Raw genomic sequence first — 72089 nt, forward strand, 5'->3', positions numbered from 1 at the left:
CTCAGAAGTAGAAAACTATTCATCATCTTTACTATGAAAAAGATGGTGTATGAAAACACTTGAAGTTAAGCTGAGAGGTAGGGTGGAGCTGTTGCCAGGTGCCAAGCGTGAGCGGCCTGAAGCTCCCTCACACAAGTGGGCTGGTTCCACTTGTACCGACAGCACGGGTACATCCAGCCTCAGGCCTGTGCCCACTCACATCTCATATGGATCAGTAAATTCTGCATGCCCACACGTCCCTGACAACACTCTTGGGGTACTGGCCCACCTTCAGGTGAATGTTGTGCTCTGTCCTGTTAATATGTTCACAGATTCCAAGAGACTCCTTCGTTAGGAGAATGGTAACTCACAGAGAGAACAACATAACTGGATACCTGAGATAGGAATGAGCTAGCCAAAGCACAGAGGCAGACCTTCCTATCCTGTTTCCCAAGCTCAGGCCTTCTAGTTACTATAGATACACAGTGCACAGGTATCTACAGCCTATTTTTTGGTCACAGACGAGGAAAAAAATGAATTTATAATTAAATACATGTGACACTCATTGTCATAAAATCGTATCTAGGAGGTTGGAGATGAAGTCCTCTAAAAACTGGAAGGCAGGATTTAGGCTTACAGTGTAGATGGTAAAAAGATTACCTGAAAATTACCACACAAAATTCTCCATGAGGTTGTCTCCTGCAAGTCTTCACAATTACTTTGTTAAAATGTTCTTAGCAGCCCTAGGATTGCATACTGCGCTTTATCTGTGCAATTACACAAGCCCCTATCTGCAGGCAGAGGACAGGCTTCAATGCCATCTTGTAACACTTAAAAATGCTGGTGCAAGGAGTCCCACAACCAGCTAACTGCAGAAGTTTGAGCTAAATAAGAAACAGGAAAGAAAAACATAATGAAAGTATTGCATCAATCATCGCGACTTTCAAAAAAACGCAAAACAGAGAAAGCAGAATAGGTGGCCCAGGACTGCCCTCTAGGGACCCACAATCAGACAGAACAAGATCCCCTCTCAATCTAAGAAACCCATTGTCTCTAGGCAGATTAAATTTCTAAATGCAATAAAAATTAATTATTAAAACACACACAATACAAATAACTAAATTCAACTAAATTCTATAAGACCCCTTCAGGAATGCAGAAAGCAATTTTGCTAGTAACAACAGCAATTCTTTTATATTAAAACATCTCTGAAAAATCTTTTTTTTCCCCACTTTGGATATCATAGCTAACTGCTGTTTTTGCCCATGATGTGCTGAGAAGCCTGCTACAAGCCCTGCAGAGCTGGAGCAGTCCATCAACACAAGGTGTGTGGGAAAGTTACTGGGGCTCAGTGATGATCTTCAGATGCACTGAGCCACCTTCACTCCTAGAGCCATTCTAGCCAAGAGATCTATCACTTTTACACACTTGTACATTTGTGTGTTTACATGGACAAAGATTAAGGTGTCTTTTTTAAATGCAATTTATAAAGTGAATAAGGGCAGAGAAAATAACCTAGCATATTTAAACAACCAAAAAATACAAAAACTTGATATAAAAAGTCACTCTTACTTAAACAACACTTTTGCTTTTTTACAGTAGGATGCATCTACTATTTAAGTAGAAGCTGAAAAGAAAATGGATATAGTTTCAATTTAATCACAAAGCATTTAGATGATAAAAAATATTTTAATTACAGTTTATAAAAAAGATCATATGACTATTCATTTCCCCTTTTGTCTAAACATAATAAAATAAATCCCATAATTAAAAAGTAGGTAGAGTCAGTCAGATTAATGTCTTACAGCCTGTATTAGTGAATGGGCAATGCAGTCTTTCTCATCCCTGAAACACTACTGATAAGGACACATTCAGGCTTGTCAGTCATAATAAAAAATATTATGATAGTAAAAGCCAGCAGTATTTCTAAGTGCTAAGACAGTTAAATGTATTTTGTTACAGCTTGTCACGTAATGAAGACAAAATCATTGAGTAAGCATTTTGGTGTGTCACATTTGTATGATTTCATCCTTATTTCTTAAATACTATTTCATCATTAACTTCTAGTGAAATCAGTGCACAAGGTTAGGGAAGAGCATTGCATTTAAAATCAAATTCCCTGCTGTCTGATGTACTAACAGAAAATCACTAATAGAAGCAATCTTGTAAAAAGGAATAGTCACCATTGCCTCCATCCTCCCCACCCTCTCACATCTTCATTTTTCTGGTTTCACTACACTTTTTTTCTATCATGTAAGATATTTCAGACAAAAGGGAAAAACAAAAAAAAAAAAGATGAGGTATAACCCTGGACAAACCACTCCTACCTGCTAAAAAGCTGAATCCTGCAGTGAAACCATTCTGCAGAAGAGGCAGGGGAAGGAAGAGCACAGCACTTCCCTCTTCACTGCCCCATATCTGTGCACTGGGGCCACTGTGCAATCAGCAGGAGCCTGTGGGAGACTCAAGCTGGTGGGAGGCAAGGACAAGGCAACCCCTGTATGATTCAGACTCAAAGAATCATAGAGTTGGCTTGGGTTGCAAGGGGATCTTGAAGATCATCTAGTTCCAAACCCCCTGCCACAGGTAGGGATACCTTAAACTACACTGGGTTTCCTCAAAGCTCCATCGAACCTAGCCTTGAACACCTCCAGGGATGGAGCACTCACAGCCTCCCAAGGAAATATATTCCAGTGCCTCACCACCCTCAAAGCAAAGAATTTTTTCCTGATATCTGATCTAAACCTACACTCTTTCACTTTTACGCCATTCCCCCTTGTCTTGTCTCTACATGTTCTTGTAAAGTTTTGCCCCATCTTTTGTGTAAGTTCCTTTCAGGCCCTGGAAGGCCACAATTTGGTCACCCCAAAGCTTTCTCTTTTCCAGGCTAAACAATCCCAACTGTCTCAACTTTTCCTTATAGGAGAAGTGCTCCATCTCTCTGACCAACTTGGTGGCTGCCTCTGGACTTGCTCCAGGTCAATGTTGGAGACCCCAGAGCTGGATGCAGCACTCCAGGTCAGGCCTCACCAGAGCAGAGTGGCAGAATTATCTCCCTCACCCTTCTGGCCATGCTGCTTTTGATGCAGCCCAGGATACAATTGGTTTCTGGGCTACACCAACCCCTACAGCACAAGGCTCTGGCTTTCCTTGAGCAGATGAGAAAGTAAGCACTTTCCCCAGGGGCTGAGCAGAGAAGGCTGCCTCTCCACTGCTGCTGAGAAATTAACATTTCCTCCATTTGAGGTCTCCTGCATTTCCCCAGCTCCTGAGAAGGTGCAGCACAAGGCTGCTCAATATGGCACTGCTGAGGACCATGCTGGTCCCAGGGAGCAATGCAGCAGCCTTGGGGCTGCTCTAGCTTCACCTTGCTACAAGGAGAGTACCAGAGAGAGCAGAGCCAAGCTCAGGCAGGGTGAGGTGGTTTGTGTTAGTGTTGTAGCACAGCCAGGTTGACTGGCAGCAGCCTGAGTGAAGCTCTATTATAGCAGTCTTGTCAAGCCAGTGAGTCACAACTGCTGCTTTCCACTGTCCATTCTCAGCATGCTTTAGTGGAGAAATGAGGGCAAAAGAAAGAGCAGTGCTGTATGAAAAAAATATGTAGTGCCTTTATTAAATTTTAAAATGGACTCTTCCTCAAAGTGCCTTTACAAAACACATATGAAAACTTTAGCATCATTTGTATAAATACATCAAAAGGAACAAATACTTTTTTAAAAACACTATTTTGGCTCAGTAAAATAACCTTCCATTCCTAAAGTCAGGGATAACAAGCAGCAGTTCTCATTTCAGTCTCTTCCAGTCAGCAGAAGTAATTAGGAGGATTGAGGTCACTGGAACTCTGTTGGCTGGTCTGCATACTTGAGCTGTCAAGATGAAAGCACAAAGTCAGTGTTACACCCTAGTTCTCAGAGTACAAATACCATAATGCCAGTGTCTGGTCTTCACAGTTGATACAGGGATCTCAAAGAAGAGTTTTTTGACCAAACCACACAGCTTCTGTCCTATTTGATTCTTCTATCAATGTGAACCGTAACAATTAGCCTTGTTCAGATGGATCTCAAGGCCTTTTTACCCTACAACAGGCTGCTACTGAACACACACCATATTTAAAGGCACACTGCATGAACATCTAAGTAAATGTGGCACTTCATGACTAGGACTGATCCTCCCTTGACACTTCTCTTGTGACTAAAACACAGAATGAGAAAGGATGATGAGCATCTGCATAGGTCATACATGACATTCATCAATAAAATACTTCAGTTTGAATTAGTCTGACATTCCAAATACACTTCTTCCTCTTCTTGAAATGAAGGGATTCTTATTCCATTCTGGTCAAACACACACATAACTCAAAAAGCTCAAAAGGCACTGTCTCTCAAAAGCACTATTTCAAGTTTCCAGCACACACTGAGGAAACCAAAGTAATTTAGCTGAGAGAAGAACCTACTTCCACTGTTTTTGTCACTTATCAGCCAGAAGAGATTTGTTTGTTTGAGTATAGAGACATAAGACTATTGCTTGAGCCATGAAAGAAAAGGCAATACTTTTGTAAATTAATAGATTAATTCTGAAGGTTGCAGAACATTATTTTTTCCTGACAAACATGTGGAGATACCAGAGGGAAAAATTCTGCCTAATACTGACTGTATTAGCAACAGCCTCCCGGAAGAGCTTGGAAAGTGGTGGAGTTTGACACAAAAGCAAGTTGCCTATTTCAAAATAAAGGAGCTGCAAGAGAAAATATAGGTTGGAGTTTGAATGGGAGGAGAGCAAAAGGTGCTGCAAGAAAGAAGCTGATCGGACACAAATTCAGAGTTGCAAGCAGCAGTAAAAGCCAATTCTTGAGACTTCCCTATACAAGATCTCAAAATCTAATAAAAGGGTAACTTTAAGGACAGACTGAAATTACATGGGCAATTTGGCTCTCATCTCCTGTTTCTATAAAATTAATAGCTATAAACATAGCATTAAAGAGGTCTGATGAATGTTTTTAATCAATCAAATCAATTCCCTGCCCCAAAAAAAGAACAGATAATTGCAAACTACATTGCTGCCTAAAAGTCAAACATAACTTTAGAGTTAACACTTGGGGCATACAAAATACTATTAAAAATATTTTAAAACGAAAGAGAAATGATTCAACATTTTACACAATTTCCCATTCCTTTTGTTTGGAAAGCTGTGACTGCAGCCTCTAGCACAGAGTCATCTCAGATTCCTTACATACCAGAGCAGAGGGAAAGGAGAAAAGGAAGCTGCTGCAAGGGGGAACATGGGCATCTCTCTCTGCCCCTTGATGTGGTCCTTAATGTAAGCTGAATGAAGTCAATCATCCTGTACCCCCCATAACAGACTCTGTGTCATTAGCCAGTTGTTCCACTTGGGTAAATAAATGGATTAAGCCATTTAACTGGAAATAAAAAGTTCTCTAGAGATTAATTTTTTGATTCAAATGGCATTGATCTTTCAAATGTAAAAAAGGTCAGGGAAGAGTATTTAAGCTTTGTCAGGTTCAACAGCACTTTTGGAGGGCTGGGATTGTCTCTTACCTTTTCTCCTGGATGGTAACACACTGATGCAGTAATACAGGAATTTATCTTTCCACAAACTGAACAAAGCAAATAACAAACTTGTAACAAAGAAAAGGTTTGTGTCATTTCATTTAAACAAAAAAAAAAAAACAAAAAAAAAACATTTACTGGCATCAGCTGTGCACATTATGTAATATCACAACCATAATTAGTGTAATTCCCTTCATATTAAAACTTTAATTGCAGAAAAAAAAATATCTCATTCTCTTCATTGGTTTCAATTTTTTACAGTTTTTTGTCCTTTCACTTTTAATACCAGGGAATTTCACAGAATCATTCTTGGAAAAATACTTGTGTACTTCCTACATGTGCTACTGATGTTATTTCAAGGTGTTCTGTTGGTCCAGCCTGAAGTAAAAAAAGATTCACATCTGCAGATGAAGCTGTAGTACCTTCACTCCAGTAAATCTGTATGAGATTGCACGAAACAGATACATGTGACCCTCAGTCAATCCATCACCAACTGTGTGAACTGATCAGTTGTTAAGTATCATTCCTCATTTGTTATTTAAGGCAAATTCAAGTCTTTTGGTAACAAATGCAATCCTAATAAAGAGCCACTTTTTCTGGATGGCATCTGGTAGCGCACTTTCTTCCAGAATCTGGTCCTTGCTGAGTGGGACCTTTCCGAGACGTTCCCTTTCCATCGGATAGCCCCGTGCTTCTGCTTAATGTATCTGATGGATTCTGGCATGGTTGCATAATCTTGTATTTTTTCAAGTTCAATGAGAATTACTTTAATGCTGTCTTGAATAAGAGCACTATGCATGGCTAACTGCTTCTCAGACTCATCTTCCAGTATGCTGTAACAGGAGGGCTCTGGTACTAAAACAATTATCACTCTCCTACTTTGACGGATTTTTTCATCAGCAACACTGATCACAGCTGTAGAGAAAAAGGTTGTGCAAAATTAAGGTTGTACATTTCTATTTTCTGTTACCAGTATTCTACAGCTATTAACAGTTCGTTAACTGTTTGATATTTAAGCCAACACACTTCATATCAAAATAGGGAGAGGATATGAGCATGCAAGCAGTTACCTTGGGTTAGCCAATGACAGAGAGCTGGCCAATACAACACAATCTGACCCCATCAGACTCTCTGTCTATATCCTTGTTTTGCAGAAACAGAGAAGAGCTACCAACTGTCTACTACTTATCTTGCTAACCATCATAAGTACAAACGCAAAAAAAAAAAAAAAACAAGTTCCAGAACCACAGGACCTTTTTAGTTTAAACAATCTCTTCTGATATGCTTAATTTGTTTTATTACACGTAAATGGAAGAGAAGATTCCCCGCCATCAATGGCATTCCAGTCAGTTAAGTTGCAAAAAATGAAATATGGTAAATACCACACATAAATCCCATGGCTAAACCCTGAAAACAGACTATTGCGTTTTTTCAAGCTGGAAAAATTAAGCAGCATTTTAGATTTTACTTCTCAGGGATCTCTTCCTTCTCAAACCACTACCAAAATCTTCAACTGTGAAGAAAAAAAAAAGTTAATTTGATGGTGAGAAATATTTAGAATCCTATCTGACTGCCTGTTTCTCAGTTTATTTGCAGGTCAATGAGAAAACTCAAGTCAAATTTGTCTTCAGATAACTTACCTTCTCCTGGTAAATCATCTCTCCCAAGTATGAAGAGGTTATATCCACACTGTCTTTCTAAGACCTCTGGCAGTATCTTCAGAGCAAAAATATCTGATGAATACAAGCAATTTTCTCTATTTTTTGGATACAGCACATAAGCATCATAGATCTTCTCATCTGAAACTAAGGAGTGAGCAACAGAACTTCCATAAAAATGAATTCTAAAGATATAAGAGCAAGCAAACAAACAATCAAAGAAAATCTCTAAACTCTGGGGGGGTTTTCACTCATTTGAATCATTGTTTTAGGTCCTAATCCTGCTATATTAACTAAACATGTATGATTATACAAAGCCTGAAATATTTGTAGGATCAGGCCTTCTAGAATTCAGAATGCTGAATCTGAATGGGCAAAAGAGACATGAAAAATTAAGTTGTAACTTTCTCTTTTGAACACTAAATTAAAAGTGTCATCACTGAATTATTTGAAGAACAGTGGACCCAGTGGTACAACTGATACTTAGAATTCCAGTTGCCATATAACTCATAGGTGGAGTTGCATCCTGGAGTTTCAAACCACAGCAGCCACTTAGACATGACGACAAAAACAAAGTGTCAAATTTCAAGATCCAAATTGCTTTAGATATTTTTAATCAAATTTTCAGAAAGAAGTCTTTTAAATGACTTCCATGAAAATCTAAGAGAATATCAATACCTCTAGAAGATACATGGCTAGAGAAACAGAAAGTATCTCCTCTCAGATATTTGGAAATTACCCATACTTCAGCATACTCTCACATACAACACCCCTATCAACATTTTTTTGCATGCCAGGAAAGCAAAATTTCCAAAAAGTAAAATAATCAGAAATTCCTTTAAATAGAAAACAAAAGAAAGTTATGTTTTTCTTGTTTCATCTATGGAAAACAAAAACATTTAACAATTCTAATGTATTACAGCTTTCTGTAACAATAGGAATTAAGAGTAATCTGAAAAACTTCTGTCAGAACAGTATTCAAACCACTGGGATTGGTCTTCAGGAAAAGCAATGATAGTTCTGCATTCATGGAAAGTTGCTGATTTTTACCCCTGTAGATGCTTTTGTCATCTGAATGAATTCTAAACATCTTAAAAACAATACTATCCTTTTAAAAACCCCAAGGAAGACCAATCATGATCCATGAGAGTAACTCACTGCTTTGCAAGTAAAGGTGGAAGCTCAAAACCTCACTCAGCATTGTTACATAAACATACCTTTTTTCCCCTGGAAAGAATGGCAGGAGTCCCGATACCAAAGGACAATATCAATTTTGAAGATCTTGTAGATAAAGAGAGTAAAAAATACTAAAAAAACCAAGGAAACTCCTCCTCCAATTAAGTATCCCTGAATGTTTCGAGCTGCAGCAGCACAGAATAAGAAAGAAAACAAATAAAGTACAACTATAAAATAGAAACAGGGAAAGACAAAGATTGTTCAAAATTGTTTAATCATCAAAATATTTTTGCTTTAGAAGAAGTGAAAGAACATGAAAAACTGTTTAATGTATGCTTTCTGCCATTACTATTACCTGATAAGCCTACTTTTATCTTTCAGAGAAAAAATACAATATGATAAATGAGGCTACTCTTCAGCTTAAACACCAAAATAAAATATTGACATATAATCCAGCACAACAACAGAGTGAGAATTCTTGTACAAAATTCTATCAGCTAGGAAGCAAGGAAGTCAAAGGTGGGGAGGTGATTTTCCAACCTGTTAATCTCCCCAGACCAACTAGCTTTACCTCTGCCCCTTCAATGACCTGTCAGTGAACTGACTCATTTACTGTCTTTAAAACAGACACCCTCCACAAACTGCATTTTTCAGTCAATGCATTAAAGAATTTCTGAGGTTAAATCCTACCAATAATCTTTATGAAGAAATTATAGTCATGTAACAAGTTAGAGCTCATATCTACTTTCAGTCCTAAAATACTGAATGAGAGAAGACAAAGCAAATCAAAAGCACTATTTTCTTTCATTTTGCTAAGAACGTGGCAAAAAAATTCACAGAGAAAGGTACTGAGATGCACTGCCCATTTTGCATAAAAGCACATCACACTGCTTTAGCTTTAAGTAGGGCATTGTCAAACTAACTGAGAAGTAATCAATGATCACCATTTTATCAAGAAAAGATCTCTTACCTGGGGATTCCAATTTGATGTAGGCTGTAAATTGTTGAGAACCATATATGAAATGGCAGAAGAATTTATGAGCATAGTCCTTTACTTTCACTTTTGAAATGTTAAATTTTGTTCCAGATACAGCAAGTCCATGAGGCAACCCCTCTCTGTCATTAAAAAAAAGGTAAAAGGGAAACACATCTGTACATATCTGAGTATCTATGCTGAATATGAGACAGATTAATCTATCCACAAACACAAAAAAATTAATGTTTTTGTATCTCTATAAACCTAAGAAGCTAGTAAAGCACAATAAACATACACCTGTAACTAATGATTTCATGAACTAAAACCATACTGGGCTTAGTTGTTTAGTTTGGGGTTTTTTTGGTTTGAGTTTGTTGGGTTTGTTCCCCCCGAGCTGGAGACAGTGCACAGTTAGCAATTTGGCAGGTGACACAAAACTCAAAGGGATGTCTGATAAAACAACCAGCATCCAGAGGAATCTTGACAGGATGGACAAATTAAAAAAAAAAACCTCATGAAGTTCAAAACAAAATGCAAATACTTCATATGAGGAGGAATAACCAGATCCCAGGCATCCTAGACTGCATTAGGAAATACACTGCCAGCAGGTTAAGGGAAATGATCCTTCACCTCTGTTCAGCACTGGTGAAGTGTCACCTGGAGTAGTGGGGCCAATTTTGGGCTGCCTAGTACAAGAGATGGACAGATTTGCTGGAACAAGTTGTGTGCAGTGATGTGACACATAAGGAATTGGAGCATCTGTCATGTAAGAGAGCAGGGACTGCTCAGCTTGGAGAAGAGAAGGCTCACGGGCAGGGGATGGATCTCATCAATACGTGTAAATACCTGATGGGAGGAAGGAGTGGAGAAGAGGGAGCCATGCTCTTTTCTGTTGTGCTCACTGACTGGACAAGGGGCTATCAACACAAATTGAATGACTTTCCCATCTGAAATTCCACCTGAACACTTTTTTACTTCAGGGTTGTCAAACTTTGGAACCTAAATGTCCTGCAACAAGAGCTTCTGCCTTGTGTTCTTGAGGATTAGCAGCTGTGTTTGTACTTAAAAAGGACCATTTTCACAAATGAAAATAAGTTGGGTGGGTGATTTTTTGTTTTGGAACAATCTATCCTTCCCATACTAATAATTGAGGACAGGCTTTAACATACTAGTAAAAAAGAAAAAAATCACATAAGAACAAATGCATAAGCAAGCATTAAAAATTGTATTTCACAACAGCATTATAAAAACCTACATGATTGCTTCATTCCATTTGTATCAGACACAGTATTTACAATAAAAATAAAACCTAACAATAATAATATACTGTGTTTGATACTGACTTCTAATCAGCCTTTCATTGACTAGTGGCATTTGACTAGTAGTCTATAATGAATTCACTGTAAATTACTGCAGATTACTTCACCTACAAATGCACCACAAATCCAATGTATAAGGATACTTACTCATAAAACTGTTCCCTGTAGGTTTTATCGAAGATATCAACATCCTCATCATTAACTTGCCAGAATGGAATCAAGCCATTTATGCCACTTGATACGTTACATTCCATCACTACATGAGAGCCTACAAAAAAAAAAAAACAAAAAAAACCCACAGAAACTGAAGGTCTTGTAATAGGAGCAGAATCAAGTGAGGAGGAAACAGCTAGGAAAAGGAGGGATATAAAAGAAACCTGCTTACCTTACAAAAAGCAAAGTCCTTAAACTCATCCATTTGTAATCCAAATTTGGGTGTCTATGATCTGGATATAAATTCCACTCTAAATGTAGGTGTCTAAATGTTCACATCTACATAGAGGCTAGGTGTCTTAAGCTAGTAACAGAGTTGATCTCTGCTGAAGTCTACACACATTAAAGTAGGTACCTTCTTAACTGAACGACTCTCCAGACTCCATTGAAAGATCTCCAGGGCTCAAATCAGTTGCATGTACACCTATGGTGACATCTGAGATGCTCTCCAGTATCGAAGATATCCATATGGAGTTGTCAGACAGGACTCCAGATCTTCAAGAAAACTGCACTGCTAGAGTAGCCAGACCACCCAAAACACAAAGCACTCTTTGTGTAGGCAACTGAATTGAGCCCCTGTTGATACTGGCCTGAGTTAAAGACCCTGGATCATATGCACAAATGTGCAGACTACATCTGGGAGCTGAATCCCATTCCTAGTGACCACACATCTTTACTCCAAATCATGGTCTTTTGGCCAACACTGTATACTGGGATGTTTTCTGAATATTATCACACTTTACTTCCAGAGCAAGCTCACCTGTCACTCAGTTCCTTTGCCACCAAGAGTCCAGATCTTACAGAACACCTCAGTATTAAGCAAGCCAATTTGCAAAATATATTTATTGCCAATGTACCTCAGCGAGCTCCATGTACAGGAAGGTAAGCAGCTTTCTTGGATTCCTTGCCTTCTGTATTTTACCCATGGAAGTTACGATTTGATAGGAGAAGATGGGCTCTCTCAGCTGGCCTATGGAAAAATCTTAAGTCTTTCATTTCCTAGAACCGCATCAGATCTAGATGCTTCCAAGGGATGGTCTCTAACAAAAGTATGGAATAAACCTTTAGCTCACATGAAAAGAAGTTACTTGAACAAGAGTTCGCATAGAAATCAGAGATGTTCCCCGATCTCTTCCCTCACATCCTTCCACCACAACAATGTATATTTTTTTAAAGATGTGGTTTAGTGCGTTGCACAATTATTTTAAAAAAATCAAAACAAAACCCCTCAATTGTTCCATGCCCTCTGTGTACACACATTCATGAATGTACTGTTAAGTTTCTACTTAACCTTCTCCTGATATTTCTCATTCAAAAATCACAAAGGTATTTCCATACACATGTTCATGCAGCTGCTTAGAGATTCTGCCACACAGCCAGACATGTAGTAGGAGGATTTATTTTTTTTCCCCCAGTACCCACTGAAGGTACTGGACAAAGAATATTGAATATTTGAATGGCAATGTCATTTCAAAACCAACAAAAACAAATCTCACCAAATGCCTTTTAAAAGTGTCCCCCCCTGTGACCCTGTAATAGGCAATCATTTCAGTAATCACAATAAACCCACTTTGTGGCTGGAGTCTCCTTTTAGTCTCACCAGTGACTACTACCCTAATGTCTGTAAGGCAGTCAAGGTTTGCTCATCCTAGGTGGTCCAAAGCATCCAACAATACACCAGCACAACTTTTAATTAATGTTGTGTTCAAGCCATAACAAATACGGACCAAATTCTACAATAAGGAGTCTAAACAAATTGTCCCATAACAGCCTTAATGACTTGGGCTGAGAGTCACAGGCAGGCCCTGGATTAATAAATTGCTCAGAAAATACTATCAAGGATTGAAAAAACCCTAACACTGCCTTCAGTAAATTTAAGAGCCTGAAGATCAGACTCCTGAGTACATCAGTGAGAACTTTTCTGAATTAAATGAGAAGTCATAACTACCAGTCAAAACTGGGGATGAGACCTACATGATACATTAATGGGTGGGAGATACAGCACAGGGAAGCCCAACTGCAACATTACTTAATTTCTTCCATAGTTACAATTACAAAGAAGAAGGCAAGTTTTCACATAAAGATTAGGATTATGTGAGGTAAAATAATTATCATGGAAAGTTTCCCTATTGTAATCCAAGATCTGGTTAACAAATTTCCTTAACAGTGAAAAAACTGAAAGTTTTTCAGGCATGTATTGTTTGTAATGAAGACAGAAAAGATACAAATACAAGAAAAGAAGGGGCTGCTGAGTGATTCTAGACTATTTCAACAGAATTAAATAACCATCTGAAGACTACAAGACTGTAAGCCTTTAAAATAATACTTATTGTATCAGATTCTGAATATCCTCACTGTTTAAAACAAAGCCTTCTGGACTTTGGAGGAACATAAATTCTATTAAAGCTCATTTGCAATTCTGGTCAAAATCTCCTGATCTTCACCAGAACCTGGCAACTTCAAAGTTACCTCCCATGTGGTATCAGAGTCCAAATGCAACCTCTGCTCAGAGCTTCTCTAATCATCTAATTCCTCAAAAGATTATAAAACTGTTTCCTGTACTAGGAAATTCCAGTAAATAGCCAATCACACTTCTCCAAAATCAGTTAACGCCCTTTTAAATAAAATATTTTGTTTGAAACTGTCCCCTTTGTTACAAAATGGTTTTAAAAAATACAGTTCAAGCAGTTCCAATCTCATTCTTCTGGACTGTGTCAGTAGAACACACTCTGTCTTGTATGTGGTGGACTTGAAACACACGTAACTTTGCTTAAGACTGCAATACCATATACTTGGCCCAGAGAATTAAAGAATAACTGAGGTTAAAAGAAAGGTCTTCAATCCAATTTCCTGCTCAAAGTGTGGCCTGATTCTGAGGTCAGACCAGAATTATAAATATTATTATTCACTCAGGTTCTAAAACTTCTAAAGACAGACAGTGTAACTTTCCTGGGCAGCCTATTGCACTGCCCAGCTGTCCTCCCAGTGAAGAAGTTATTCTTTATACCCAGAACATCTTATTTAAGAAATTTCCAAGATAAGCAGTACCTGGGATATGCATCAACTAGCAGCTCACTGTTTCACAAAAGATCAGTTTCCAAAATCTGTATTACTCTAAAACAAGGAATAAAATCCAGGTTGTGGAGAGGGAAGTGAGACAGGAAGCATACAGGAAGAGAAAGAGCTACTGAAGTGATCAACTGCTAACTATCCTAACGTGCTACATGTACATAAACCACATATACCGTGTCTCAGTATATTTCCACATATGTGGAAATACATGTCACATCATGACACAAACAATGAGAAGTGGTAAAAAGGACAGATGGAGATAAGAGAAAATAAATAGATAAACAGATAAATAAATAAATAAATAAATGCACAACACTGCTGGTCAAGAGACTGCAATCTTAGGCACAGTTACTTCCCCCTACAACTTATTTCTGGGAAATCACATTCTATTATCTATCCTCTGTCTTCCAGATATTCTCTTCAATCCACATGCCTATCTCTCAGTCCTGCTGAAATCTGTAGAGCTGTTCACATATCATTTTGTAAAGACCAGGAGCTTATTTGTTTCACTTAAAGCTAATGATCTCTTAAATAGTTACTACTTACCAAGTTCTACTTCAATTGTATTGTTCCTTGGATAAATAAACTCTGGTTGCATCTGCAGTGGTTTTTCTAACCAAAACAAAGAAAAATAAAACCTTCAGGCAGGAAAAGATCCATGACTTAATTCAACTGACAATAGTTTTGGTTTTACAGTGGGTTTGGTTTTATGATTGGTACTATTGTAGTGCCGCACTAACTATGAGTTTCATATTTAAAGCAGAAATGTCTTATATTTGCTCTACTCTCTCGAAGTTATTCTATTTTAGCTCCCAAGATAAAAAAAAAAACAAAAAAAACCAAAACTTTAAAATGCTTTAAAAAAATTCTCAGATTTACTGGCAGCAGATATGAAAGCAACACGAAACAAGAAAACAAAGACAAAACCAAAAAATGCAGAAATGCAATTAACTTTTTCAGAGATAGATTAGGAAGAGGAAAAGGGTTGTATCAATGACCTCCTAGATAAGGTGAATATTTTTTTAAGTACAAGTTTAAATAAACATATACTTAAACTGGGCTGGAATTGTATCATTCTGCACAAAGTATAGATTGGTTGCCAACAACCCACTGTTCATATATCACCTACATAAAGTCAGAATTTTGGTTTAACCTAAAAAGATGGACCTGCTGTCTCCAAAGAGCTGTTCTGATAGCACTATTATCACGTTACTAGTCAGGCCACCAGCAACATTGCCCACAAAGACATAATCAGAATGGTAAGTGCAATAAATGACACTACTGGCAGAGTGAGGCAGCAGAAAAGCACAACCAAGTGCCAACAGTAAGCCAATCCTTTCCAGAGGAATATTTATTAACTTCATATTACTTATACAGCTTGTCACATCTCCTTTCCCATCAATGGAGAAGCAAGTTCATCAACAGGGCTTCAAGCAGGTCATTCGCTGTGATAAGTCTCAGGAGAAAAAGCTTCTATTTTTAAGTTTATTTACTTTAATGGTGCACTATTTGTTTTGGCAAAAGCAATACCTCCACCCCAGAAACCACTGCTTTCTTGTAATTCAACCCTTCATTACTCATTTTCCCAAGACAATTCTCCCTCAAAAGCAATGCTTAAGTGTAACAACATGCTTCATTACCGTTCAATTTTATGTTCAGGAATAAATTAAAGAAGACTTACAACTCTGTTTCTCAGAGCTGAAAAGTAACATGCTAAATATCTTATGTCTCCATACAAACTTTTACAGCAGAGCCAAGAGAACAACCTCATGCACTCACCTTTAACCTCTAGCCTTATGGTTCTTGAAACATTATATTGTTTTCCCATATATGTGTATACCATATGGCATGTGTAGTTTCCTCTGTCTTGCACAGTTACATTACGAATCAAGACAGCATTTTCACCCTCTGCCAAAAGAAGTCGCTTGTCTTCAAGAAATCCAGGTTTACATTCCTAAACACACCAAAAGTACCTGTGAATTAAGGGAACTAAAAACCTGACAATTAAATCAGTTAATGAACTCTAGTGATGGTGAAAATACTTGGCAAAGTATTTTGAGATACTTGATGACTTAAAATTACTTCAAAATACTTGAAATTACTTCTTTGAAAGCCATGATGTAGATTCTTTTCCAAGCATCAGTACAGTCTAACATGTTACTCCATTTGCACTTTTTTAAAAAAATCACTGCTGCCTATCCTTTACGTTTTCAAATGCTGTGCTTTAGTTCACTGCCTTCATTAATAGCTGGACAGCTTTCTATCTCAGGTATAGCAGAAGTCATTACACATGCAGCAGAGTTGACAAGAATACATGCCTGCACCCCTACTTCTCTGTGTGAAAGAGCTGTTATCGCAGTGCCTCGTGCTGTTTGGGTGTATCACCATCTCTGTGGCAATACAAATTCAGGGAAAAAAAACCTTCCTTCTCTTTCTTGACCTACCCACAGTGGAGAATCTCTTCACCTCAAAAGATGAATAGGTGCAGCACCAAGGTTATTTAGCATGTATAGGCCCACTGCTTGAATACCAGCATCAGAATTAGGAGTTGAACTATTTCAGAATTTTACCTTAACACAGATAAAATACGTATCTCCAAGCTTGCACAGTCTACAGAACATTTTTGCAGAACCAAAGCAAGCAGCAAAAGAATACCACAGTCAACAGATAGTACATCTCTATCTAATACTAGAATATTCTCTAATATCCTGAGAAACTGAAATAATTATGCAAAACCTTCTCTTTACAGAAACATAGAAGTTCTAGAACTTATTACCTACATAAACTAATCAAAGGAAAAAACAGAATTTCACAAATCTTATTCACACTCATGCCTTACTCAAACTGTAGATAAAACAAACCTTCCCTTCCAAAAACTGCTTTTCACAGTTACTTCATAAGACATTTTAAATAATAATACATTTTGTATCTTGTATATATGAAATACACACACTCAGTACCTTATACCAATGTACTTCAGGCTGATTATTGTCTTCATCTTTAAATTGTTCTAGATCAGGGCATATAATTTTTCCAGTTTTTGTGCTCATCACTTTTTGTTCAAACTTCATTTTTCCATTAAAACACAAACCATTATCGTTCTTAAAAACTGTTAATTTTATAGTTTTTTTGTTAGAGTGGTTAAGGCTCCTGTAATTAGAACAGCAGATAAGTCAGGTCATTAACAGTAAGGTTCATTATTTCCAGCAAGTCAGGGAGAGAGACTTCAGCATCTCCAGCAGCCTTGCCTCTATAACACCCCTGCTTTATTCCCCTAGTTTGTAAACACCATCCTCAGCCCCTCAGCCCCTGTTCCAGGTGAAGAAATGAAAATAAGCTCTCAGTTTGGCTTGTGAGCAGAAGCAGAGTTTACTCTGGACACATGAGATGGGATGTCAGGACTTCTCAGAGCTGCAGTTAAGGCCTAAGTATTTGATGCACAGAATGTTAACAAAACATTGCTTACAGTTAATACAACTGAACCCTAGCAAGGTTTTTGTTCTGCTGATATTGTGTACACCAAGGATGAGAGGTGCCCAAAGGAACACATCTCATAGCATATACTAAAACCATAGCAGGAAACGCTAAATTAAAATTATGCAGCTGGGTAGCTTTGAAGGGATTACATGTCTTCCGACTTCCAATTTTGGTTTCAGGGTAAACTCTGGTGAATGTCTGTGGCATTGGAAGATTTTGCTGATCATTTTTACTACATTCACAACCCAAACTCTCCAGCTTAACTGGTGTACTCTTTGCACACCAGTACACATAACAACAGACTACTAAAGCAAATTTAGGGTTACCTGAAAAGCCTGTGTTGGCTGTTCTCAGTGTGTTGTGACAACACCATGAGAAAAAGAACATTTTATGTATGTCTTCCCAAAATTAATTTCCTGTTCAGCACACAGTGAATTTCAACCATTGTAAAAAAGGCCTAAGTGATGAAGTCCAGTGCACTAATCTTAGCTATTGATCTAGACAGAGCTCTAAAGTACTAAAAAATCTGGATATAGATTATTTTCAAATAATCTATTCCTTTTTTATTTCTCCGTACACTCAGATCATTTGAGTAGTATTAAAGATACATTATTTTCAGTCTCTAAAGCTGTCTAGCACACCACTTTGCTCTTTTAATGCATTCTCATTTTTGACCAGTAAGACATGGTAATATTTTAAATCATAAAAACTGTTTTCAGTCTTTTAACTTTCAGATTTCTAGTACAACTTCCAGCAGATTACTAAGCTCTCCAGAAAGTCTGTGTGGTGATAAAATGCAAAGTCTGCCCCTCTTCAAACATTCTTACATTTAGCCTTGTCCTACAAAGAAACCAGTGTTGTTCTGATCTGTCAGTATCAAACAGCAATTTGAACACAGGAAAAACCAAAGAAGATAAGGCATTTTCCTGTGACCTTACACTTCATCCAAAACAAACAAAGCAAACAACCACCCCCACAGACCATTTTTAGTATCATCATGCTTCAAGATAAAGAGTCCTCTCTATGAACCACTTTTGCAGTGCTAAATGTGTGGAATAGCAGAGAAACAGGCATCATGCAGAAACAAAAAGCATGGTCTAAACAGTGCTTTCAACTGATCCAGGCATTCTACCTAAACAAGAAGTTTTGTACACACAAGTTCCACAAATTAATTATCACACTTGCAAGCACTAGCAATCCACTTGTTTCCTTTCTTCCTTACCTTACACTGCATTCATAAATTCCAGAATCTTCCAGCATTGCAGGAACAAACCAAAGCAAGCCCTCTCGCTGGTGGATCCTGGCATCTCTCTCTGTGGTCACTGGTGTAGCACTACCATTTTTATACCACGTCAAATTGTAATCAGAGTGAAGCACTGGCAATGGAATTATTGGGCAAGTAATAGATGTAGGCTCTCCAACAAGCACAAAGTAATTACAAATAACACACCCTTCTGTTAAAAAAACAATGAAAAAAATGAAAAAATTATCAATGCTTTTAATTTGCATACTTTTATGTTTAAGAAGTATTAATACCCATTCCAAATTACACAGAATTAGAAAAACTTTCTGTAACGATTTATGATTAAAACATCACAGTGCTATTCTTTTTTGTTTGTTACCACCTTCTGGTTGAGAACATGAACACATATTTTACAAGCTTAAGGCACAACTTCCCTCTGTTAAGGTAGCCAGCAACAAGCACATGCAAGGCAAACAATCTCATTGCAAACCAGGGTGTAAGAAGATCCACGGCATTCATCAGGCAGCTCCAAGATTCCCAACTTACCTGTCGTGTTCTTGTTATTTAAATGTGCTACTACTTTTGCAGAATTGACAGATTCTTAAAGTAAATACTATCTATGTAAAGCACAGTGCAAACAGTAGCAGCGCAGAACTCTTGACAGTATTCTGCTACTATGACTTTGGGCCAAAAACAAATCAAGAAAAAAAAATTTGGAAAGAAAAAGCATTTAGATAAAGATTTATTTTAGATTAAAATTTAAAAGTATTTAGATTAACCATTTAGATTAAGAAGTCTTGAGTATAATGTATTATTTCCTTTCTACATTTGTGCCTTTAATTAGAAGGCCTATTATTCGGAACATCACACAAAAGGCCAATGTAAACATAGTTTTTATAATTATAACTGTGTAACAAGTTGACAGGACACAATCATGCAGCCTAGCAAGCATTTCCTTCAACATCAGCCAAAAAAAATCAGAGAAAAAAGCACAGATATTGCAAAAAGTTATTAAGAGCTTGAATACGCAATCAAAAACAAACTGGAGAATACAACTGCAGCACAAACAGAGCTGACCATTTGGCTATAAAGCAGATTGTAAAACTTTCAAGCTTTTGCATACATTTGTCCAGAAAAGCAGTGGGTGCCCCACCCCTGGAAGTGTTCAAGGCCACAAGGGACTTTGAGCAACCTGATCTAGTGAAAGGTGCCCCTGCTCATGGCAGGGGGGTTGGACTGGTGACTGATGATCTTTAAGGACCCTTCTAATCCAAATCATTCTGTGATTTTATGTCCAACACTGAATTTTTACGTAACTACAGAACATCTGGTTGAACTGATTTTATACAGTTAATATCTTTAATTTTAAGTTAAACAATTTAAATCTTGCTTAATGGCTGTACAAATACAAAGTTAACATATTCAATTTCAAAATAAATAAAATCTTCACTAATATTTATAATATTACTACCTTTCCATTTAAAGACTTCCAAGTAGGTGTCCACATAGCTCAGTCTAATTCAGGGACATTAGTATTATACTGCTTATGCCAGGAGTAGCAAGACAACCATGATTAATTTATGTAGTTCTAAACTTTACTGAAATACTAGATCTGTCATTAAAACTATTACTTATTTAATTATAAAGAAAACTCATCCCTATTGCTTTCAGGACTAGACATACAGAATGTCTCAAAGAAGGCACTCTACAGCTAACCTTAAGTCAAGGAAGCCAGGCACTTTGAGATTTCTTCATTAAAAAAAAATCTAATCAAAGCCTCAGAGCCCTAAATTTATGCACCTAGATTTTAAAAAAATTATCTCCATTTGTTCATGACATCCCTAGTGCAATCTGAATCCAGCAGATATTCAGCTAGCATCAACATGCTAAAGCAAAAACAAACCCTACTTATTCTCAGTAACTCTTTCCTACTAAATACACACAACTCATCTCTTGCAGATTTTCTTTTTTAAAATGGTAATTTCAACAAAATATTTAACCTACCAGCACTGAAGAGATGTATCAGTACAATGAGATGACCAATGAGCAAAAACATAGATGTCATATTTTCCTGCAAACCAGAAGTTTTTTCCATTAGTGTGGTAAAACTGTTCAAGATGCACTGCTCTCTGCACCCTGCATTACTCCTTAAGAAAAAAAAAAAAAAAAAAAGAAAAACCAGAAGAAGCATTAGTCATCTTGGGGAGGGAAAACTTGGATTTGGTAACTTAGGCCCAGTCATTGAAGATTTCAACTACAGCAGCTCTTGGCATTCACAAACAGCTGCTCAGCTTTCTGCTAGAACTTTTCCTGGAACTAGAACTATGCTGATGGAATAACTCTTGCATAAGTGTAATATTCTTTAACCAGCATACTTAAACAAGAAAAGAAAAAAAAACACAACCCTCAAGCGCAGACAAATTATGCTAGCATAGTGATTTAAGCTATACTTCAGAATTCAAAAAAAAAGCTACTCTTCTTTCCAAATGCTTACAAGAGACACAATCACAGAGATGTAAGAGGTTTCCTTCTTTGAACTGTTCTCATACAGCTGAGACAGCTTTTAAGAGCAGTAACTTGCAGTTCTTTGCAGAAGGACAAGCATACTGTAACTCCAGTATCATCTGCCACTTAAAATGAGCATCTAAAGTCAAATGTCTGTGAAAACCACAGCTAATATGAATTGCTGTGGTCAGACTCAAAAAAATAGTGTCCAAGGATTGTAGTTTCAATTCACACCTCAGGTCTTTTTTTCCATTTTCTCCGACAAAGACACAACTGAACACACACCCATTGCCCTCACAGGCCACAAGTGGCTTCTACAAACTCTAAAACTTAACCAAGTCCTGCTTCCCTCTCAGATACGCCAGCATTTTTTTGGTGTCATCAGAGATCTCCCCAAGCTTTCTACTGTCAACCAGCTGGCAAACAATTAAATCCTCCCCCTTCTGACAGCTAATTGTAGACTAAGATCTGCATCCAGTGGCCTTGCCTTTCCTCAGCTTTTGAGTATTTTGCAAGGTTCTGCTTCTCACTCTAAAGCAAGCTGGTTTCACAAGTAGCAGTCCATTGCAAAACATTTATTGCCAGGTCCAAATTAATATTTGCCTTCTACCTAGATAGAAATGGCAGGACGAAGATAAGTTATTCCATGAAAAAGTAAGATATGACTTACTTTTCTATCCAATGTAATTCACTTCAGTCGCAAACAAGCCACAGCAGTTCCTTCTTTTGAAGCATTTCATGTGCAGGAGTCCTGGGGCATTAGGGTAGGTCACACAGTGTAGAGTTCAATAATTTAATATAACAGCCTTCAGGTAAGTTGTTCTTTTGTAAAGTTTATCTGACGAAACCCTCATACCACAGTCCTTATTTATTTGCCTTGTATGTGCTTTTCCTGTAACTTGCCAACAAGCAGGTCATCATTTTTGGAGTTTCAGTTTACCTGTAAAAAGCAGAGAAAGGGAAAAAGATTTTACAAAACATATCATTTGGACAGCAGCATACACATACAAAACTAAATTTTCTACAGACATCCTAAACATAAAAGCAAGAGCATCCCCCTGTACATTAGAGAGATGACTTAAAAGAGCAACAAAACTTGCAGTACAGACCGACCAAGAATTCTAGCAGATACCTTCAAGAAAAGACATTTCTGTCAAAAACAACACAATGTTACACATGTGTCAAGCAACTTTGTAAGACACGGTCAACAACTAAAAGGAAACAAATACATTTAAGGCATGATAATAATTAGCATTGTAATAAGGGTATGCTGACATTGACACAATGACCACAAATTTTAGTCATTATGTCTTCTTTCCAGACAATCATGCAAGCTGCAGAACTACAGAAAAGCTGTATATTTAAGACAAACCCATTATCCAGGGCATTCTGGTGAAGCTAAGTCAAAATGCAGTCAAAGAGTATTAACAAAGAAGCTTGCAACAGTTAGGTCTTTGCAAGCTAAATTCCAGTTCAACTTTGAGACAGTATTAAGTGTTCTAAATCTTAACTTATTTCTTCAAGTTCAGGTAACTGCCCAAATTTTTACCAAAGAACAGCAGACGGGAACAAAAACAGTATGTGTAGCTGTTCATAACTAGCCACCACTGGTTGACTCTACAACAGTGAAGTGCTATCTATTCCTTCTGTCCCACATCAAACTAGAGACAATGAGTGTTTCCAAACCATACAGAAAAGAGCAGACTTATTATTTAAATAAATTGAAAACAGTACCTTCTTTCAGTATTGAGTGGAAGGAGTTCATTTCACAGTCCATGCTTTGAGTACTTTTCTAAGTCATTTTAACTCCTGATACCTGTAAATATGAAGTAATAAGAATTTAAATGTAGCACATTTTTTATTTAAGTCCAAATTAAGTTATTAAGTTTTCAGGATCATTCTCAATGTACTGTGAGGAGGCGTTTAAAAGAACCTGAATATTTCATGTTGACAAAATTATATTTACCAAAAATAGTGATGCAAAGTATTTAAAAATAGTCTTAATCTCAGGAGGAGAGAGGAAATTAGTAATACTAAAAAAAAAAAAAAAAGTAATAGGTGTTTCATTTCTCATAAAATATGTGAATTAAAATATCTGAATTAAGGATCCTGCATTCTAAAATAACTTCTGCACAAGACTTTTTAGCCTGTTTTTTAAGGATCTAAACACATACAAATGGTCCAAGTCAAACAAGTGCCCAGTGCTGAACGTCTGAAGTAGAAAAACAAAACACATCCAGCAGCTTGCTTGAGTCCCTGTAGAAAACGCTACAAAAGCAACACACGCTTCTGTGTCTGGAAGCACACAGAGCCTTGATTCAGCTCGGTAACTTTTTTAATGGATCTCTCCTACCAAGCTGTGGCTCCCCTGGCTGCTGCCAAGCACCGTCAAGGCTGTGACCAGCACAGATCTGAGACTGTCAGAGCAGCAGCTCCTTCCTGCTCGATACAGGCATCTCTTTCACCCAAAACCTTGCACTTGTCACACAAACAGTTAATAAAGAGCCCCTGTCTGACCACGGTTATGCAATAAATAAATACAGAAATAGTTTTTGTAGTGTTTTACCAGGTCAAGAAGATTTACGCCAAGCATTATCCTGCTTCCTGTTACAAGTACTTTAAAAAATGTGGCAGCATTACCACTCCTACAGCCTTTATTTGTCCATCGTACTTTCTACCTGAGCTTGTACAATGCGATACACAACGAGGAAACAGACACAAACGCAAAATAAAAAATGACTGCCACGGAAGCTATTTGGGGCCATAAAAGCTGAGAAACCAGCAGCCACAAAGATTGAGAGACTGCGCCAACACACCCCACAGAAACATACACGGCCTCAAAACACAGTTGAAAGCAACAAACCCACTGTTGGTTTTCTGGAAGCCGTCGGCACCGCAGCCTCACCTGGCCAGCGCACCCCGACCGTCCCGGGGAGCCCCGGCAGGGCGCTCCCCACGCAGCCAAGGACGACAGGAGAGGCGCGGGGAGGGAAAAGAAAGCACAGCCGCCCCCAGCCTGCAGCCCTCAGCCCATCCTCCCTGCCCTCTCCTCCCCGCCACGCAGGCGGCACTGGAAGCCGAGCCCAGCCCAGCCGAGTCCAGCCCAGCCGAGTCCAGCCCAGCCCTGTCCAGCTCAGCTCAGCTCAGCTCAGCTCGGCCCGGCCCGGCCCGGCCCAGTGACTGAAAGAGGCGCTGTCCCCTCAGAGCCCACGGCCCTTCCTCACCTCCCTGCGCTCCCCGCCGGCTGCCCCTGCCCGCTCCACGTAGCGGGGCACACGGGCACCGCTCCTCGCCTCACCGGGGAGCCACGGCCACCGCCCCCGGACCGCCCCCGGACCGCCCCCGAGCCACCCTCGGACCGCCCCCGAACCGCCCTCGGACCGCTCCCTGACCGCCCTCGGACCGCCCTCGGACCGCCCCCGGACCGCTCCCTGACCGCCCTCGGACCGCCCTCGGACCGCCCCCGGACCGCTCCCTGACCGCCCTCGGACCGCCCCTAGACCACCCCCCAACCGCCCCCGGACCGCTCCCTGACCGCCCTCGGACCGCCCTCGGACCGCTCCCGAACCGCCCTCGGACCGCCCTCGGACCGCTCCCGAACCGCCCCCGAACCGCCCTCGGACCGGCCCCGGACCGGCCTGGCCAGGCTCGGCGGAGGCAGGGCCGGTGAGCGGCACCTGTGGCTCCCGTCCGGCAGCCCCGCCGAGTCCCAAGGGCATGCAGTACCTGGCACAGGGCGAGCTGGTCCTCACGGTGTCCCCCTGTATGACCTCCTGCTGGACATCTCCCCGCAGCTTGGCTAAGCCCGTTTTCTCGGCCATCAGCCTACTCCCTTTGGCCTTCACGCCTGGGTTTAGCTACCCTGCAGGCTGGGATCCCCTGGGATGGCGAACTGACTTCAGTGCAGTTTCCCTCAGGCTGCCCTCGGGGCTCATGGCAAGCCTTGGCTGGGCTGACCTTGGAAAGAAAGCCCTGTGGCCAGCTCAGCGCTCAGCTTTGCTACAGAACAGAACTGATGCCCATTTGGCAGTCTAGTGGATGAAGAGACATCTCATGCATTCAAACAGGTTGAACCCCTACATCCCAGTGCATCCAGGTCATGCCAGGCTTAACCATGCCTGCTCTGGGAAACTCTCACACAAGAGAAACCAGTCTGGCAATCCATCACCGCGCCCATGAAGTGAGTCCAGGGACTCTCGCCTCGGTTTGGTGTCCACCAGAACGGGCCATGTGAGTGTCTGGTGCCACCACTCCTGTGTTCAGTCACCTGAAGTTGCTCACCTTTCTCTTCTTTAGAGCAGAGCTCTATTTGCTCTCAACCATGTAAGATGGACTTGGAAGTAGATGATCTTTAAGATTCCTTCCAAGCCAAACCATTTGTTGATCCTATGATTCTAAGTGTTTACTTTTTTTTTGTTTGTTTGGTCAGCTAGCCCTTCCACTGTGTGAGGATCTCACTTTTTTGGTTCAAACAACAGTTTCTTCCTTCAGCTTTGTGTAGAAACTATACAGTTCTCATTGTTTCATCTGGTGGTAAAGCTAAACTTACTGAAACAGAAATTGAATTTTCCAGGGTGAAGTTTCCCTGGAATTGTTTCCTTTTCCATAGTTTTTAGAACATTTTTCCCCTGTGCTTGCCTTCATCTCCTCCATTTTGGTTCCCATAAACTTGCTTTTATTCACTCTTCAAAGACATGACTGTAGGGTATTCAGCGATTACTTATCCCCATATCTGCTTTTGTTCAAGATCCACATTCATTAACTTTATTTCCATTTTGGTTGAAGTAAACATATATTTTAATAGGAATAATAAAATAATAAATGTAATGTAAGAAGAAGCTTCAACTTGAAGTTTGAACAATTTTCAAATGAGTGTAAAAAGACTGTCAACTTGATTAAGGGTTTGAAAAAATGTGCGAAGGCATGTTTTTACTTCTTGAATGGTAGATGAAAGCTCTGATCCAGACTCACAGAACTATTACTCTTTTCCAGGTGGGAAGCTTGGATGTTTTTGTAGTAGAAGAGCTTGTTTTCTTCCCTCTTGGTTTCAACACTAATTAGAAGAAAGAGTGGATTCTCATACTGGCTTCTTCCATGTTTTCAGTATCAGGATGAAGAGCTGGCTTGAGCAATGGAGCTCTCAGGGAGGAAAGCTGTGAAATGTTTACCAGCTGATCTGATAATATAAAAGGGGAGAAAGCCCTTTATGAGCAAAGGAGCAAACTTCTATACTGTGTCTTTCTAAGCCTTTGCAAACTCTATTTTAACTGCACAGAATACTTTTTAATCTGCTTTTGCCTTCACTGATTTGATTCAAGTTTGATGTTAAGGTCACTGGCTATATTAGGGAAACTTCATGGGCCATGGAAACTTAAACCCAAAGATTTTTCTAAGTGTTTATCTTCCCAATATGTTTCTTCACAATATCTAACTAAAGGATAATAGCAATGCTTCAAATTAAGCTGCACAAAGTTTGAAAGTTGGCTGGGAGAATCAGAGAAAGAAGAGTCTCGCAGTAGCCAGTAATAATCAGGAAAACTCTCCACCATGTAGCAAGAGAATAGGAAGCATGCCAGAAACCCGGTCTCAAGGAAATGTAACAACTAATATAGTGGGTGTCTAGAAAATTTGATAAATACTAGATAAAATGGTTATTTGTAGAATGTGACACACATCACTATATCCATATTATGATATGTGTCATGACCACACTTTAAAGTTACTCCCCAAAGTACTCTCTGGCACTCATTTTAGAGAAACTAATCACTATGAACTGAATGTACACTTCTGAAAGAACACACACAACAATCAGTACTGCCAAGCTGTGATTCAGGAGCAAAGTATGGATTTTTCACAGAGCAGAGGATCTTTCCTAGACTTTTTAAAAAATTATGTGAATGAATCAATCATGAAATACTAGTAAGATTCCAGTCAGAAAGCAGTAATTTTCCAAATTTCTGCTCTTCTTCTACTGTAGAGCTGTTTTCCTGAGTAGTTTTACCCAATTGTTCATCAGCTGAGTGTACTGTAATATGTGTACACGTTCACATATAATTGGAAAAAAACATGTCATTGCATCCAGCTGCAGGGATCTGAGGTCTCAGACCTCTGGACCGATGCCTGTGCTCCTATCAAGACGTCATTGCTCAGAAGTCAGTCAGCACCAAGAAGCCAGACAGAGTTTTGTGTCCTTCAGTATTCAGGAGAAACTGGCCAGGGTGAACTTCAGAACAGCACAGTAGGATGTTCCAGTTGGCAATGAAAGGTGTAGCTCCTCTCCCAACACATCAATCACTGATGTTGTAAGCAGTGACTGTGTCACAGGAGATAATTCAAAGACTGTTTGGTAATTCCACCAAAGTTCTCCATGGGGCTCTTTCAAATTGTAGTTTAATATAGGTTAATGTGGAAAGCAAGCAAGAAGCCCAAATTTATGTCAGAAAGACTATTTATACTTAGTTAAAGCTTGCTACAACTTCCTGCATCACAAAAAGCTACAAATAATTGAAAACACAAACTAGTTCGGAGTCTCCTACACTCTGAACATTCCTACTTTAGTACAACAACAGAAGTCATGGCCATCAAGATCATCATTCCAGAAAATCTTAAATCTGGGGATGTTTGATTTTCTTGTTATCCAAGTTCAAAGTCCAAATCAAAACTGGCTTCATATCCTACTAAATCCCATCCATTAACGCCCTCTTGTACAAAACTCTCTCTTAGAGAGGACAGGGTAGCAACAGAAGCATAAGGAGCAACAGAAGCATAAGTCATAACAGTGCTTTTAGTATTATTCCTGCAAAGGCACACCAGACCTAATTTTGGACATATGGCAGTAACCTAAAACAGATTCTTGTGTATTGAGATTTGTTCAATCACTCTGTTTGGCATTTCCACACGAAAGAGAGAGAGAGTTCATATTTGATCAGGTGCATACATCTGCACTTAAACCAAGTTTATACTGGATAGAGCAATGGATCTCAGACTGACATTTTGAGTATGTGAAAAGCATGAACATACTAGCTCTCTCAAGAGACAGCTTTTGCAATTAGAATCTGGTTTAAAGTAAAAAAATCAATATTTCATTTTTCTTTTTAAAAAAGCTAGAAAATCTTCCACCAGTTCTACATCATAATCACTTCTTCACATGTTTGCCAGTGCAACTGCTGCTTAAGCAGCTGCAGAGGAGGTCTTGGCAGTTATGTGACTGTCGCTGCCACACTTAACCAGGAATGCATGCTAGGAGCACCTTTCTCCTCCTGTGCCACCCAGGCTCACTGTGGATTTCTTCACAGAGTGCTTCTCTTCTATCCTGTGACTCTTTTCCACGCCTCCTGAGAGCAGCTGTGGGGAACTTTTCTTTTTGCCTTCCGCACACAGAAGCACTATAGCTTCGTTAATTTCCACTGTGACTAAACAGGCCCAAAGCTTTACCGCATTACTGCTTCAGTAAATCAGCTATCCTTGTATTACTGCCATTACCTGAATGGTTCTGGTTTGAAGTAAAGCAGTTCTCAAGACAGATCTTGGAATGGCTTCAGTATTCTCCTTAAAACTTCCTTAAGGTGGAGACAGTTTGTTGGCGCTAAGAAAACTCATCAGAGCCAAAGCAAGTAATGCCTTCACTAGCCAGTAGTTGAGTCATTGAAATGAAAATCAAGTTTCACAATGTCATATCTCTGCCCAGCATACATCCACCTCAAGATGTTATCCTGTTTTGTGGGTTAGAGCTCTTGGAGTCAGCAGAAGTGCAACTAAAAAGGCTGTAATTAATTTGCAGTGATGTCTGTAAGATGAATGCAATGGTTTATCCCTCATATATAAGTGTGATACATATATATATACACACACAAAGTGAGTTAAATGTTACAACCAAATTTATCTGCTGTTGTCATGGAGCAGCTCTCCAACTTCTGCTTTTGCAATTTGCTCATTAGTTTGTACAATGTGTGCTCAGAAATTACTTTTAAATATTGTACAATAAGGGCTGATGTGCAGAAAAGAAACCTGGAACTGTAAGAAAAGGACTTCAAGATTTAGCCTTCTCACCCAGCCAGGAAGGTACAGCACACAATAAATTCTGGCCAATCTGTACAATGGCTGCACGTCTCTCATCAGATTACCCAGTATCTTGCTAGAATACCACTAAAATTCATAGAATCATAGAATCATAGAATGATGGTTTGGATTGACTGAATGATGGCATGGACACTGTCCACTAGACCAGGTTCCCCATAGCTCCATCCAGCCTGGCAGTGAACACTTCAAGGGATGGGATGTCCTCAGCTTCCCTGGGCAACAGAAAAAACATTTTCCTAATGTCAAATCTAAACCTACTTTCTTTTAATTTGAATCCATTCTCCCTTGTCCTGTCATTAATTAACAAAAGCAACAAGTAAACTGGAGTAACAAAATGGCCCAAGGAAAGCCGTATAAGACTGTTCATCTTTAAATTGTTAGAAGAACACAAAAAGGATATCCACAATTACAGCAGACCCTGAAATATGGTAACTTCAACAAAAAGAATCTTTAAAAGCAGTAACTTGCAGTGGCTTGAGCTTTGAAAAATAAAACTCTTATCTCAGCAGAAACTAGGGTGTGTTGATGATTTCACTCTGAATTAGAAGAAAGGATTAGTTGCCTTAGAAGCATGTAGAAATTACTGTACTAATGCTTTCTTCTACCACTGTAAAAGCTCAGAACTGTATAAGACAAAGGAAACCAAATTCAGAGCTACTTTTTGTCTCAGCTTTCACATTCCTTTCAGCTAAAAGGCAAGAAAATTGAAGTAGCAGTTGTTTGGAAGGTAATGCTTGTGATAAAACAATTAATTATCTGTAGCAATTGATTTCCCATGACTGGAGCATGAACACTTTGCCTCCAGAGAGTAATCTGCTATCTTTCTAAGGCTGAACATGAGTCACTGTGCTAAGTGCTGCCTCAATGGTTTCCAGAGACTGGACATAATACTTTGGTTAATATTTTTTAAAAAGTCAATTTTTTGTCTGCTGAATAGTATTTCAGGGTCTTGTGCTGGCATTACCACTGTGCTCTTGCAGATGCCTTGCTACTGCTAAAGTGTTGTAACAAATAAACAACATGACCATTGTTAGTAATTTTTAACTGATTAGTCATCAGAAGCTTCGTGCACAAGCTAAATATGGCTCTCATACTAAACTAATTGCAAGGAAGTCTTAGGAAAAGCCTAAGTAATTTGGAGTGCTGAAAGTAGCTGGAACTACAACATGCTCATTTACTCAATAAGTTATGTTTCCTAATTTTTTTTATTTCTCTATTAAGAACACCTATCCGCTATTCTTTATTACATGATCTTTAAGGTTCCCTCCAACTCAAACCATTCTATGATTCTCTGCCTATATGTTGTAAAGTCTAAAATACATTTCTTGGCATAGTAATTTGTCTTTGCAACCACTGTGTGTACCATACCTACCATAAACCTAGGCTGCAAAAATAGGAGCCGTGGACAAACAGGAAAGACAATAGAAAGAGTCTAATCAGAAATAAGAAGTAGAAATTGGTTTGCAGTTATCTAATTAGCAGTACATGTAGAAGGAGATGAGCAAAATCAAATCACTTTAAACAGAAAACTGCTGAGGCTATGTCATGACATAGATTTTTCTCAGTGCCACTATATTAGGTCTAATTAAGACTGATCAGCCTTAAAAAATTGAAATATTTAAAGCCTATGAGGAAGATCTTTATTTCCATTCCTGCATATAAACCAAAACACCTTACCTGTAGCATGCCTGCAATTCATTTTAAGACACTGATCAGAAACAACCATTTTCACAGTGGGCTTTTAGTGATTAGCAGCATTGACAACACATAACACTACCCAGGTGGTTTGGCTTCTTTCCTTTTCCTTACATGTCCTTCAAACACTAACGTTAGTTCAAGCATCATAAGAGTAATTTGAAATTCTCTCATCTTACCCAAAGGAGACCAACTCCTTTCAGCACAACAGCTTGTCCTAAAGCCTAATCTTGTCCTCCAGCCCTCAGCAGGAACTAAAACAGTCTCCATTTTCTTTCTGTCAAGAGTGCCCCCTGCCACACTCTTGTCCTAAGATCTTCCCTCTTCCAATTCCCTTTATTCCAATTATAACCTTCCTTTCAGGGCAAGCTCTTCAGACCTTTCAGCTCTCAGGTCTCTCAGACTTTCACAATGCCTGACTTAAGCACTTAAGAGTTCATCTCATCAGACAATCCATCTGTGGCCAGCAAAAATTGTTGCCTCTCTGTCTGCTTCAACATAATCTCAGCCGTAGAAATGTATGGCTGTACATTGGATCTGTACTCTGGATCCATATGCTGGGGAAGATGAACCCAGTCCTCAGACCTTCCTGAACAGCCTACAGCATCTCTAGTAAATTATATGGATTTATTTTAATAATTTGTTTTATGATAATTCCTTTTATTGGGTCATGTTACAGAAGAGAAGGAAAACAATTTTGGTTTTGTGTTGCTTTGTGTTTTGAGATAGTAATTTCTTGTTGCTTCCAGAAGAACCTGGGAGAGCTTTTTTTGTTCTCCTAGGAAACTTTCCATTGCCTGAAAACTGGTAATTCTCCTCAGCCAAAGGAAAGCAAACAGTAATGTGGAATACAGAAGCAGTTCGAGTGCAACCTTTAAAAATGAGTTGGCTAATGCCAACAGTGGTGTTAAGCAATCCCAGCTCTCACTAATATTGTTTTCTCCCTTGGAGACATTCACTATGTGTGTTTTCATTGCTATAAAACACAACTGGACCACAGATGTAAATTTACTTTTGAGGATAAGGGGGGCAAGAAGAAGAAAAAGAAAAAATAACAGTCAAACAAACTCCAATACTGTTATTTTCAAGAGCCATAGGAGCATTTCTGTTCACTTTCATTACAATTTTTCCTTTTCCCTGTTGGCAATCACTCAAGGACGATCTCGCTATGGCAGTAGAGGAAAGAACCTTGTGTGTATGCTTTTTCATGTTTTTTTCGCATGATCCTTGCTCAATTGTGTTAACAACTGACTTGTGATATGAAAGTTACAGTAAAATACTGGTGCTCTGCTTATTGAGTTTTTTTGCATGGATAATATTTTGCCTGGATTTTGATAATCAAACCTAGGTCTCCACTCACAGTAAATACAACTGCAGATGGCACAGTAAGCTGCTACATTCCAAAACAGCAGAAGTTCATTCTGAAATTCTTTGAATTCAAATGTTTTTCTTCTCTAGCTTTCCATGTACACTTTCTGTCCTATATATTTTCTCTAGATTCGGTGTGAGTGCCTGCAGAGATGGGCACTGCAGCAGTTCCTTTCTTGGGGGTTTCTTGAGTCCATGGCTGTGTAAAGATGGTGACTATGGCATTCTCAGGATTTGGCAGCACACAAGGACACAGAGCTCAGGGGTTCTGTGAATTTCTTTGCTACACACTACAACAAAACTTTTACTAATAGTAGTAAAAACAAATATAAATATATGCTAGAAATCACTACAAAATTACTATGAAAACAAGTATATATATTACAAGAGTGTGAAAAACGAGGTTCACATGTTTTTATATAGAATTTAAAAGTTTAATAGAAAGACAGGTAGGAGATAAAAATAAAGTATACAGATACAGCTGGGTGTCTCTGCATTCAGCCAAGAGAGCACACCTTACTAACAAAGGATTGTCCCTTAAAAACAGGATCCTATTACATATACATAAATTCTTATACATAGTTCAAACATTCCTCTTAAGTTTTAGATGTTTCTTTGTTTAGTTTTTAACTCACCCCCTTCCCAATAAATCAATCTTCTTGTCTCCATTCAGCCTCCCACTCTCCGATAACAGAGGTGCAACAAATTCTTTTCCTGGAGGACTTGGAGGACTGCTGTTTTCATCTGGATAAGATAATCTAAGAATGCAGGGGTGTCTCTAACCATCTTTTTCAGTCTTTGGGTTATACAAAAAAAAGTAGTTTTTGCTTTAATACTATGTCATAGCTCAACATATATGTATTATACCACTATTTCTAAGTTTCATCAATAACAGAAATAGAAGGAACTATATTAATACAATGAAGTTTTCTAGCCTTATTCATATAACATTCATTTTAATATTGGCGAAAAGCCAATATTAAAATATGTATCTATAACAAGAGTAAAGCAAATACAGATATATTAGAAGTTATTGCAGAATTCCAATGAGTGAAACAAGGACATACTCACAAACTTTCACCTGTGTGCATGCCTATAAATATATTAAGCAAGGTGCTACCAGTACTACAGTCACCAAATCATTCTGAAGAGTGGGTCTAATTGACTTCTCCTCCTAATGGAGAAGAAGTTTTACTTCAAAGATCATCCATATGCATCCCCAGCAAGGGTCCAGTCTGTCTGGGAAATCACCTGCAGAATAAGTCTTGCAGAGAAGTTCATTTTGAGTAGTCAGCAAGTTACTTTTTATACCTTTATGGTGTGTGTAGGACATCAGTTCCTACAACAGTTGTTACTGACTCCTGTTTTCATGGAAGGTCAGTTTCTTTGTCCTGCACCCATCAGGGATTCTTTGTTCTGCTGACTGCTCCCCATCAAGGAAGTTTGACTGAGTTTGTCAGGGTCTGAGTTTATCAGGGATGTCTTGGAGCTCTCACTAAGGAAGTGTGTTTCTTTGTTGCTGTTTGCTGGATTGCATTTGTGGGGGCTGCACTCAGGTGCCTCAATGGTCAGAACTTCCATTTTGGTCAGAACTTCTGCGCAGTGAAGTGGAGGAGAGAGAGGAGCACGCAAAGGCAAAAGGTGCAAGGTGTGGAGTGTGATTGATCCCCCACACAGGGATCTCCCTGGGCAAAAAGTACTTCAGTTCACCAACAGGTGGACCTGGCTGAAATCAGCCTTGCTCTGCAAGCCAGGAGAACTGTGCAAAGGCTATGTCTTTTCAAAGACTAAGGAGTCTAGGCCATGTCTTATCAGGAATTAACAGTCTATTACCCAGCCTGAGCTGGGTATACACAAAGCTAAAACAACTAATCAGTGTAATGTTTAATGCTGGTAAACTTAGAGGGTTAAGATTAAGTTTAAGAACGTATTTTATATTCAACTATTTTCCTCACCTCTTCCTGGTGTATCAAGTTACTTCATGCCCAAAGTAAAGTACCAGGCTCCAATATTGTACAAGTTTTAGAAACAAAAGTGAACATACCTCCCATATGCATCCTGCATTCAAATATTTCATAGTGAAAACAGGTGAAAATAATTTAAATGACAGCATTTTAATGACAGCAGCTGAAGCCTTTTTTTCTTGAAATGTCAAGGAAAAATAGAGGGTGAGAGTATAGGAAGGTTGAAATCTTCCTGCCTCCCAGCATCCTACCAAAGAAACAGCTTCCTCTGAAGCACCCAGACCTTTCTGCTGCAAAGTGTAGAGCTTAAATTAATACTATAGAAAGCAACAGAAATTCAGGTGCTGGAGTGCCTTAATTATACACCTTTCTGATTCTAGTGTCTCTCGCCTTTTTAACTGAGCTTAATCATTGATATATTACTTATAATCATCCTTTTTATAATATTGCATCCCACTCACATCTTGTCCCATTATGCAAAGCAGGGCACAAACATCTGTGATGTACACTTTTGCCCTAAAGGGCATGGGATACATGTAAAATTAAAAGATATTACCAAGAGATTTATATGGGAGGGCAACCTTGGTAATAACAATAAATGAGGACTCTTGGTATGGTCTCCCAAGGGAGACAATGCAGTGTGTTCCAAATCCCCTGTTCTCAGATAAACCTCTTTATGTTTTGATAATTTTAATTTCATAGGAAGTATTACTGTGGCAGCCTTTGCCTTAGATCTTCAAAGGTTATCTGATCAACCAGACTTATATAAAGACAAGAAAAAGTTGTGCAGGACCTACATGGACAATCAGAGACAGCCTTCTCAAAAATTTGGTATTATCATGCTGAGTGAATGGCAAGAAGAGAGTTTGTATTAGTAGGAAGAAGGGAGGGTGAGTCAGATTTCTGAAGCGACATCTAAAAGCAAGATTAAGAAAAGTAAACTATTATTACAACGTATGGCAGGGCTTGCTTGCAAGTAGAGAAAGGTTTCTTCATGATTTCCTGCAAAAGACCAATCTAGAGTTTTGAGAACATGTTTGTGACAAACATTTGAACTGGAATCCTTATTCAAATTCGTCATTCAATGTTCATCGTGCTGCTGAGCGAGGGGGTGGAGCAGCATGAACAGCAGCCACAGCTTTGACTCAGAGGTTAACCACTGTTTTACGAGTGTAGCTGGAGAGAGAGAGAAACGTGTCACTCTTTCCATTTTTGTTCATTTCAACGGAACTCTCTGGACTTGGGGGCCAGGGTGTTATTGTTTGTCTACATGAAGTATCAAAAACCTATTAGATAATCAGGAGGACCAAGTGGGAGCAAATATTGTTTGAGGAATCCTGAGCTTATTTACAGGATTCTAAGCAATCAAAATGGGATTGTCATTGATGTGGGTTTTGGGGGACTTTTTTGTCTATCCTTTTGCAAAGAAAGTTTGTGACAGTAACCTCGCAACCTCCAGTTAGCTAGTTGCTTTCTTTCATGCCATATAATTGCTATCTTTTACTGCTTTTATGAAATCCACTTTTGCTGATTTTATTAAATCAACTTTTGCTGATTTTGCTTTTTGCAATACTCTGCAATGATTTCAGACCCATCTCATTCAGCACTGCTCACAGCAGCCTTGACATTTGTCCCACTCAAAGTAAGCACACTGAAATGGCAAAGGGCGATGCCTGTGAGATTGAGCAATACAATCAGTCTAAGAGAACATGCTGACCACGTCAAAGATTTCTCCTTTGGGGCATTCCCTAAAACTGGTCCTAAATCACTGTCTGAGAGGCTTTTAGCTTGACCACAGCATGATGAAGGAGGAGACAAAAACCTGGACCAGGGTCTAGCATTTAACTGGAGTCAAACTTGCAGTTTGAGCTGATAGTAGTGTAAGCTATTAAACTGGTAATATAAGCCTCTCATGAGTGCTAAGGATGGAGTTTGAAAGTGAATTAAAATGGACAAAGCAGCTGTGCTTTTTCAATGCTTTTTAAAAATGCATTAAAAAGTTCAACTTACTGTAATGAGCAGTTCCATCTACACATCCAGAGTGGCCTCTCCAGGTCAAAGAGTGGCCACTCTTTTCAGAACTGGGAAGGTGATATGTGCAGGGAAGCATCTTGGATCTTCCATCCTTGGAGCAAACAGGAGCAGCAGTTCTGAGCTCTGAATGCTCCCAGCCTCCTTATGGCCTCCCTTATGCCACCAGGTGATGAGTGAACTTCACATCCTCTTGATTTCAGTTTCCTGAGCTTCAGCCTGAAGTGGGGGAAGAGGAACCAAACCACAGCATATTGTTGGGTTTTTTTTTCCTTCAAGGACACACCAAGGGTGGAATTTCACATTACATGCAGGCAAACTGGAAACAGTAATTTTTGTTCACGTGATTCAACCGTAAGTGCTCTCTTTATTTCCCCAGCCTTCATCTCTGCATTGTTGTTGCTGTGATGCTCAGAAGCATTGCAGGGAACAGTTGCGGGATGATGGCATACTTGGGTGGAGGAGCAAACAAGACAAAGGATAGAAAGGACTGCAAGGGAAAGAACAGAGCTAAAGGAAAGAAGCCAAATTTGTACTTTAGTTACACTGTCTCAAACATAGCTCTTATTGTAGAACAGACCTTATCTCCATTTTCAGAAAGTTAAGTGCACAGATTCAACAAGTTACAAAACTTGGGTTTTCCCTTGTTTTTTTTACTTAGCAGAAACTACTCAAAGCTTTTTTTGCTCTGTTCAAGAGCAGCTTTTCAAGGACATGGTTCAGTTTGCTGAAAACATTATAAATCTGACATACTTTTGTGCCAACCAGGTGAGGTTGTTTAACAACCTCAAATGCATCCGGTGAGGAAGGGAAGGAGCATGATTAGCAGGCAATGTCCCAGTCAGAGGAGGTCCTCTAGAAGGAGGCCTTCTAGAAGATTCTGGGCCTGGTACGTTCCTTCCTGGACCTCCCCATGACCCTGCTATCCATCCCAGCTGTTAACCTCAGAGGTTAATCATCAGGAAAGCCACAGTAGAGAAGGAAAAAGAAACACTGTGAGCAAGGCAGAGTTGTATGATGGCATTGATAGACTGCTGTGAAGGAGCTACTATTTAGGGAAGCTTTCAGAGGGTTACACAAAGGCAGTCATGTGTGTCACATCAAATATTGGACACAGTAGCAATCAGTGCTGCACTAAGGCAGTTCAGACTGCAACTGGAACATTTCTCTAAAGGTGGCAGCACACTGTACTTGGTCCTCTGTGGTTTGCCAGGCTTCCTGCCTCTCCTTGTAACACTCAATAAAGGAAGAACTGCCATGGTCATAAACAATAAAAGTATCATCAGTACTTGCAGATGTTGCAAATTTGAAATTTTTTTTAAGTGCTTTAACTTAATCAATTTTTTCAACTCAACATTTTCAGATATTTGACAGTATTTGTCAATCTAAGTCAAACAGGATGGCAATTTCCTGGTTATCTGCAATAGATACAAGTTAGTTCACAGCTATGCTCAACTCTGGGCCCCATATGCAATATGAATGTGACCCATGTGTGGACTAGCAGCTGGGACCCATGGGCAGATGCTGCTTTTCATTCCTAAAGCCATATTGCTCAAGCATCCCTCATTCTGAAGAGATGGGAGCCACTTGTAGTCCGTGAATTTAATGTATCTCATCTTTGCTTAAATTTTTAAGCATTCATTATTTCATAATAAGGCCTTTCATAATTTTTATTGTTTAGTTGATAATAAGTTTCTTGATGCTAATTTATCTGTGATAGATAAGTTTTATGGTGTGGTCTTTTTTCTTTTTTTTTGTCAGTGTTGTCAGCAGCTATAAAGAGCAAAAGACACATTCTTGTCTCCCAATCCCCATATACCTGTCTCCTGCCAATTCTCCCCATGTTGTTTCTTTCTTCCTACAAAAGTAGCTAATACCAGTCTCCCTGGCTAGACAATCTTCACCTGTTCCAAAAATTTATTCTCTTTATCAAATTCTCTTTCCTACGCACTTTTTGTTGTTGTTGTTGTTATTCTTTCAAACTGCTCACCAGAATATGAACCACTTGCTCCTAATCCAATTTTAATGGGAGTTAGTTCTCTTCTCAGTCTTAGGCTCCATATTCAGTCTGCCCCAGTTCTCCTACTGTGCAGGCACACCTCTCAACCTCTTCTTTAAGATTTGCCATGTGCTTCTTTCTTTCACTCCTTTCCCTCTGGCCCAGGTGTAGGTCCCTGTGCACTCAGGGAGATTAATTCCTGCTGCCCACTTTACAGCTGTAGGATTAGCACAAACATCTGAGAAGAGACCATGTTCACTTCTCTTAGTAGTAGCTGTCAGCTGGATTGTCATGTAGTAAATACAAGGAGATGTTCAATTTTCTTCTTAGACTGAAGAGTTCTATTGCTCCACAGACTTGTTCTGCCTCTCAGCACTGAGAGAGACGAAGCAATGGAGCATGTTCAATAAGGCCGAAATCTTGAGAACTGTAGGTTGCCAAACCTCAAGACTCTCTTGAACACCATATTGGCCAATTTTCCATTTTGTATAAAAGCAGCAATTTGACATTTAACATCTGACATCATCTCACTGTATTTCTCAAATACATTTCATAACTGAGCTAACAGCACTGACTATTTTATGTTTTTGTTTCAAAGTTCCTAATTTCTCATAATGATGAAATCAAGATTAAATAAATCAGAGAAGAAGAATGGTAAGGCAAACCTGAGGCAAAAAAAGAAGAGGGGAAAAGAAGTGTTTTGAACTTGTAAATAATTGAGGATATGAGCGGAAAAATGGCCACGTGTGCATAGCTTTATCAAAGAAGCAATATAAAACATAGAGAAATAATAAAGAATTAGCAGAAACAAAAAAATTGTTTAAGGAAGTTACAGAAAAAGGTATCATTATAAGAAAAAGAAAAACCCAAAACCCAATTCAAAATTTCATAAAAAATAGCTGAACATATGAAAGATGAAAAATGTAATTTTATTTATGATTATAAAAATAAAAGGGTAAAGTGGAAAAAAACAGAGGAGAAGGAAAGTGATAACTGCAAAAGGAGCATTGATGATGTTTCTGAAGTGTTTCAAAGTATTGCCATAAAGCTGCAACTTTCTAAGAAGACATCAAAGGACATGCTTGAAGAGGAAGTGAGGCATGTGCCTTTCTGGTTTGCTGACCCAATTAGTGATGAAAATTGTCTTGATTTAGTAAGCAGGATACATGCCTTTATAAATCACTGTCTTAAATATAATCAGCAGTTTACCCATTTTAACAACAGAGCTGTGATTCTTTGATGCTTGGTTGTACTTTCTGTTGAAGAAAGCTTGTTGGGGTATTTTTCTCATACAGGGTGCTAAGCAAGCTAGTATTTTTGTATAAGTGCCCACTTCACAATGTCTTTACTAAAAATAATAGACTGTTTTCACTAGGTGAAATGCTTTGTGAAGTCTTACAGATCAGATTCAGTGTTCATTTTGTGTAAGTCAGCATTGAATAAACAGCTGAGCCATCTTCAAATACAAATGGTTTCTTACCTTAATTTTTCAAGAAAATGCAGTATGCCATCATTTAGTCTAAACTCAGGAGGACAGCAAAGGTCTGCTCAAAAGGATTAAAAAGTTCGTCCTTTGCCTTCCAGTGAGCATAAGGTCAAAGCTGCATGATTAAAACAAAAATAGTCATTTTAATCTGGAATTTCTTTTCATAATTACATAAAATCACATTATATAATAGTTTTCGGCAATCAAATGAGATCATTTTTGTACAATATAAAATGCAGCGGTTCAGCAGAGAGGGATTTTGTCCAGGCCATTATAGGCACTACTTAAATCATGCAGTGACATTGCCAGTATTCAACTAGTTTGGGCTAAACTTTGAAACTTGTGTCTGAAGTGATTGTCATCATCCCAACCCTTATACATCCTTTTCCTCTCTCTTTCATGCCTCACAGTTTATAAACCCATGCATAAATTAGAAATATTTCTAAGTCCATTAGAAGTTGGAAACTGTCGTTTTCACTCTGAGTGAAGCAAATTATGAGCAGCTAAGGTTGTTTAGACATTTCTGGATAGTGCTGGCTTTATCTCTTCACATTTCTCTCCCTCATTTCCAGGCAATTGGAAAAATATATAACAATGAAGGGATGTGCTGAAGGTTCCTGTTTTATCTTCTTCTTCTGTGTGTGGCTGGGAAGAGGAAAAGATGCTGCCAAACCATCTTCCTCTGTTGTCAAGTTTGCATATTTTTAGATTAGAACAATGGCATTCAACTTGACAGCAATTCTCTAGCTGCCTAAAAAATTGCCAATGTACCTAAATATTTTCCTAATTCTGACAATATTTACATCCTTTGCAGGTAATTTTTTAGTTCTCTTAGAGCTTCAGAATTGGGAAAGTGACGCAGTGCTCCTTGTCTTCTCACACTGTGCATTTCTGCCCTAATGCAGGGGCCCTGGAGGTGTCCCCAAGTTGCCAAGTGAGTGGCACTCCCAGCCTGATGCTTCTTCACAGTGTGCATCAGCTTACTCTTCCCTATAACCTGCTTCAGCCTTGTAAGGGAAACAGGGGTTTCCTGAGAAATTCCACTGCAAACTGAGGAGAAAATTTGCACCTCCTAGCAGTTAAATCTATACACACCTTACAAAGCTGAGCAAAAATCTCTGCTGTTCCATGATAGCCCAATCCTGACAGAACTGACCATACCTAGACTGGCTAGGGGTGGAATGTATTTGGTCTATATGGCCTGGGTTTTGGTAGCTGGCAGGGCAGAGAGGTGGCTTCTGTGAGAAGCTGCTGCGAGCTTCCCTACAGCAGAGCCAGTCACTGGCAAGTTGGACATGCTGCTGGCCAAGGCTGGGCCAGTTAGAAATGGTGGTAGTCCCTCTGTGATAACATATTTAAGAAAAAATCAAAACAAACATTGTGATGCAGTTTTAACAGGGACTAGAGAAGAGTGGAGTGAGAACACGTGAGAACAACCTTGCAGACCCCAAAATCAGTGCAGAGGGAGGGGCAGGAGATGCTCCAGGTGCCAGAGCTGGGATTCCTCTGCAGGCCACGGTGAGACCATGGTGAAGCAGCTGTGCCCCTACAGATCATGGGTCCATGGAGGAGGCAGAGATCCACTCACAGCCCGTGGGGGAAGTGCCCACACCAAAGTGTGTGGATGCCTGGAGGAGGCTGTGATCCAGTGGGAGTCCCAGTGGAGAGAGGAGGTCCTGCTCCCAGGCTGGAGCAGCCTTTCCTTGGAGAAATGCATGGAAGAGTGACCATGCCACAGCAGTTTTGGGAGGACTGTTGCCCATGGGATGGATTCATATTGCAGCAGTTTGCAGAGAGCTGTTGCTCATGAGATGGAGCCACATCTGAGAAGCTCATGGAGAACTGTCTTCTGTAGGATGGACTCCACTGTGCAGCAGGAGAATGACTCCTCTCCCTGAGCAGCAGGAGAAGCCCTGGGTGATGAACTGACCATAACACCCATTCCCTGTCTCCTTGTGCTGCTGGGGTAGGAGGTAGAGCTGGAAGGAGGGAGCAGGGGAGAAAGGTGATTTTAAGGGTTTATTTCACTTCTCATTATTCTGTTCTGATTTTGTTAGTAATAAATTCACTTCATACCTCTAAGTTGAGCCTATTTTGCCTGTGATGGTATTTGATGAGCTATTTCTCCCCGTCCTTATCTCAACCCATGAACCCTTAGTTAAATTTTAAGCACATTATTTAAAATATCTGCTCCATTGTCCTGGTTTTGGCTGGGATAGAGTTAATCTTCTTCTTTCTAGCTGGTACAGTGCTGTGATTTGATTCAGTGTGAGAACAGCATTGATAACTCCCTGATGTCTCAGATGTTGCTGAGCTTACCCCAAGTCAAGGACTTTTCAGTGTCTCCTGCTCTGCCAGTGAGCAGGTGCACCAAAAGCTGGGTGACCCATGGCCAGGACAGCTGCCTCAAACTGGCCAAAGGGATTTCCCTTCCACAGAACATTATTTCCAGTACATAAACTGGGGGGAGTTGGCTGGAAGGGGCTGACAGCTGCTTAGAGATGGGCTAGACATCGGTCAGTAAGTGATGAGCAATTGTATTGTGCATCAGTTGTGCATCTTGGGGTTTATTCCTCTCTCCTTTTCAGTACTATAACTTTTATTATCATCATTAAAAGTATTAGGTTTATATTAGTATTATTGCAGTAGTAGTAGTAGTAGTAATATATGTCTCCTTTTCAGCACTGATATCTTCATCATCATCACCATCATTATTATTTTTTTTAATTATTAGACTGTTGTTATCTCAACCCACAAGATTTTATTTTATTTTATTTTTTCCGATTCTGCTCCACATCCCACTGGGGGTGGAGTGGAGGAGTGGGTGATTGGCTGCTTGGCACTCAGTTGCTGACTGGGGTCAAACCACAACACCCATTTATTCCATTTCCTGTGACACCATCTTTCATCTCATTTAGGAGTTTTCTTGCTAAATGTTGCAAATAACTCAAATTGATGATTAGACTCCCTTTGATTACATGGGGAGAGAGGGAAAGAGCATGGGCAAACAGGCAGCATTCTGATACTCAGTCATCTCAAAGAGTAATCTCAAGGAGTGGAAGTAGAAAGAATCCAGCCATTTCAAGATTTGCAGGGCTTGCATCTTCACCCTCATTTTGTGAATCCACATGAACTGAAGAACTCACAAAATTTCATTGAAACACCACTGAGAATTAGCAGAGAATTCCATGGGACACTTCACTTTTCATTTTGCAACATTCCATATAATTTCTTTTCTGTCATATCTTAAGTGCACTTAGTGCTTCATCTGATCCCTTCTGATTTTATTCAAACATTCACAGTTTTCCTTCTGAAAATATCATTCAGCAAAAAGAATCCCTTGCTGCTCTGGGATGCCATGGATTCCGTAGAGCCTGTACATGTGGGTTTTGCTCACAGAGGCCCCCACTGAAGAAGAGAGTGAAGGACAACTGCTTAAATGCTGTATCCAGATTTTTCCCCCTTTTATAGCTGACCTTTGAACACGCTTTTCTATTCTTCTAGCTAAAAACTCATGGTTTTAGTCTCTCTCTTCCCCAGACCTTGTGCAGGATGCAGATTGGGTATTTCCTGTTGGATAGCATGTGCTTGAAGTTCACTGATTATTCATCTTTGGAGCTCTTCCATCCTCTTTCACAATCCTGGTTCTGCAGTGTATGAACCACATAGGAAGACACATTCCCAGCCCATGTGGTGAGGAGAGCTTGGTGCATAGGAGTCCATAAGAGCTCTCATCCATTCTGCCTCCATTCGATCAGGATATACCTGCAAGATCATCCCATGTTCTGTCAACACCCCATTCTCTCAAATCCATTCCTGCTGAACATCCCTGAGGTCAGAATGTCCGTAATCCCTGCCAGTTTTCCACCTGGAAGCCCTGCTGAAAAGAGTATTCTGGAACTCAGCCTTGTCCCTTTTTGTAGCTATTGTGTTTTACTCACCTACAGGAAGACTACTTTCTGCTGTCCCACAGTTCTGTGTCCTTCATCAGAAGAGAGAGTTGGAGCAGAAAGCTGGGACCCTTAGCAGAGCTTTGCAATTTCAACTGAGCTTTCAATTCTATGGTAATATGCCACACACTGTGTAGAAACTGTCACATAATCAACATGGCATAGAGTAAATGGAGCTCAAACTATCCATAAGTAATCAAAAACTCTGCAGGTAACAAGGCAGTGTGGACAATGCCTGTGTGGAAGGGTCAGTCATCAGTACAGGATACTGTACAGATTTTCTTAGACAAACAGATACAGTAATTATCCTTTCTCTATCTCCCTGCCAGTGTCAGCTCAATAAAAACAGAAAATAGTAAGTCAGGTCAACACTGCTGCCTGAAGCCATCAGTTCCTGCAACTCTGTCACTTGCAGGAAACATCTATAGGTCTTGGGATGCCAAATCCTAGTGGGTAAAGCAAGATTGTTTGTTCTGCCTTTTCTTTGTTTTGTTGCCAATTGCTGGTGACTCCAGAAACAGTTTCAATGCTGCAGGCATTCTACTTTTCTGCTTTTTGCTAAACAAAATACTGCTAGATGACCACATGTGCTTTTGTTCCTGTTCCACAACACAACATTTTATAGATGTCTCACTCCACAGCCTTGCAAAAGATGCTTTCCTGTTTTGAAACAATTTTCTGTGAGCCAGCTGGGTCAAAATAATGACCAGTAGTGACCAGTCTATAGCTCTGCTTTTCTACAAAATTGTTCAAACACAGCAACAATCAAACTGAAGCTTGTTAAGACGTTATACAGCAGATACACAGCGTATAATGCACAGCCACAATTAATCTATAGTTCAAGAATAAATCTCATAAACTACCAAATAAAACTCACATAAAGAGGATTTGGAGCTGTGAGTAAAAACAGCTTCCTACGCAAAGTGCTCTGTGGTGAGGAAATAAGGCTTTAATTGCAAAACAAGCACATCTAATCTGAGTCCATCATCAACCTCTTCTTGAGACAGAGATAACCCACAGGATGCTGAATTTTGGTTAACCATGTAGGTCAAAAAAGCAATAAAAGTGAGAGATTTTACAGAATATTTTGAGTTTCAAGAGATAAAGAGATCTTATGTCCCTTCAAACTGAAAAGAAATGGAAATGGTAACCCCATGAGGTGGCTCAGACACTATCATCATTCTGTGCTGTCTATTCCCAAGGGGATGGGATGCTTTTCCTCCTGCAAATAGCTTTTGTAATGCATCATTCTGTAAGGTAGTCATATTACAGAAGTGAGACCACATAAGCCACAGGAAAAAAAAAATTTGTGGAAACAGAAATTACTTTGTGTAACATAGCAACCGAGAGCACATTATAGACCTAAGCATTTGAAGTTTTCTGAGCAATGTGGGCTGACTTTTTTGGGGAAAACCACAATTTCTGAAAATTATTTTTAACCTGCCTTCTAACCATGTTTGTCCTCCCCTGCTTCCCATTATCATTTTGCATTGGTTTTATGAAGACACCTGTAGCTTTACTTGCCTCTAGTGCTGAGGTCTTGATACTGTAGAACTAGCTCCAGCCACAGGCCTCAGCCATGCTATCAGCCTCTTTGGGGAGGCACCTCAGTACATGGCAAGGACTCCTCATCCCTTGTTTTATATGCAAAGTAAACCTCACTTTGAGGGCTAAAGTGATACTCATCCCTTATTCAAATTCACACTATAAAAATGTAGCAATTCAGAATTAAAGAGGGTGACACAGCACAAGCCTCCTTTGAGTCTAAAGGCTGAAAATGTTAATTAAGTGTTCAACTAGTTCACCAAACTGTGACTATTACACTGTATGAAGTAGTTCACACTTTCACCCTTAGACTGAATAACCTGATGGACTAAGCACCAGGATAAAAAGTTTTAATTGCTTTTGAGATTGAACTCAGGTTAGCAGTATCAAGGAATTGTTCTGTGCATTTTAATAACACAGCTGCAAGGTTATGCTATATTGACAATTTAAACATAGTAAGGAGTATATAATAAAAGGAAAACAGAGAATAAATCTGAGCCAACAAGAGGTGACCTATGTGTGAGCTATGCACATCTTTAGATCTGGTCTATCTGGTGTACAACTTGGGATTTAAAATGGTGCTGTTAATGTTAGATTTTTCCAATGACATGGTTTGTGCAACACCCATGGGCCTATCTGCCATTTCTGAAAAACCATAAGTCTCCTGCAGCCTTTACTCGCTTAGGGGCTGTTTCTAATTTTAGAAAGATGAGTTGTCATGTCATTTGGTTTTCACTGGCCAGATGTACAAAAACCCCATTAACAGCTTTCATGTGTTTGGAGCAATGATCTAAGCAAAGGACCTGGTCAGTAGCTGCCATTACTTGGAAGAGAGAGTTTTACTCCAGAAGATATCATGGGTATATCTGGTATAATTCTCATTATTCTTGTATTTCTCAGTTCTTCATACCATAGTATGGTGAACTATTGTTAATCTGCCTTTTGCCATTCACAAGTAACAAAATCCATTTAATCCAATTAGCTGTATATTCCTTTTACAGTGCCTTCAGTGATCAGAAATCACTGAAGAATATAAATTGAACTGTATATCTATATTTACACCTTGCAGATCTAATCCTAAATTCGTGGTGTGGAAGAGAACTCTATTGTCTTCTACCAGCTCTGGGTTAGCTCTCAGCCAAGATCCAGAGGATATCCTGTCAGCTTAAAAACACTCACAGAAATGTCAAGTGCCTGACTAACAATACCTAATCCAAAGATTGTTTTGTCACAAGCAGAGCAGGATCCATGTCTTTGCTTCATTGTTTCTTTTTGAATGAAAGGTGTACCTTCTAGCAAATAATACTGATCTGTGGCAGGTCCTTTGAAATTAATTAATGACTGAATTCATGACAAAAGTCCTTTCATTAAAACATCTTGTGCACAAACTTGTGCAATCCAGATATTGAAGCACATAGGCAGCATGATGTCCCACTTCTGTGGCTCCTAAAAATTATCGCTGTGTTTGGGGAGGAGCCAAAAAAGAAGAGAAAACAGTTTGTGGAGATAATCCCTTTATTATGTTTCATTATTTACTGTGTTTATCCTTCAGGAAGTCCAAACAGGAAACTAAGTAAGCAGCCTCTCCCTGAGGAGCCTCAGAAGGTGTCAGAACATAAGAATTTTTTTGTTTTGATGACCAGGAAGCAGCACATTGTGTTGTCTAAATCCCATTCTCTTATTTTTCCACTAAAAAAATGAGTTAGAGCTTGGTTTAGGCACAGACTTATGTCATTAATAATTAATGTCCATTTGAAACCCCTTCATGTCCACCTCCACTGTATTGCCTTCATACTTTTCTTTTTCTTCATATGTACAAATTATCTGATCTCATGCTGATTCTGTATTGGTATATAATAAAAATAATTCTTTTTTTTTCCAGCAGCCACTGGAAAAAACGTACATTCCCTACATTTCCTCTGCTCTTATCCGTAGTTACTTAGAGGCAATGTGGCAGAAGAACAAACATATAAGGCCAAATTTAGAGGCCATACAGCCTTTGAGACAATCTTTTGTCTCACATTATGGCCAGCTTCAGGTACTTGTAAAAACAGCAGTTGAACAAGGCTAATGAGGGTTTTGTCTGTGTTTGTTATACTCCCCTATTTTCCAGTAATAACATTTCAGGCATCCCGTCTGCAAAAAGTCATGTCCATATTCAGTAGTTACTAATTAACTTTCCCTTCATAGCTCTCTCTAGTCTCTAAACTTCTTATCTTTCTTGCCTTCACATCCCTTGGAAATGACTTGCACATTAATCATTCAACACTGGACACACACTATGATTCAAAAAGAACACTGCTGCTTTTTCTTAATCTGCCACTCAGTAATAGCTGGGCAGCTTTCACTCTGATTATGTGAGAAAGCATGAACACCTCTTTTCTTGCTCACTTTCTCCATCACCATTCATGATTTCAGAGGAACCTCTTTGCATTTCCAAGCTGAAGAGCCTTCTGGAAAAGCCATCCCACACCACCAGTTATCTGTGACACCCTCCTCTGTGCTATATTTTGTTAGTGGTTGGAGGACTAGGATTTATGTGCTCCTTCCAAGGCACTGGCATGCTTGCTTTGGTGTGACCACTTATTCTATGTACCTAACCCCACACTGAGACAGAACCCTTTTAGGATCATTCTTCATTCCTTTCCTGACACCAGAGAGCCCATCTGACAGACTGCTGCTCATCACTGAGCTCTTGTTTTCAGAGAACTAGTCACAGTGATATCCATGTGAGAATACAGATGATGAAGAGCCAGATGTTCAGACAATGATTACTGTCTTTCCAGGTAAAGCTAATACTGGTATTCCACAGGATTTTTATTTTTCTACACTAAATTTAAACCTCTCATCAGATACTTCTATGAGAAGATTTAATAAGACCCTTTCACAGCCCTTGCAGTGTTTTAAGTATTTGAGTAGCCTAAGTAATTCTGAAGTAATGCAAAGTCTGTCACCTTGTCTTTTTGAGAAAAACAAACTTTAAGTACCAGCACAGAGGTCAATAGGATCCCTCTGAGATCTCTCCTCATAGGTCAGCAGCATCAATGAGCTTAATCTGCATAAAGCAGTATGAAATACCATCATTTTTTACTTAATAGTACTCAAAATTGCAGACTAAAGTACCCCTATCAGTGAGATACTGAGTGAGAAAGCCAATACTGCTCTCTTCTCTCCCTTGTAGACTGGGAAGAAGGAGAAGGAGAAGAAGGAGAAGAAGGAGAAGGATGAATTCTTTCTCATGTGAATTGCATTCATCCTGCAGCTGACTCATGTAAACAAGCCTGGTTTGATGTTGCAAAAAGCTCCAGTTTCTCACACTGTGCCACTCTGAAGCTCTTCCTGGTCTGTGCCAGTGATGACCAAGATACTGCAGTCATAAATGAAGATGCCAAGTGAGTTGTGAAAATATTGTTCTTTCTTCTTGTCTTATCAGTACAGTCTGAGAGGAAATCCAATAGGATGTGTGGCAAGCTACATGCTCCAATAGTATCTTGAATTTGGATATGAATGGGAAGTGCAGCTACCAGACTATTATCTAAATTAGTTCAAAAAGCCTGTGGAATCTCACTCCAAAATCTAAAGGATATATGAGGAAACAAAAAAATCCTTTTGGTGAAGAGATCAAAGCAATGGATATTTATTTTCTTAGCACATTGGTTTGAAGAACAGATCTTTCTAAGTTTTTCTCCAGAAACCTAAATAACATCCTAGTTCCTGAAGAAAAGCCAAAATTGCAAGAGTGAGAAAGATTGAATCTCATGCTTCACTTGCTTTCAGACAAAGAATTCAGCCTGGCTCCCTCATGTCCCAGAAAAAAAAAAGATTATTCATGAAAATTAATTTGGCCAAAACTAAATAATTTTTAAGATAAGTTTAGATTTTAGTAAATCAGTATTTTCCATTAACTTAAGTTTTAATCAAGAAAACTGTCCTCAGTGAAGGAAAACTTCCTATCTTGTTTTATGAGGTTGTCTGATTAAGTAAGTTCCTGTGTCTTTTTGATTTTTAAAGCACTTGCAGTCAGAACAACTTTGAATTGAGCCCAACTATGCCAACTCATTACACTACACATATAGTCAAAAAGTACCCTAACTGCTTAAACACTGAGACCAGCAGCTTGTGTCTTTTGCAGAGCATGTTAAAACCAAAAAGCCCTCTCTTTTTAATAATTTATTTCATTTGACAGTGACATACAAAAGAGAAAAACACTTCTTCCAATATTATTGGGATTGCTGGGAGCTTAAATGAGCCAAAACAAAACCAAAGCTCTGGCTGGTAGTACGTAAGCCCATGTTATGGCAAGTAAAGCCTACCTGGAGCAGTAATCACCAGTTCTCAAGGAAGAAAGCTTTTACTCTCTTACTTAGCTTCAGTCTTCATGTAGTAGGAACTTAACAGTTAAATATTTCAAGGGTTCTTAAGGAAAAGTGGGAAGTTGCCAAGCCCACATTTATAGGAGTACAAGTCAAGTGAAATCTTGCTTTTCTGCAATCATATTGTCACATATCTCATTCATACTCAAAATGTGCCAACAGGGCAATTCTCACTGTGCATGTGGGATAGGAGCTTTGACGTTAGTGGAAGCACTGCCCTTAATCTGAATGAGAAGAGGATTGTACCCTGCTGTGTGTCTCAAGTATCACTCATCCCTAAAAACAAAATGCTCCATTTCAGGTTCATTGCGGCATCTACTCCTGTGTCATGCCAGTGACTGGGAGCAAGCTGTGCTCTCTGGTAGCCAACTGCATGTAGTAATTATTGAAACAAACCTTTAAACCCCTACTATGCAAGAACTGCATCAGCACACTGTTTCCAGCATGAGTCCTATTTGTTCTGAGCCCTTTGTGCAACAGTTCCAGGCAAATGGATTTACTGGAAAAGGCACCTGCAAGGCTCCCTTATCTCTCTCACAAACAGTCATTTCAAGAAAGAGTTGTCACATGTCACAATCAATGCTCTTAAGATAAATGTCCCACCCTGTCCCCCAAAGTGTTACTTGCTTTTTTAACTTCACTTTTGAAAGCCTGGTTCATTGCACAGGTACTCTGCACAGGAAAGTGCTGTGTATCCCAGTGAAGCATGCATGTCTTTCATGCAGCTTCTTCTCCTTACAGACCTGATCTGCTTCTGACCAACTTATTGGAAAGGGTGTGTTACTTACAGGGTGATGTTGATGGAAAACTGGAAAAAAAAAATGAAGTTTTAAATAATTTTGAAGAGACACAGATATATGCATATCTGTATAAAGGCAAATCAGTTTCTCTTTTGCTTCATATTCTGTGAAGTACAGAAGACAGCCCTGATCCTGATTGGGGTACTATTACAGCAGAAATAATGAGTAGGTGCCAGACTAGCTTGCTTGACTGCAAGTACTGATGTATTGTGTTCTGTGCAAACTGTGGCCCACAATAACAGTCTACAACTGCCTTTGAGAATCTCAGTCTCAGCTGGAAATGTGCACAGTTTCTGCTGAAAATATTTCCACTTGTTTTCAGGAAGCTACAGCTCTCACTCCTTACACTGAATGTTTTTCCTGACCTAACTCTTACAAGACCCTTTCACTTCTGGGCTCAGTTATCTACTGAACTCATATACCCACAGAGCCCTTAATCTGAAGAGGAGCAGCATTGAAGCTAGGACATTACTAAGAAAAAAAAATGCTAAGGGCTAATCAAACAAATATGGGTCTCTGTATTCTGATCATGCTGCTGCCAACCTGTCTGCCTTTCCTCCAGACATTGCCTCTTTCCAGAATTACAATTCTGGACATAAGTTTCTAAACTTTCAGAATCACAGTCTCAAGTTGGCAGGAAACCATAAGGATCGCTGAGTACAACTCCTAGTTCCTTCCAGAACTATCTAAACCTAAATCATAGAACTAGGCGTATGGACACCAAATTCTGTTTTGCTTTTGGACAGGGCTGGTTTTGTTCTGCCTGCCTGACCACACCTAGCAGTCTTAAGGTACAGGTACTTAACTGGTAGTACTACCAAAGTTTTCAGGATGGTATGTCCCTGTCTCATCACCTTCAAAAATCATGCAGATTCTTCAAAGCAGCATCCCAAGAGCCTTCTGAGCTGTTCTGGGAAGGGATATGTGCTTGAAAGATAGGTACATTTCGGTCACCAGCAACTGGCAGACTAGGTATGAACTGCAAGGAAAGCTGCGTGTAATTAGGAATACAGGCGAGCTGTACAAAATGAAGAAAAAGCCAATGAATCTCAGGCATTAACAAAATATTAATTTTTAATTAAGCCAAATTACTAAACAATCTATCTGAGGGATCTCTTATGTCACCATTCTGTTTTTTGAAAAGAAGATGTGAAAACCCTAGGATCTTCCCCAGTGCACTCCAACGCATTGCTGAACTGAAAGCTGCTGTGTGCTCTCAGACATTTTTTCCGTGGCTGCTGCTGAGGACAGCATCGCAACGCAGTTGCCAATAACCAAATTTCACCCAGCCTTTGACTAATCCTTACAGGAATTTCGGGCCAGTGTTAACACAACATGGATGGTTGCCAACTTTGGCTGGATGCCAAGGCACGTACTCTCAGCTGGTACATTTATGGTATGTTCAGCAAGGATGTGCAGGTAAAATGAGTGTGGAATGGGAGCACGTTTTGCTCCTCATGGAGGGTCCATCTCCTTGAGGCTTTGCAGAGGTTTCTTGCAGCCTCTCAGTCCAATGGGCTGGCTGCCACATGCAGGCAGAAGCTCATGGTTTGTACCATCTGCAGCTTTAAAACCACAGACCAACCTCCACCACTTGGCCCTCTTGGAAGCTTGGAAACAAGGCAAAGAAAATACCTTTTTCCATATAATATTTTAGCAGATCATATCATATCATATAATACTTGAGTTGTTTCCAGCTGATCTTTAACTTTGGCATGTAAAAATCCCATAAACCACCCAAACATGGGGAAAAAAAGTGTGAGGGGAATAATTTTGTTAAAGGAATTTGCTTTACAGTTAATTTTATTAGGCAACAATCTACTAGCAAGTATATTTTTTACGGTGAATAACCATTAGAAAGCTGCACATTGGCTATGAACTTGTATCTCTGAACTATAAATTTCATATCTACTTTTTAGAAGACATTTTTATTTCCTTTTTAATTTCTTCCAAGGTGTATAAGTGTTTTACAGTACCTGCTACTGAAAATGCAAATGTGCTTATTTGAGACTGGTTACAGAACTACCAGAAGACAATCAGAGCCCTAATTCAATAGAAAAGCCTTGAGCAACTTTCACAGGCTGCATGATCAATATGACCAATGTGAATAACCTGATCTGTTTGCTAACCAGCTGCTGACGTCCTAATTACTGCAGCCAAAATAGCTGTTTGTAAATCACCCAGAAATCAAACAATGAAGTAAAGAAACTCAGTGTTTCCCTGGTTAAAACAAATATCATCGATCAGAAGCTTAGAAAGAAAGAAAACATGAAATAAAAGTCCTTAGGTTCTTTTGAAAATGCAAAATCACAATATAGAGCTATATTGTTATTTGATCTGTGGACCTGAACAAAAATTGAACTGTATGCTTATGCAAAATGTATTTGTGTCCACAGACTTAGAAAGGCAGCATGAAGAAGAGGTGTTAAGGTGAATTCTGCATCCTGCTATTCATAAATGTCACTGAAGGCTTCCAGAGAAAACCTCTCAGATTTTACGGCATACTAAGTTCAAACATTCAACAATGAAGCTTAGCCTCAGAGAACCAAAGCAGACCTGGTATTTCTGTCAAGAGGCTAAAACACATCTGTCCCTAGACAGAAGCAAAGGCAAAATTTGGACTACTAGAAGGAACTCAGCTCTCACTTGCAGATTGAGTCTGGTTTTTGCTCACTTAAATTTTTCTAATTAAGGAGTGTTTCCAGCTTGCTCCAGTAAAAGGTCTGATGGATTATTGGGGGGGAAAAACAAAGTTTTCTCTGTTTCAGTGCACAAAAAGAAAAGGTTGACTCCAAAGTAGTCTGTAAAACTCTGATAAATCTGTTTGAACTACAGAGAGAAGCCTGAACTGACATGTGAAACTGATGCACACATACATTTCTGCTTGCACAAAGAAGGAGTGACCCCATAAATCTTTGCACAGGACCCTGAAGGTGAAAACTGGGATGTAGCTTGAAAGGATGTCACAAGGGCATCTAATCTGTGCTTTTGTCATGAAGTAGGTAGATCTGTGGCTGGTAGATTTGTAATATTCAGATGGATATTTAACATACTCATAGAGATTTCTTAGTGCCCTTGTCACGGGTTAAATTCTGCCTAGCAACCCAGCCCCACACAGCCACTCACTCACTTCCCCAGCTCCATTGGGATGCAGAAGGAAATTGGAAGAGCCAAAGTGAGAAAACTTGTGGGTTGAGATAAAGACAGCTAAACAGGAAAAGCATGCTAGCAAAGCAGAAGAAATTCATTCCCCACTTCCACTGGCAGAGACGTGTCCAGCAATCTGCAGAAAAACCAGGCTACTTCACAGGTAATGGTGACTTGGGAAGACAAATGCCATCACTCCAAAAATGTCCACCACTTCCTTCATCTTTCACCAGCTTTTATATGTTGAGTATGATGTCATGTGGTATGGGATATCTCTCTGGTCAGCAGGGGTCAGCTGTCCTGGCTGCATCCCCTCCCAGCTCCTTGTTACTTGTGCCCTTAAGCTAGAAAAACTTGCTGTAGACTTTCCCTAATATAGTACATAAATATTTATTATCCCATGCAAAATTGAAGAGATTACTCCTTGTCTTAATCCAATCAACATAGAAAATGACTGTTTGCTGCCTTCTTGCCATTTTGGAAGTCTGCTACCATTTAAGCAATATGGCCTTAGTTTTTTTTCTTACATAAGCCAACTCAGTTGTTTAAATTTGCTCCAAATAAATCATATTTTCCAAAAATCATCTTCCTGGATATCTATTCTGGCTTGTCTCCAGCTTATGTACATCTTTCTGAAAATGTGATTTTGAAACTCAAGGAATTTTCAGTGCCAGATAAGGTTACAATAAGGATACGTTTGAATAAGTACCTCTCAAATTGTCTTTGTTGCAACTGCTTTGCATTATTTACCAACTCCATTTCTGGGTGATTTTGTTTTCCATATGCCTGGCAGAGCTGCTATTGCCTAATCATTTTCCTAATTGACACAAATTTTTTTCCTGGTATTTTCTTTCTTGGATTTATAGTCACATACTATCATCCCAACATACCAAACCCACTTTGATGTTTGTGGTTTGTCTCCAGTGCTTCCACCCTTTCCTTCTACAATTTGAAGTGTAAATTCATTAATATATTCCTTAGCCCATCATGTACACTGTTAACCTAAATTACTGGATTTGGTAAAGTCAAGCCATTTACAGGAATTCGATTTGCAACATTGCCTTGAAATATCCTTCATTTCACAGGAATCCATTGTTGACTCCTCCATGAGCAGAACTCAGTGTCTGAGCATCAGCCTTTACATTCCCATCATCTCCATCATGTTTTGCAAACTTACTTATGGCAGTCCTCAAAACCCTTACTAAATCTGAAATAATAAATTACTGCTCCCTCTTTAAGCTGTTATCCTACAAAAGAGAAAACAGAACTGAAAAGGCCTGCTTTGCTCTTGGCAAATGCACCTTGTTTTTAATCAGCTTTTTGTCCCCTACTTGTGTTCTTGCTCCTTAGATACTCTTTGAAATGCCTTCTAAAGATATCCTCCTGCCTCTCTGCATTAATTTGATTCAGCACTTCCTTCCTTTATTTGGAACACTATTGTTTTGTAGTCTCCTGCAACTCACAATGTGACTACTGTCTGAATTTAATTTCAAAGAGACATAATTACTGTCACTTATCTATTAACTTCCTCTGCCTCTGCAATAAGAAGTTGCCACTAACACGTTCCCAGAACTTGCTGAATCATCTGTGCCCTTCTCCGTTTCTTTCCCAACAGATATTTGAATAGTTCAGGTCTCCAGTTCTGGCAGATCCTAACTCTGTCTTGACCACGAGACTGATTATATGCCATTTTTTATTTTTACCTGAAAGCATCAAAGTAGCCTGTCTTCCATCATTTTCTGGAATTCAGAAGAATCATATACAATCAAACTGTGCAGCCAAAAACCTCCCATGTGCTTTTTTTTATCCTCTCCCATACCCTTGTAAACCAGCATGCTACTATAATCTAGCTATGATATTAACTGGCCAGATTGCAATAAAATACCTCACACTATATTGTGAAAAGAAAATAGCATAAAGGATTATAAAAAACTTCAGAATATTTGTTGTGGGATTACAGCATGCATATATATATATATATATAAAATATAATAAATTGAGAGGAAGTTTATTTGAAGAAATGGAACATCAAATCTTTGTTTTAAAGGGGACATTAACTACTGTGGACTTTTTAAATGTTTATCTTGAAAAACTTTTCTCGTGTGGAACATATTTATCTCTCTCACAACCTACGAGCAGGAAATTAGCAAACACAAAGTATTTCTCACATTTCTTCCATTTTCTCTAATGGTGCTATTGCGTATCAAGAATAACATAAGTAAATCTGTAGCACAAGTTGCATGAGACTGGAAAAACCTTTGATTCAAAAGAATGCAATTAGCCTGCTACCCATTTGGAAGGAAATCTGAGGCTTTGCTATGGAACAAAAAGGAATATGGAAGAGCCAGCAGCTGCTGTCAGAACTGCCAAAACCATCAGTCTCAGTGCAAACAAAGTTCTTAGTGTAAGCAAGGATCAAAAAATTTGCATAAGGTGCTCTCTAAAGAGTTTCAAATACAAAATTGTACAATTGGAATTGTACAAGTGGATCAACAGCCATGGCTATAAATAAATAGGTCTCTGAATTCATAAAACACAAAATGCTAGCAGACAGAACTAGGCACAACTAGTTTATTTCTTCTTGTGAAGGACTGTGAAAGGAGACCTAAGAAAGGCTAACCCTTCTTCATCCTTTCCAAGTCCTCCCACTTCCAGAGAGGCAGAGCCACAATGTGCTCCAGGAAATAGACAAAAAAGGGCCAGGGAAATGGAGACAGGCAAGGCTGGGGAGCTGCACTCCCTGCTTGCTGGGATGAACCTGTCTCCTACAATAGCCATTCATCAGAGGCTGCAAACCATGCCAGTCACTGGAGCAGACACTCACACCCTGTCCTTTCCTCTGGCTGCTTCAGGGAGGAGCAGCCTGGCACAATGCACCACTTTTCTGGGACAGAATTTCAGCTTTCTCACTCTAAAATAACACCTTAGATATGGTCTTTCCCAGGGGGACCTATGGCTGTGTCAAAGCCCACGTTTTCAGGCTGCCCTTGGTGGTAGATGTGTCTCTGTAGAAGTCAGCAGACAACTGGTACAGCTCTAACAGCACATCATTCTCTAACAGGTGCTTCTGTACACGTATCAGCATCCAACTGTACACAGGAAATTCTCAGGCCATATTGAATTGACCTGGAGGGTTAGAAACACTAGAAATTAGGAGGTAGAGTTATTGTTGTTGTCTTGGATCTATAGACCAAGGTTCAAGATGTGCAGAATTTAGAAATGCTGCAAGATCAGGGAGACAATGTTCACATTTAAAGAAAAATACAGTGTTTCAGTCTGTAGGTCTGATTGGCCTAGTTCAAGTCAGAACGGAAAAAGGCAGATGATCTCTGTCTTGAGAGGCGCAAGATAAAATGTATTTCAAAGCAAAACATAATCTCTCCACTTTGCATGTGCAGAGACATGCTGTATGTGCTGTGTGGAAGGATGCAAGTTAAGATGCAAAGTGCTTAACAGTTTCTGAAAAAAAAAAAACAAAAACCCAAAAAAAAACAGCTCAAGAGCCCAATGGCCTTCAGCATTAGCTTATGTCTTTCCAGGAAAAGTGTAGGTTTGTTCCCAGACATGGAAGGAAAAGTACTTCTCTATGGGAACCAAGGAGCTAATTTCCAGTTTAAGCAGTCATCAGCTGGCAGAGGTTTGTGGAAAATCTTTTCTTCACAACTGGAGCCAGGAAAGCAGTACAGAGATACTGAGTAAGAACATATGGCACAATTTCACATTTTATCTTCTCATAGCCAAATTGCAAAAGACAGTGTGCCCAAAAACAGGAAGGAGAGATGCAAAGAATATCAGAGTGGAGGCTGAGACTGGATGCAGTCAGAAGTGGACCAAAGCAAGTGATTGAAGGGTCAGGTTCAGTGGAAGAAACAGTCACTCAAGAGGCAAACAGTAGAAATAATATCATAATCCCTGGTTTTGAATGGCAGTATTTTTCTGTCTACTCACAACAAACATGTCATACACTGCAGTACTATACCTCTGACATCCTCCATCTCTCTGACTTTAAATACAAGATACTTTGTATTTTTTTTCCACCTTGGAGAGCAGAGAATGCCCCAAACCATGGAAAATAATCAGGCCTGCACTATACAGGAGGTTGTTTATGGGAGGATTTCTTTCTTATTCACTGTAAAAGCTGGAAGCTAGTAAGTGATGAAGCAGGATTTGGAGTAAAATAAGAATTATTTTTTTTACGGATATGAACATTTCATTTGAGAATAAGATTTCATCCTTAGCTCTGCCACAAAGCTCCTGTGGAATGATAAGAAGTCACTTAAACCACACATGGGTGATTAGTCCATCCTTTGACAACCAGCTGGATGATTAAATTATTTTTTAAAAATGTTGTAGCAAAGAATCTTTGAATTTACTGGTCAAACAAGACTGGCTGCATGTATTACTGAGCTATTAATGGATGGTAATGTCACTGGTAAACTCAAAGACATTGCAGATGAGCAATAGCTTAGAATACCTTTAGAAAGCTTACTTAAGGGGTTTTTCTTTCTTCTTCTGCAGTAGTATTGATCAGAGTCATCCTGTTGACAACAAACACAAAAAAAAGTCTCATAAATTTCATCTAGGTTTCATGAAAATTAGGTGAACTGTTGGACACATTTTCTTTCCTTCCATCCTGCTTGTGTGTGTGTATACACTGTGAGGTATAGGAGCACAGAGCCCATAGAGCAAACATAACTTTGAAAAACAGCATTTGGGACCCTGCCTTTAAACTATGGAGAGCCACAATTTCCAGGCAGTGGGTACAGGAGATCCAAACTTTTGTGGTGTTCTGAAATGCTCTCTGGGGCTTGTGAGAGAGCAACAAATAGCTCAAGTTCTTTATAATTTTATTTTAAAGAATGTGTTAAGCTATTAAATAAGTTGCAAAAGTCTACAATACTTCAGAGTGATGCATATGTACCTCAGACTAATGGCATGCCAAGTGAAAACATCCAAGTTCTTCTGTTGGGTTTAGTCTAATTTTGCTATGTCCATGAATAAAAATGTAGGCAAAGTCAACAACTTTTGAAATCAAGATATCAACAGGTAAGCAAACAAATCGCATTAAATTAATTGTACTAACTTTAAAATTGCCCCTTTCTTCAAACAAAATATGCACACATTAACTAGTTGTCCTAAAAGGACAAGCTCAGACAGAGTGAAAGAATTTGCAGACATGTTAGTCACTAACAACCTACTGTGTGTCATTAGGAGCCTGGCATTTTTTTTCATGATCTAAATTTAGCTGTCTTACATGAATCCATAGTCATCACTCTTACAGTGTTTTAATGACATGAGAAATGCAGGCGATTGAAAATACATTATTATCAACATCTGCATTTAAAAATAATCCATTACAAATGCCTTGGCTCACATTATTTCGTTGTAACATACAAATACTTTTTGAACTCTGATCTCATACATTAGAACTTTACTCAGCTCACTTGGAAAGGCTGAATGACAGCATAAGACCACAGGCATCCATGACCTGGTGACACATTTCTATTGGTGCCAAAAAAAAAAAAATCTATGCCTAGTTTTAAGTTAGATATATAGCAAGGAGTCAAAGGGTTCCACCTTATGAGCTAATCTGAACTGGTCCAGCTGTAAGGAAAACATCCCAGGAACTGAACTCAAAGCAACTGCACCTAAACACTCACACAGAAGGCGTGGAGTATTCAGCTGGCTGGACATCACCTGGGACTTTGCTGGCCAAAGAAAACAGCCTGAAACTGAATACAGTTCCACGAGGTAGAGATGTGCACTGGCATAACTGAGACAGGGTCTGGAGAGCAGGCAGGGTGCCCTAAAGAAGAGAAGGAGCAGAAGGACTACTGCTCACAGGTGAGCTGCAATGAGGCTCGTCTCTTTCCTCTCAATCCCACCCCACCACCCTGTGCAGGTTCATTGTACAGTTGGTTCTCTTGCATCTACTTTGCTCAAATATAAGCTACAAACATGATAAATGAAAGAGAGATGGGAAAAAAAAGGAAATTATGAAACTGAACCTAGAGACATCTAGGAACAAGGATATTCTCTGAAAATTAACTTCTGCTCATGCTAACAAGCTGTGGCATGCTCAGACCTCTTCAAAGTATTGCATCATAATAATTTGTTTTCAAGAATAAAAACATTTAAGTCATGATTCACTTCTAAAAGTCATTGTAAAAGAAGGATTTAATTATTTTCTTAATCAAAAATAAACAGAATGAAATCAAATGCTAAATATCACAAGCACTAAACTAAAAGACAAAGGTGGTGACTGGCATACACAGTCTCAGACTGCTTCTGCACAATTAGTGTGTCCCATACTGGGTAGACAATGAAAAACTTGAGTTACCGATTTGATAGAGATTAGGGGATTGCGTTTGGGTAAATCAATATTCTGCTTTTATAATGAAGGTTTTAAAAAGCCATCGTGCAGGAACAGGAAAAAATACTGAAATGTAATCCCATAAACTATAAAACACATTTGACAAGCCTCCAGCAATCATGGTTCGGCAGCTGGTTTCATGTTCTGAGGTACTCTTCCAGGGATGGAAGCTGGATGCCACTGCCATGTATCATTACTGAACTCTTTGCTCCTTGGCTCCAGTGACCTGACATTCACAGCAGAAACATCACTCCTGCTGCTTGCTTGCAGTCTGTGAGATCTGCTGGCCTGAGCCAGGAAACTCCTGGGACCCTCACTGGGGTCCATCTTGGTTTCCAGTGCATGACCAAAAGTGAATGCCACAGAAGCATCCATTAAATAGTAAAATAAAATAAACAAACAGAAAGTGACATTTTAGAGAATGAGTGGAAAACAACAGAGTAGCATTTAAGGACTTCTTTCTTCTCATCTTGCATAACAGAGGCACTTGGGCCATATGAAGAGCTAAATTATCTCTTACAGCACCTTTTTTTTAGAGACTGGATCACTCCATCATTAAAGCCAACTCTCATTAAGGGCTATTTTCCAGTGGCAACTGGCATATCCTGGAAGATTTTAAAGGACTAGAACCTGGGACATGTCTACAAAGACATATCCAGCAATTGTGCTTAGTGTTTAATTCTTTTGATCTTCCAGCCCTTACATGCTAGTAAGGTCTGTAAATACGAGCAAGGCAGATTTAACTGAGGAAATAATAACACAATAATTAAACTCTTAGATGGCATTTTTTATCTTCAGCTGTCCAGATTTTTCCAATGGAGGTAAAGAACACAAAACCAGAGGATATGATTCAGCCTTGCAGGAAGACCTCCTGCTGTCACACACATCAAATCCTATTCATAGCTGTACCCATCTCTAATTTGAAATAATTTATTTTCCTACCATTACTCCTGCTGAGAAGCTTTTTCAGGACCTCACTGCTACAGTGATTAGAGGCATCTTAATTTTGGTTATGCATCTCTTATTCCAGTCTTATTATGCAGTCTCCTTCATTAGTGGAAATAATTACATGCCCTTACTGTTTTACTCTCCCTTTAGATGAACTTATGGGCAGCTTTCATATGGCCTTTCATTGCCTTTCCAGGCAGAAGATAAGCTCGTATTGCTTATTCTCACAAGTTCTCCATTTCCCTACACTCTTCCACCCATGTTTATGTTCTCCTATGCAATCCATATTTCCTAAATGGCACCACTCAATGTGGTAGTAGTAATAATTATCATCAACAAGACAGTAGTAATCATCATCATCATCATCATCTTATATGTTCTTTACTATTAAAAAGCAATCAGTCATAGAGTTCTGCCACACTTAGGTGGAGATGTGAGTCTCTGTCATGCTTCTTCCTGCATTTTACTGGCTTAGATTCATCTGAAAAACTACCTATCAACTGTGATCAAAGGCAGGGCACTTGTTCTTTCCCGTAGCTTTTCTCTACTCACAAGAAGGGAACCTGTAAGTAAGCTGGAGAGGGACTGTTTACAAGACCATGCAGTGATAGGACAAAGAAGAATGGCTTTAACCAGAAAGAGTGTAGGGTTAGATTACGTAGTAGGAAGAAATTTGTCACTGAGTGGGTTGTGAGACACAGTAACAGGTTGTCCAAATCAACTGTGGGTGCCCCCTGAAAGTGTTCAAAGCCAGGTTGGATAGGGCTTTGAATAATCTTTTAATGGAAAGTGTCCCTGCCTATGGCAGGGGGATTGGAACTAGATAATCTTTGAGGTCCCTTCCAACCTAAACCATTCTATGATTTAATGATAAGAAGGAAGCCCGAGTCTCCAGCATTCACAGGCTAGCAGAGTGAAGATGATGAGACCAAAGAAATCATTGTGTCTTGCCCACACTCTCCTCTGGAGTGTTCTCAAACCAGCTGAAGGATCAGCCATGGTAAGGCCTAGTCAAAGCAAAAAGAGTGGTAGTAACATACTGAGGGTACATGTAATCACACCCTTTAATTACTTTGTTCAGTCGTGTCTCCAACTCGAAAGCCACAAGTCACTTGAGAGTCTTTTTTGCAAGCAAACAAACAGTATCAACTACTTCCAGTCATAGCCTGGCCCCCTTAGCAATTCTGAAAAAGCACATTTGGGAGCCAAAGCAAGCAAACATTATGATTCATTTACCCCGCAGCTTAGCAGATGGATAAATGAAACCTTTATAACCAAGACAGAGCTGGACTTCTAAAGCTTGAAATGAATAGCACAATTCAAGCCTCATGACCAGAAACACTGGCAATGCCTCATTATCCACAAAGGAATCAAGATGTACATTTCTATGAAATTTATGTACATATACATGAAGCTCCTGGGGCACAACTCAAACGATGACAAACTAGTAAAAACAGTGAGGAAGAGAGGACCTTCACTTCTTGTCAGGGCTGAGGTACTGAGCTTTTAAACATGTTGCAAAGTAGTTTGCTGTTTACACTTGAAGTCATTGTCAGGTTCTGGGATGATTTAGACTGGGCAAAAACTTAAAACGAGTAGAATGAACACACAAATATAAGAGCCAAACTACACCTTGCAGTTAAGGATTCAAAAATGGATACATTTCCCAAACTCTAACAAGTGAGCTTGGTTCTACATGAGTTTTCAGAAGTTTCGTCATTACTGTTATTATTCGTGCCTGGCTGAAGAATTTTAAGAATATACTCTTCTTGAAAACTGACTGGAGTTATATTTCAGCTGCTTTATTAAGCTCTCTATAATGTGTATTCTAGACCTATATATATAGACCTATAGAGACTAGTTTCCAGTGTAATGATCACACTAAAGCAGAATACATATACATATACATATATATATATATATATATATATAAGTGGTTTTCTTATCAATGACATGAGTTTGTCCACTGGAAGCAAGCTAGTTTTATGATATCTCCTTTCCTATATAACTGTTTTTTCCAGCTTTCTGCTGTAGCCCAGCAGAGCCAGGAAGGAGCAGGCAGACTCTGTCTGCCATGGGAGCTGAGCTGGCTGAGAGCTGTGGAAAGGGTGACAGGACCCAGTTCACCTGCAGTCTCTCAGCAGACTTCCTCCTGGCCCCAGCAGGGCTCTCTGTACTTCAGCCATGCACACAGAACAGCTCTTTCTTTTCTTCCTGTAATAGCTGTGGCACTTCCTGACCACACAATCTATGAGGCACCAATGTTTTTCCAAGGCACCAGCTTGATATTTTCAGCCTCCCTCTTATGTTGGATTCCACAATATATACCTTTGGGCCTGCCTCCCAACCTCTCACAGTATTTTCATTTAGTGTGAGCCTGTGCTTGCTGTGCACAGAGCTGCCAGCATTGAAGTCATTTCCCAAAAAAGCCCAGCAGCTTCGACTACAGGACAAGGTGTCTCTGGGCTTTAGACTGTTTCTTTTTATAACCTCTTTGGTAACTTGAAATCCAGTGATCCACAACCAGTCATTCCTGTATCCATGAATCCATGCAGAATGGATTCATCTCGCTTTGTCTTAAACTGGTGGGAACAGACAGGCACCTCTGAGATGTAATTCATCCCCACTTATTTTAGGCACCAGAGAGAAGTCTTTCTCCACTGAGAGGAAACATCAGTGGCTGTCTTGGATTACCTGTATTCCTTTAGGCTGTGTGAAAGCTGAATGAGAAGAACCCCACCCTAGGCTACCTTTAGCAGCTGCAAGGTTATGAGTGGACAGGGAGTTCTCAGCTCCAAAACATAAGAACTATTTTTTACTTTGTTTTGCCCTGCTCAACCTGTTGCTTTACAGACTTGAGGCAGAATAATCATAAACACTTTAATTAGCTGTTCATATCTAAAACACTATTCCTAACAATGATATTTCAACAAGGATGTCCTCATCCTGCTGCATGCACACCTTCCCTCCCCAGCTACTAGAATAAAAAATTGTAACTTTCTTGTCTTGATCAGCTAAGATCAATTCTATGTGCAGGTCAGCCCTTGTTTTCACTTGCTCCCACATTTATTTATGGATTTTGTTTGGGAACCAGCAGATCAAATTATTTGGTGCCCTTCACATTTAGGTTCAGTTTGGCTGCTGGTCAAATATTAGTTATGCTGCCTATTTAGATGGATAAATAACATCAAGATCACATATACTGAAAACTAGAAAACAGTTGATTACTCAGTTAGTGTTTTCTGAAAACAACTTCTGCATGAGAAGCCTCTGTCCTGGATGTTAACTGGTGCCAAGACCATAGTCTTTTCCCCTCTGTAGGTGTGCCTGTGAAGTGTTGCAGATAGAGTAGCTCTCTGGAAAAAGCTATAAACCCACATGGAATGAGGTGACCTTGTCCTCATTACATCCATAATTTTTCTGAAAATAAATATTGTAGCGCAGAGCTCTGAATCCTTGATGTGATGTTCCCTAATACTGTACTTTTTAGGTCTGGGAAAGAGCTGCCATCCTCAAAGAGACATCTCATACCTGACATCCTTCTTCCCACTCAACTAACACACCAACATTTTGGTTTGGATTTTATTTGTTTTCCATTTTTTCGCACAACATTTTCAAAACCCAGATAAACCACATTGCCCTTGTATATAATGATACAAATCAGAATAAAGCTTTTACATTATGCAGATAACTTGTTCAAATGTATCTGTGAAATATTTACACTGTGTAGTTCACCTGAAGATATCTACTTATGAAAAGCCTTCAGAATATTATTATACTAGTATCAGAGAAGCAAACATCACTACATAAAAGATAAGCCTTTGTTTCTTTACTTTCCTTTTTTATTCAAAATGCCACTGAGTATGTAACAGAAATTTTCTTAATACCTAATTTTTATCTTACATTCATATTTTTTTCTCCTTCTCTTGTTTTGGAGAAGGATATGAGGTATTTAACTTTCTTATGGCACCAGTACTGTGTATACCAAAAGTTCTGCTTCTTTTCCAATACTTAGTGAAATCCAACCCTGCACTTACATCCAGATATGTGATCATCCTAGTCTTGGAGGACACAGATGGAAAGGAAGAGCAAATCATGTTTTTGAACATTGCACTTACTGACAATCTTAATTTGTTCTCTAGGTATAGACTAGTAATTGCTTGAAAATAATGAACATTCCTGATGCTTCTAAAACATTTTCAATGTTCCCTCCAACACTGGTCAGTTCATCTATAGCTTTCTCCCTTCAAAGAACAGATATCCGAGTGATCTGACTGTTCTCCACACTTGCATCCACCTTTTTCCCATCTGCCCATAAAATACTTGTAGTCCTTATTATCTTTAATATTCTACACGTGGAAACAGTGAGTCCTGTGGTGTTCTCTGGATGCCCTTGACCTAAACTGCGTCAGAACTCTAATCTCCGTGACTGTATCTTCACAACTAACATTTAGGGTATTTAAAGGGAGGATTTGGTTTAAATCTCATTACATATGAATGTTCTCACTAACAGAGTGAAGATTTCTTAACTCAAGCCACATCCTACTCTTTAGAATCCTTCCAGACATTTATTGGGCCAAACTCAGAGACAACTAGAAGTGGTGGTGAAAAGGAATAAGGTCATGGCCTCTCCCAGATGGATGTGGACCATTCACTCTCTAGTGTGTTACAATTTGGTTTTTTGGAGCCAAATTTTTTCCAGAATACACATATTTCATGTAACAATTTCTCAGCTGTCATAAGTGGTATCTCTTTGAAGAGAGAGGAAGTAACCAAATCATTTTATTCATTCTGACCCTCAAAGTACAACATAGTCACTGATTATTTATTGCTCCCTTATGATCTATGTCAAGACTAGAATACAGCTAGGTTAACCTAAAAAGCAGTGTTTTGCATTCTGTATAATCAATTTGCATACTGCAATTTAAAGGACACAACCAGAAGCTACACCAGACTGGTCACAAAAGGGCTGGAGGCACAAAAGCATGAGACTGCTCATTATTACTGGCAATCTGTCCAATCACTTTCAGGAATAAACTTTTTATTAGCCAAATTACTCTCAAAACCCTTAAACATCCCTCCAATTATTTCCTTGGCAAAGATGACATGTTACAGCTGCCTATGAATCTCTAGCTACAACATATTGGTAGATAAAACAGAACTGAATTCTTCTATGTACAGTTATCTCTTATACAGACGGATTTATCTCTGGGGGAGAGATATTCTGAGACAGTCTGTTTAAGCAAAGTGTAATCCAAATGGTGAACAAAATTATTTTTTTCTGTGGAGAAGTTCATAGATATACAGTTGCCATGACAACTTCATTTGGCTCTGGAAAAGGGAAAACAAATGGCTCTTTTTAGACTGAAGTAAAATAAATGTAGTCTGTTTGTATGGAAAACCTTTTTCACTCTAGTGTCAAATAGTCCTTCTGTAGCAAGCCTCCTTAGCTTCCCTTTTTAGATTTTAGGGGGTTTCTTTTCCTTTTTTTAAAAAAACAGTACATCTATTGGAATTAGAAAGGATGAGAGCACCTCCCTTTTCCTACTCTTCCCATATCCAGAGCACAGTTTTGTGTTCCAAAATTCTCCAGATTGCACCCTAGTTGCAAAACAATAGACACAGATTTCCTGCATCTAAGCAGGATATAAATGCAAACTTATATTCTTAACTTCATCAGATCATAGCAGACTGGGAACAGTGGGAAAGAGCTGTTATTATCAGTCTGTTGGGAATGCAGGATATCAGGTCTGAAACGCTCTCTCTGTCTGATGTGAAAGATAGCCAGGGCGATTTTTTGTTCTGTTGGAAGCTGGAAAACCAAGTGGATTTTAAACCTTTGGTGTTGTATATCCTTTATCAGCTCTCTGCTTCCAGCACTTGTGCATGCATATCCCTCCCACGATCACACAGGCCAGTGCAACAGGAATCATTGCAATGTACCAGGACAGACCAACAGCTGGAAAAGTAAACAAATTAAATATTAGAAAAACAGAAAAAAACCCCAGCAAACTCCCAGGAACATAGTTCTCTAATCTCAAGTGGGAAGAGGAGAAATGACAATAAAAAGGATGTCTGCAAGTTAACCTTCCATCAGGGCCTATCGCCTTTGAAAGGAAGAGACCTATTGATTGAGCACTCTGGGAAATGTGTTCATCAAGACAGGAGGAAGGACTGGAAAACAACAGAGAGTGAGAATTTAAAGTTCAATCTTTTGCATCCACTGAACTTTCTGAACCCCTGATCAGATCAGCTGTGTGCTTTCTGTCTTGGTTTGTTAGAAGCAGAGACATTACAAGCAGGAAATCCAAGCACTGTGTGGAGCAGGAATACTTAACAGTTAGTCCACCCTCAAGTTGTGTGAATATTTTTTTCCTACAGAGAAGCTTATAAATTAGTAATGATCAACCCAAAACTCAGAACTTCTTCCCAAATCCGGCTAATTTCCAACACCAGTGTCTGTCCAGACCATTCTGGTAATATTCCAATATGTATTGCCTCCTCTGTAGTTATTCCTATGTGGCTCATGGAAGACGAGGGCAGCGTATGATCCAGCAAAAAGAGTACAAATCCCTCATCATAGGGTCCTGGAGTGAGTCATAACTGATAGTGAAGTCTGAATATGTTCATGTGCCTTTCTAAGACAGTGTGAGCAAGCTTTAGTGATTCACCAACGTCATGCAAAGAAACAATTAGCATTGCTTCACACTGTTTATACAGCTGGCTCTTGGCCAATGGTTTATCGCACTGCAAACATTAATTGCGCTGAGTTTGGGTCTTCTCTTCCCATCACTAGGAGCCAAAATAATAACGCCCATCATAATTTACACTTCTTGTTATTTTTGCAGTTGTCTGTGTATGAAGAAAAGGAATACTAATAATTTATTATGTTATTGTCTTTTTTTTCCCCTATTTGTTGAGGAACTGGAAGAAATTTGCTGCAAAGAGAGTTTGCTAGTAGTCTCACTGGAAAATTATTTCACAAAGTGTATCTAGATTGGAGTGTTATCAAACAAACAGATATATCAGCACAGACAGATCCTTACCCCTGCATAAAATGTCAGTAAATGACCTACAGAAGGTGCTTTTTGTGAACAGGCTGTATCAAAGACTACAGGTAAAAAAGGCCACCAGATTTTCCCCAGGCAGTAACTCATCCCAACACTAGCTCTTACAGTATAAACAGGTCAAGAGATAATTTAGCATTAGAATAATAATAAAAATTATCCAAAATTAGTAGTAAAAATAACTACCTTCCTGCTTGACCCTTGTTGGCAGTACTTGGTATCCATATGTGTTCTGGGCCAGGCAAGTAAAGTCTGTGTAAAAGTCCACTTCTTCAACAGAATCAAAAATCAGTGGTACTTCAATAAAGTTTTCACCATTTTCTACTATTTCTCTGTAAGAATAAGAAAGATTTAATGTTAAATATTTTAATAAGATGTTTTTTCTCTATTTGATACATTCATTCTAACAGCACATTGCAAGAAAATGCACTGGATATTGGTTCATTTCTGAACCAGCCCCTCAGCACTCAAGGATGCCTGTTGTCTTCAGCCCAGTTGTGCTAACTTCTTGAGTCTCAGTGGGCAGTACCTATTCTGAACTTTTGGAGTCTAGAGGGAAAACAATACCTGCATTTGTCTTGCAAAAATAAAGACAAGGGAGGGGAAAAAGGCAAGTGGAATTCTGTGTATCTTTGAGCTCACGTCACAACACTGTGCAAGGACCCAATTCCTTCTCTCTGACCACCTGAGCTTAATTCTTATGATCAGCTGGAAGAGGACATATGGAGATCATAACCCTGCAAAGGTTCTCTGAGAAAGCTGAACCACCATTCCTGTCAATCACATGCTCAAAGCCAATAGCTCAATACCGAGATCAAGAAACTGTCCAAGAAGTTTCCAGGTAATTTCAACATGATTATTTTAGGAGTCCCACTATTTGAAAGTGTTTTTTAGCTGGAGGCAAACATTTTCCCTTAATATCTTTTAGTCATTTCCAAAGCAGTTACCAATAAGCCTTCGTTGCATGTCAGCAATGGGATTCCCTAGGTGCTCCTCCCAGGAGCTCTTTGCCAAAGATTTCTACAGGGAATTTGTCTTCCAGAGGCATTTGAGCTGTTTGTCATACTGCCATAATGAAAGCTTCCAGCAGAGCTGGGGTGTATCAGACACTGTAGGTCCTGCAGGAACCTCAGCTGTCACTGTCACTGTCCTTGTGCAATTGCATGATACCATATAACAACAGTAATGATAGTGAGAGGCATAACAAAAATATTTTTTAAAGTCCAAGTAAGAAAGTGCTACTCTATTCTAAAGCCAGTAGAGACTATAGCTGCAGCACATTTTTATGGTTCCTGGCCACAGGTTCAATTCATTTTCACTTGTAAACAAGACTATAAATTAATTTTCCCAGTCATGCTGTGGGGAATGGGAAAACACCTAAAGGCTTGGGCATACAGCTGAGTTCCTGTGTTACATCTGGCTGCAGCATGACCAGGCTGTTATCTGGCACTGGTGGCCACAAATTGCCAAACTCATCTCACATCCATAATGGTTAAACATTCTTGTCCCTCAAAACACGGATGACACCTCCCCAAACTCTGTTGGAAATGGTTCCTAGCCCATGCTAAACCTTAATTAGTAGCCAGAAACCTTTTGGGAAGGTGCTAGCTGGTGTGTGACCAGTTTAGCATATAACAGTGAGGCAGTGGCATCCCGGAGCCAAGGAACCTTCTGGCTCTATCCACCAGAACAGGCAAAGCCACCAGGCAAGGGTAATGCTCTTTTTGGACATTCTGAGCTTCATGAAACAAGAAACAAAACAAGCTGCCTTGGCCCTCAATTAAGAGATTTCAGTCAGAAATTTTAGCTCACATTTACAAAAACACCAGAGGTGTTCCTGGATGTAGTGAGTTACTCAAGTAACACACTACAGGTACAGAAAGCAGGTATCTTTCCCTTTCCTAGTGGAAAAGCCTTGAGGTGTGCAGCTATGAGGCAGCTGAAAGAAGGCTCCTCCAGACTGGGAGACACAATGAATCAGGGCAAGAGGATGTGGAACATCTTGTTTCTCCCTCCCACTAGCATTCCCTTCAGTGCTACTCTAGCATCTGTTCTAGCACTCAGCGGGTGTCTGTGTGAGTCAGTTTCATTCACTAATGCAGAAAAGAACAAGTTTAGGGGGAAACACAATGTCATTTAGAAAACAAAAACCATCAAACCACTAGATAATTTTCTGTTGTGTTAGTGTATTCAGAGAACCCCATGAATATCAGGGAGAGAATGTTGCCACTTTGTTTGCATGGGGCAAGAAGTGAGAGAAGAGAAGCACTGGGATCAAATCTCCCTGCTTTCTGCTGCAGTCAGCCCTTACAACAGCTCACTTGCTCATAAAAATGTGCTTAAAAGTTTGTATCAAAGTTGGCTCATTTGAAAACTATCATGTAACAAAAAAAACTGAGATAAAAATTTATTTCACTGACTGGGTTGGGCTTGGGTTTTTTTGCTTGCCTCCTCTTTTTTTACCTTGGTTCTCACTCTCACTTTAGATCTCTCCATTTCCCATTTCATTACTTGGCATTCAGCTGCACCAAGAGTGCCTGTAGCACTCTAGGTTAGAACAATAAGCACAAGGAAGCACTTTCAGCCAGACTTACTGTCGTTCCCCCTCTGTAACTCTGCTTTGTTTATAAACCACGTCAATGCTGGTGTCATTTGCTAGCCATTCCACATCAGTTTGAAAATGGCTGCTCAGCCCAACAAACACTTTGCATGGGAGAGTCATCTTGGAGCCTGTCAAAAAAATAAAGATTGAAAAACAATTTGGATACCTATGAAGAATTACTCTTTCTTTTGGTGAAAACCAACAACTCCAATGGGAGATCTCACACACGTCAAGAACCACTGCTTTCAAAACTGAAGTTAATCTCCAGATTGCTTTTGATCCCCTACTCCTTAGCAGCAAGAACCTTCAGTGTGGTTAGTCCTTCCTGCTGCTAACCAAACAATTTGCCTATTGCAACACTTAGCAACTCTGGCACTAAACACATTCCCTAGAGGCAAGGCTGTGGTGGCCCTGTGGCCTTGCCCTTTCTGACCCAGTGCTGCCCAAAGGGCACCGTGTGGTTAACCCCTCTGGAGCAACTGCATTAAACCAGCAGCACGGCTTCACTCAGAGGTGCTGTGGGTGAGGACATTCAGCTGAAGGTGGGACCAGGGATAAAGTGATTTTGCAAAATTTCTGAAACTTTTTTATCGTTAAAATTAATGTAACTCAGGAATACAGAGACTCCAGACTGATTTGTATCTATATTATATGGAAGTATATCAATATATACAGGAGACAGCATCTGGTTGTAGACATTAAAAAGCAAAGAGCAGTTCAGCACCAACCCTCAAGTAATATAATTGAGATCAAAAACCTACAACAATTTATGCCAACAAATTACGCCTTTTTTTCTATTTTTTTTTTTTTCTGATTAAACGTTTCCAAATACAATGTTGGGGCTTACCAAGAGCAGCTGATGTTGTCTTTTGGGCTGGATACACAATTATCGGGGTAATTCTCTTCTCTTGTTCTTGGCAGAAAAAGAGAACAGAGTCAGTGCTAAGACAAGAGAAAATGTGGGCAGGGCCCCAGCACCCGAAACATGCCACTTCACCCAACAGCTGTCGTGTCCCAGGGAAGGGTTTGATTGCTAGGCCCGCTGGCAAGCAGGGGTTCGCCGTTCCGAGCCGGAGCCCCTGGGCTGTGGGGACGGGCAGGATCCCGCTCCCCGCCCGGCCCTCAGGGACGGCGTGAGGCGTGTGCGGCACGAGCGCCCCCTGCCGGCCGCTGTGCGCAGCAGCGCCCCGGGCCCCGCGCCGCTCGCGCCGCTCCGCCACACAGCGGCCTGTCCCCGCCAAGGACCTCATCGCCGAGCTGCCCTGAAGCCCTGAGCACTGGCACACCCCCTCCTGCCCCCAAGACATCAACTATTCCGTTTAACAACGGAGTGCTCGCAGGAGAGACCGCTGCCAGGCCAGGGGTGCTGTGGGAGCCCCATCAGGGGCAGGACAAGCATTCCCTTGGCATAGCTGAAAGGCTGAGCGTGAGCTTCTCTCAAGATTTTCATTAGCAATTAAGAGGTTTTCTTATGTGC

At 39.6% G+C, this 72089-nt stretch overlaps 2 protein-coding genes across 5 annotated transcripts in view; both read right to left on the reverse strand.

Annotated features, from left to right (window-relative positions):
• Nucleotides 1–3563: 3563 nt before the first annotated feature.
• LOC107210317 (interleukin-1 receptor type 1-like) lies at nucleotides 3564–24510 on the reverse strand. Of its 4 annotated transcripts, none has more exons than XM_033513324.1 (14): nucleotides 24410–24508; nucleotides 22920–23001; nucleotides 21856–22125; nucleotides 20685–20751; nucleotides 18660–18891; nucleotides 16921–17110; nucleotides 15740–15914; nucleotides 14507–14572; nucleotides 10823–10943; nucleotides 9351–9496; nucleotides 8422–8565; nucleotides 7187–7351; nucleotides 5535–6461; nucleotides 3564–3845 (listed from the first exon to the last, which is right to left on the reverse strand). In XM_033513324.1, exons 4-13 carry the CDS (start codon nucleotides 20743–20745, stop codon nucleotides 6085–6087), a joined length of 1677 nt encoding a protein of 558 aa, XP_033369215.1. In that variant the 5' UTR covers nucleotides 20746–20751; nucleotides 21856–22125; nucleotides 22920–23001; nucleotides 24410–24508; the 3' UTR covers nucleotides 3564–3845; nucleotides 5535–6084. The 4 variants fall into 4 exon arrangements, with proteins under 4 accessions (XP_033369215.1, XP_033369208.1, XP_033369213.1 ...); XM_033513317.1 differs by having other exon boundaries at nucleotides 20685–20827; XM_033513322.1 differs by lacking the exon at nucleotides 24410–24508 and adding an exon at nucleotides 24091–24189 and having other exon boundaries at nucleotides 20685–20827.
• A 40240-nt stretch (nucleotides 24511–64750) lies between these two features.
• The window catches only part of IL1R2 (interleukin 1 receptor type 2), a 13863-nt gene continuing 6524 nt past the window's right edge, over nucleotides 64751–72089 (reverse strand). Inside the window, exons 6-9 of the mRNA XM_015647966.3 lie at nucleotides 71460–71525; nucleotides 70605–70740; nucleotides 68197–68342; nucleotides 64751–66902 (exon numbers count right to left, since the gene is read on the reverse strand). Of these exons, the coding sequence (XP_015503452.1) occupies nucleotides 66775–66902; nucleotides 68197–68342; nucleotides 70605–70740; nucleotides 71460–71525 (476 nt within the window). The 3' untranslated portion in view covers nucleotides 64751–66774. The remainder of the gene's footprint in view (nucleotides 66903–68196; nucleotides 68343–70604; nucleotides 70741–71459; nucleotides 71526–72089) is intronic.

This window comes from Parus major, chromosome 1 (assembly GCF_001522545.3).
Source record: "Parus major isolate Abel chromosome 1, Parus_major1.1, whole genome shotgun sequence".
Taxonomy (NCBI): domain Eukaryota; kingdom Metazoa; phylum Chordata; class Aves; order Passeriformes; family Paridae; genus Parus; species Parus major.

Coding starts and splice junctions, on each gene's coding strand:
- LOC107210317 (XM_033513317.1), bottom strand. CDS start 20,775: ATGGAAAAAACTTCTGGTTTGCAGGAAAATATGACATCTATGTTTTTG. Junction 14,573..15,739: donor CATAAGGCTAGAGGTTAAAG/GTGAGTGCATGA, acceptor TGTTTTGGTTAG/AAAAACCACTGCAGATGCAA. Junction 9,497..10,822: donor TACAGGGAACAGTTTTATGA/GTAAGTATCCTT, acceptor TTTTAATGACAG/AGAGGGGTTGCCTCATGGAC.